This window comes from Schistosoma haematobium, chromosome 2 (genome assembly GCF_000699445.3).
Source record: "Schistosoma haematobium chromosome 2, whole genome shotgun sequence".
Taxonomy (NCBI): Eukaryota; Metazoa; Platyhelminthes; class Trematoda; order Strigeidida; family Schistosomatidae; genus Schistosoma; species Schistosoma haematobium.
Genome location: NC_067197.1, coordinates 15,931,174 through 15,987,808, shown reverse-complemented (window position 1 = coordinate 15,987,808; position 56,635 = coordinate 15,931,174). Strand labels below are relative to the sequence as shown.

General features: G+C 36.7%; 3 protein-coding genes across 8 annotated transcripts in view; all 3 read right to left on the bottom strand.

Annotated features, from left to right (window-relative positions):
• The window catches only part of ULK2_1 (Serine/threonine-protein kinase ulk2), a 63,461-nt gene extending 60,303 nt beyond the window's left edge, over positions 1-3,158 (bottom strand). For 2 of the 3 annotated variants that reach the window (XM_051214440.1, XM_051214441.1), the window contains exons 1-6: positions 2,823-3,151; positions 2,691-2,786; positions 2,612-2,653; positions 2,505-2,574; positions 2,285-2,473; positions 1,018-1,091 (exon numbers count right to left, since the gene is read on the bottom strand). In XM_051214440.1, the coding sequence (XP_051067615.1) occupies positions 1,018-1,091; positions 2,285-2,473; positions 2,505-2,574; positions 2,612-2,653; positions 2,691-2,786; positions 2,823-2,912 (561 nt within the window). In that variant the 5' untranslated portion in view covers positions 2,913-3,151. Of the gene's footprint in view, positions 1-1,017; positions 1,092-2,284; positions 2,474-2,504; positions 2,575-2,611; positions 2,654-2,690; positions 2,787-2,822 lie in introns of all 3 variants that reach the window. The other variant, XM_051214442.1, reaches the window with a different exon arrangement.
• A 2,882-nt stretch (positions 3,159-6,040) lies between these two features.
• Positions 6,041-22,865, bottom strand: SYVN1_1 (E3 ubiquitin-protein ligase synoviolin). 2 transcript variants are annotated; one of them, XM_035732312.2, is made up of 11 exons: positions 22,647-22,865; positions 22,519-22,611; positions 22,331-22,483; positions 22,248-22,296; positions 22,112-22,215; positions 20,230-20,478; positions 16,382-16,798; positions 14,942-15,083; positions 13,802-14,093; positions 10,760-10,794; positions 6,041-9,382 (listed from the first exon to the last, which is right to left on the bottom strand). In XM_035732312.2, exons 1-11 carry the CDS (start codon positions 22,773-22,775, stop codon positions 9,273-9,275), a joined length of 1,773 nt encoding a protein of 590 aa, XP_035587620.2. In that variant the 5' UTR covers positions 22,776-22,865; the 3' UTR covers positions 6,041-9,272. The 2 variants fall into 2 exon arrangements, with proteins under 2 accessions (XP_035587620.2, XP_051067612.1); XM_051214439.1 differs by having other exon boundaries at positions 6,041-22,215.
• A 5,338-nt stretch (positions 22,866-28,203) lies between these two features.
• POFUT1_1 (GDP-fucose protein O-fucosyltransferase 1) lies at positions 28,204-50,695 on the bottom strand (the record flags this gene model as incomplete). 3 transcript variants are annotated; one of them, XM_051214437.1, is made up of 8 exons in its annotated part: positions 28,204-33,114; positions 40,241-40,483; positions 41,819-42,011; positions 42,054-42,216; positions 42,249-42,372; positions 42,406-42,515; positions 42,552-42,657; positions 50,413-50,695. In XM_051214437.1, 7 exons carry the CDS (start codon positions 42,652-42,654, stop codon positions 32,875-32,877), a joined length of 1,176 nt encoding a protein of 391 aa, XP_051067610.1. In that variant the 3' UTR covers positions 28,204-32,874. The 3 variants fall into 3 exon arrangements, with proteins under 3 accessions (XP_051067610.1, XP_035587621.1, XP_051067611.1); XM_051214438.1 differs by lacking the exons at positions 28,204-33,114; positions 50,413-50,695 and adding an exon at positions 38,076-38,491 and having other exon boundaries at positions 40,241-40,433; positions 42,552-43,572; XM_035732313.2 differs by lacking the exon at positions 50,413-50,695 and having other exon boundaries at positions 32,844-33,114; positions 42,249-42,654.
• Positions 50,696-56,635: the final 5,940 nt, after the last annotated feature.

Below are 56,635 nucleotides of genomic sequence, written 5' to 3'. Positions count from 1 at the left end.
ACATACATACATACATACATACATACATACATACATACATACATACATACATACATACATACATACATACATACATACATACATACATACATACATACATACATACATACATACATACATACATACATACATACATACATACATACATACATACATACATACATACATACATACATACATACATACATACATACATACATACATACATACATACATACATACATACATACATACATACATACATACATACATACATACATACATACATACATACATACATACATACATACATACATACATACATACATACATACATACATACATACATACATACATACATACATACATACATACATACATACATACATACATACATACATACATACATACATACATACATACATACATACATACATACATACATACATACATACATACATACATACATACATACATACATACATACATACATACATACATACATACATACATACATACATACATACATACATACATACATACATACATACATACATACATACATACATACATACATACATACATACATACATACATACATACATACATACATACATACATACATACATACATACATACATACATACATACATACATACATACATACATACATACATACATACATACATACATACATACATATATAGTACAATACATTCTGCAGAAAATACACGCGAATTCCTGTAAATATATTTCGAGAACTAATAAGAGGCTTACTAGCATCTCACGTAGCCATAAGCTCAAAGGGTGAATATCCTAACCAATGAATTACTTGGACAGAATTTTGTAGGAGCAGGCAAGGATAATAAGAAGTAGACTGATAAATAACATAGCGCATGATAGTCTAAAGTTTCATACACAACCGTAAACAAATGAAAAAAATACCTAATTGCATAAAAAGAAGCGGTATATACATATTAATGCCCAGAGAGTGGTATTTGCAAACGATATCTAGTCAACAGTCAAGAGGAAACTGACCATATACATAGGTGATCCACACATGGTTACTGCCATCATCCCATCTTGTAAAAATCTAGCGAAGCCAAAATCCGCTGAAATAAAAGGAAAAATCGTGAATAATAAATGATCGAGTTTATACAGTTGTAAAATTGTGTAAAAACCATCTATATATAAAGGTACACCAATGACACTGAGTGGTAAAACCCGTAGCTTACTAATAAAAGCCTTATAACATGAATGATGAAAACTCAAAAAGTATGGAGTGAATATTACCCTGAATTCCGCAAGAACATTATAATGTCTTTGCGCACTCTTTATTTATTTGACAAACAGAGAGGTTAAGAAACATTTACAAAAAGTTTCGAATCGATTGATATCCCTGTTATGGATAAATAATTATATTTGTATGACACTGAAATGTTACAGCTAGATACATTAAACTAATGTCAAGTTTATTATCAGTGTTTTGGGGTGAAAATATGAAAAAGGTAACCTTTTGAAATTTACAGTCATAATTATTTATGGCTAAAAGCTTTAAAAATCATCCTGCTGCCCTAGTTTGGTGGTAAATTAACACTCAGCATTTGGTTTAACTAACTCCTTTAACTATATATATATATATATATATATATATATATATATATATATATATATCAAAATAGATATGGATTCTGATTATAACAACGAAAAAAATCATTATTATTGGAATGAGTAGCTAAAGGCAAGAAATTCATTGAGGAAAAGAATGAATATATGTGTAAAACCGAAGTGACTGTTTGATCGACTATTGAACAGACATACAATGAAAATGACAACAAACTTGGTAATTTATGAGTTAGAAACTTTCCTAGCTTCTGCCATTAACCATTGCCGATCACTGGTCTTGGTTAAACATCTTACACATTTCCAATTAAGCTACATTACCAATGTAAGATATTCAAGTATACACTTTGAACAGACCAGTTGAGGAAAATGAGAGTATAGGGGTTACTGATGTTCTGATAGCGTAAAAAGTGGTTAACTTAGATAATCAGATATCTTAAAATTAGTTGCAGAAATTTATGCAAAGAAACCTAATCAGTTAATAAAATCCTAGAACTCCATCGACAGATGTGACTAAGATATGTATATAAGGGTTTAAGGTTGCTGCTTAATCAGTACAGAGAACATACGAGTCGATTCACACAATATATTGCATACCGAAAAAAATATTTACAAGAAATTCATTGGGAACATGAATAACTTTGGAAAAGAGATGAACACAATAACCAAACGAGGTTCTTACCTAGCTTGAAGGAGAGAAGATAACCAGGAATAGAAGTGACATGATGACCACAATCCCTACAGTGGCTCAACAAGATATTACCCGGTTTCAAGTCTCTGTGCATAAAACCTTTCCTATTCATAGCGTCCATAGCCGAGCCAATCTGTATTAGGAAGTGACGGATTGTATCCTCAGGCAAAGTGCGCTTGGCTAAGAAATTAAACAAGAGATATATGATTACCCTGTAAGTATTCGGAAAGATCACCACCATTGCAGTACTCCATTACCAAATAGACTCCACTGCTAGAGATCTAAGAAAGCAAAAGATTATTAAATATCAAAACATACACTGTGATCATATAGTCGGACGATATTTTCGTGGTTAAGGTCCTTAATTTAATGTGGGAGGTGACACATATAAACTCACTTTTAAAACACATATTTCCTTGCTGAGAAGCGTCTTCGACTTAAGGACATTTTGATCTTTCAACATGATTTTTATTGCCACAGGTTCCTCTGGATTCTAAGGGGGAATGCTAATAATAATTATACATCTTACATTTTTAACTCTCCCTTTATATACGATCGCGAATGCCCCATTACCTAGAACATCCGCTGGATTGTATTCATACGCTCCCAAGCTGATCATATTTTACGATGAAGTAATTTAGATGGTGAAATTTGAGATACAAAAATTAAGTAACGTGACTATGTTGGAAGTTTTTTGACTTCTAGTACGTTGATCTAATTGATAAACTCCAACAACTGGTATATATTAAGATTATTAATAAACACCACATGCCACTATTACACCCTGAATTTTAGAAACCCTGTCACAAGTCAGCTGATGACCGAAAACTTTGAAACTGGCTCTGAGTACAACATTCAATATAATTCAAATGGTTCAGATGGTTCTGGATGGAATAAAAGAAGCTTTCGCTTAACGGGCTTCCGTATCTGGTAGCAGTGGACCTACGATACCTTAAGGTAGGAACCTAGGTATATTAACGATAAAAAATAAAATGAAAAAAGTTGGTAAATCATAATAATATACTATCCTTAGTCCTTAAGAATACGTCACGTTTGTTATTGAAGGACTCCTGGACAGTCGCTTGCACTAGCTCAGACGTCAGCGACTCCCAATATTTCATTACTCTTTAAGTGTAGAAGGTGTGTCTACCGTCTGTTTAGTCTTGGGAGACTTTAATGCCAGAAAATTCTTTCGACCATAAACTGGCTGACGTGGTTATCACATTCGCTCTGGTGCATCATGTGTAGGAAGTGGATAGTTACGACCTGAACTCCGAGTCATTTTCAGTGGATCTCATATTAACCAATTATGAGGAAGACGTCACAAACCTCCATCATATCCCATCCCTAAGTAAAAGTGACCACGCAGTTTTAGTCTTTGACTTCCATATAGTTGTATCAGCTCAAGCCATACCGAACGTCTAGAAAGCAAATATGCAAGATATTATGCACTCAGCATTCTCAGAAGATTGGAAAACAGAACCAGAGTCCCCCATTGAAACGACTTCTGATTTATGCAGATATTTTTACATAAAAGCCACTGCAACGCACATACCTTGAACTACATCAAAGGGTCCGAACAACTCTCCACCATGAATCATTAAAGAGAAACTGAATAATCACTGTAAAGTATCAAGAATGTGGGAGAGTTGGAGGTTAGTTTTTTCTGATGAGATGAAATCTCATGTTCGGGAAGCTTGAAATACTTGTGCCTCAACCTTTCGCTTGTCAAGAAAGTTGTGTGAAGAAAAATTTGTCAGGTAGTCTACGGAATACTGTAGACGCTTATACTCGTACATAAACCAGAGGACTAAGGGAAGAGGGAATATCCCAGCATTATAGGAAGACAATAGTTCATCATCATTAGTAGAAGACGATCATGTTAAAGCTGAAGTATTCTCAAATCACTCTAGCAATCTACATGCTGTAGAGATGCCTTCCTTTTCAGTTTGTACACACATTGGACACTATGATCATCAAAGAACTCCATGTATTTGATTTGATAGACGAGCTAGATATAGGCAACTCAACGGACTCAATGAAAAGCATCCTAGGTTATTAGAAAACTAGCAAATTGAATCGCGGATTCTCAAAGTATATATTTTATTATATCTGTAACACAGGGTCGATCTCCAAAAGAATGAAATGATGTTATAGAATGTTCTATCTTCAAAACAACTAATAGATGCATATCTGAGAACTATCTACCCATAAGCCTAATCAGCATAGTTAAGATATGTTATTTTAGTGTCTCGATGAAAATCGGATTCTTTCTCAATAGCAGCAAGGCTTTGAAACAATTAATTGATGTTTCAATAATTTAGTAGCTCGTGAAAGATGTTATGCTCCTAGTTAATAAAAGTTACCTATAGATGCAGCCTAAAATGACTTCAACTAGGCTTTTGACTAAATTCCTCAAGAACGAGCGTTATACAGGTTAAGTCGCATTGGAATTGGAGGCAATTTATAAATGTGCACGGATGAATCAGAGTTGTCTAGTTAGATAAGTGCATTTGCGTGCAGTTTTGGAACATGTTTTATTCCTCCTGTATGTAAATGATACTCCTGTTACCATATCACCGTTGGTTTTGGTAGATGCTGATGATATCAAGACACGGAGAGCGACAAACTATCAAGGTGATAGCTAAGGGCCTCATTATGACCCGGAAAAATTGTCTTAATGGCAGTTGTCTATAAAGGTTTCCAAGTGTATTATGATGCCTATTGGTCACCGTTGTGTCCTTGATCTGTCTGCCCACTTTTGTGCAGAGGATAACTTGTCTAATCTTGATCAAGACCTTGACGCGTTAGGCTGACTGGCTTAACCTTGATGCTCGAGTTCAATGTGAGATCGATTGCTTAGGGTAGAGAGACGAAAATTATCATATCACCTTGTTTGCTGACAAGCACGCGAATGAGAGAAGACAAGTCAACTGAAACACAACTCCATTTATTCCCAATTCTGATCTGGTTCCCGATTTTAGATTAGTGTAAAAAGATATATGGCAGTGAATCATACATCAAACGAAAACTTATGCTCTGTAGAATAGACCAGGGACAAAAATAAATGTTAGTATTTTACAAGCTTTGAATTAAATGAAATAACGTCCCGAAAAATAGCTCCCACAGTATTTCTAGGCTTCTTGTTTCTTTGTTGACATCAGTCACCAAGGTGCAGATACATACACAGTGAATGACATCGAGCTACCTTTTGTCCAGACATATAGTGACCGAATATTCATTCTTAGTCAATACCTTAAACCTACTGCACACTGCCTTGCAATAGCCGTCCAAGTTTTAAGAGCCCTATGGCCAATACGTAGGACCGATACCCATTTCGATGTTAAAAGCTTTATGACAGTTTTACCGTATCCTTACGCTCTAAACTTAAGTACTGCAAACACGCGGCTAGCCCCTGTCTTAAAAGAGGCAGTAGGATGTAGGAAAAGCCTCAAAGAACAGCATCTAAGTTAATTTCCGGAATCTCAAGGATTCTGTATGATGTTATACTTGCTAAAAAAAAACCTTTTTCCATTGTTAAGTAGAGGAAACAGAGGCGATTTAATCACCCTCTTTAAATGAATTAGAGATAAATCCTCGCCTGAATTAGCAAGGACACTCTGAAAACACCCACAAGCCCAGAAAAATTACTTGTCAGCTGACTATCGGCTATACCATCGAGTCATCATCGAGTGGCATTCATCACCTCAATATGTGTTTAAGATTCTATTCGCCAACATTTTCAAAAATAATTTGGATCAACTGGGAGACCACCATTGCCATGACAAACACAGGTCACTTAACACTCTGTGCTTTTCAAACTGAAATTGAAACTAATCAGAGAACATCAGTAATAATCAACTACAGCAGATAAAATTCGTGCATCACAAAGCCTTTTCGGAATCCCGAAAGTAGAAGAGGAAGACCAAAGAACACATAGCGTCGTGAATTGGAGGCAGACATGAAAGTACGAGTTAAAAATGAAGACAACTAAAAAGGTCTGTTTGGGACAAAGTTGGAGTAAAAATATTGATCGACATCTCATGCTTCCACGAGAAATAACAGAAGCTTTTTCGCCAAACCATCCACTAATACCTAACATATCTGTCTTGTAAACCAGGTCAGCAGACGTTTAAGTGTTTGCTGGATATAATTCAGACCAAGAAAAACTTACAATCATCAATCAGTTCATACCACTAAGCTGGCGTATGCATTCCTCTTGTCCATTTCTTTCCTACCCAAGCAAGCCATTTTTATGGTAGGATTTCATTCGTTTGGTGTGGAAACCAAAGGAGCAAGATTACTTGGCCACCTCAAAGGGGCAATCCAGGCTTGAGTAACTATGGACTTGAATTTCACGTCAGACGAGAACAATATTACGGTTTGTATGTTGTAGACTCGCTAAATACAACATTAGCTCCCATGACTGAACTTAAAATTTTACTTAGATAAACACCACCAAGTAATTTTCATAAGTCAGGACGGAGTGTCTGTCCCTGCTGATTTATATAGCAGTGAGGGGCTATTTCAAGTGTATTGTATGTTTGTACTATAAGGTCTGTCAGGAAGGAAAATTGCGTTGAATTTCAGATATCGTCGACTTTGATTAGAAATTAGTGAAACGACAAGTTATTCCATTCTATTTGATACTAGGACCTTTATTACCTTGCACGTCCTATATTGTGGTGCGGATGAGCTATCAGTTGATAAATATGCACGTAGTAGACTTAAGTCAGGGAGGCAATCTGGTTAGATCAACATGTGACCAGCAATGGTGTGTGCATTGACTAACAGGCTGGAAGAGTATCTTCAACAAAATTACACATTCGACATCTACTATGGGAAGATATTATTACACCTGAGATCCTCAGCTCTTCTAAATGGAATAAAGTTAAAATTTTTCCATGAAATTATCTCAGCAGTCGCATAATATTCATTTTTCCCATTGTCACCAAATAACAAACCGTCCAGCCGTTTCGAAATATCTGGAAATGGTCTATTGAGCAATCAATGAAATCTTTAAAGACATATCAGAACAAAATACTGAATCTGAGTGGATTTGTCCAATATACTTGTGAGCAGCATGTGAAACACTTGTCAAATGGTTTGAGAATTTCACCCCCTGTACTACCTATTTATCTAGGCAATAGAACATATGCTTAGGTCGAGCACCGTACTCTTCAGTAGAAACGTAGGCGTAGTAGTAAAGCCTATGTCTGAAAGGGACATAAATCTACCTTTCAGCTCCGTTCAAATTGAAGCATTTCTTAACTTCGTATAAATTTCTTCAGATGTTCACGTACAATACTGGTCGTTTTTATGTGTACGTGATTGTTCACCAATAAGAGATTAAATACACATCTTTAGAGTACATTTTCTTGTTGAGCCTCGTTCGATGAAACTAGGTAGGATACGTAGCCTTTCTTCATGTTACACCTCGAACCGGGTGTCTGAGAAAATTTTTCTGACTCAATTCATATCTGGCTTTGATCACTACTGTTGCACGACGGGGTCAGCCTAAGCGTAATATATGAAATTAAATAGGGTTTAGATTTTATGGTTCAGTCATCGTATGTCATAAGTCAGTGTAGTCCCAAAAAGTAAACGGAACACTGAGAATTCATTACTTTCTCGGTAACGAACAGAAAAAAACAGATCAAAGACACGTAGTTCTTAAGTTTACATACTTTGTAAATTACATGTTACCTCAGTAAATATATCTATTTCACACTTAGTACTATCCGTGCTAGTGACAAACCAAAACAGTGCCTCAATACTTCACAAGTGCATAGAGTCAGAAACACTGTGGTCAAAAATATAAAACGAGGTACATTAGAGGTAAAACCATTCAAATTAAAGCTTGAGTTGTGCCTTTAGCCACATCATTTGATGACTAATGGGATCACATTTTACGTTCGCGGGAATACGAACTATGAGTTAAAAAGCCACAAGAAAATCGGCACAGGACTGGAATATGGAAAATTTTTTAGTCAGCTCACAAATAGCTGCCAGGGAAAGTTCCCCATAAAAGTACACTTTTACTTACGTTTGAAAAGAGCAAATTCATAGATTTCAAGTAAACTACCAATATTTAAATCTTAGGATTCTTAAGAGGAATGCTGGTAAGAAAAACCACAAGTATTCAGAGTTTGACAACGCCCACACACGTAACACCTTTACACACAAAGTATGCCAACCCATTCATGTCAGAAGAGAAGAGGTTGAGAGACATATCTGGACGGTTATCGATATCTCGGGAGGCGTTTGATCCAAGCTCAGTCAGTCAGCTACAACGTAGGACCGGGCACATATATGTATCGGTCCAAGTAACCATACCTCATTAGCACACCAAGATGAACACCGAATTCATAGTGGTTAATTCAATGGTGGTAATATAAAAAAGAAGGATTGCATATAAGGATATAGTAAAGAAATAATTAGTTGGTCCAAGCTAGCCAACGAATGTAGGAGATATGTAGCACGGCGTTCCCACTCATGATCTGGTGCTGATGAGTGACCAAGCACCTCCAACTAGATGTGTCCATTAAAACTGAGGTCAGAATCAAATGTCGAAGACTTACAGAACCATACGACAAAACTACATCAAATCAATTAGTTCTGCCTTGTCTAAGTGATCTATTAAACTATTGTCTAATATTACACTAATCCCTGTAATTTATAAAAAAAAAGTATACGTACATTGAACAAAACCATATTACTAATTATAATGAAGAGAAATATCTCACATTCCTTGGAACATAACAAGTAATAAAGGCGAACTATTGAGACTACTTGAAGACAGAATATAACGAAACAATATTACATCAAATATAATTTAAATTCTGAAATATATAGAAAGCCATTCGTTTTATTTAAGAATTCTGAAAGAATACATGGCCACACAGAATTCAACTTACACAAACTAATCTCAGAATAAACTTAGTAATACCAAAGTTAGGTATATATAAATGTCACAAGATCAATTGGACACATCATTAAGTTCAGAGTTAGACTTTGATGTGATTTCTCCACACGAGCATTCAAAGTGTTCTAGTCTACGTTTACGAACTTCCGTAAATTCCGAGTCTTCTAGATACAAAAATACAAATTAAGAGGAAAAAAGGATGAAATGCAGGTGAAATAAAATATTGGTCCAGTTGGTTTATCATGTTTTAATGTAACGCCAATGACTTATGATGTACCACAATGTCCTTCAATGAACGTGAGAGAAACTTAAATTGTTAAATATAATGGCGGAAATTTGGAACTCCTGAGTTCAATCTTTGACCATATAGTAAATACAAACTGAAATTTATGGAACCAAACCATGCAAGTACCGATACTTTAAAGATAGATAAATCGTTCAGCAAAAACTTCAGATTTGGTTATCAGAAGAGCTAATCGAAAATTCACGTTCTTTGTCATTAAAAGCCGTTATTTTCCAGATGAATTCGAGATCCGCTTTTAACTATGCAGTTAAAATAAAGAAATATTTCCAATAACAAAACTACCACGATCAACATAAAACACAAGACTAGAGAACTTACCCCCAAAATCTAACACATCATTGCTACTCTAGTTAACCCAAGCTCGTTAACACCCTAATAGTTCCAATTCAAGATTCTGATAGGAGAATACCGGTGATAAAATATCTGTACTCATTCTCGTCATTTACTTTTAAATTCCATACCTTACAGTCATTTTGAAAAATAAAGTAGTAGATTGTGTGACTGTAGTTTTTTCCTGATGATTGTTCAAATGAAGCAAATCGATGCCTTTATATTCCTACTAGAAACAGAAATATCTCCCAGAAACCATAACGGAATTTATTTAGATTAGATTTCCAATGAACAGTTTTTCATTATTCTTAAAAAAGACATAGAGACTCAATTTCGAGATTACGAAATTCACATTTAGAGGCTTATTCTTGAGGAAACACTGAACAATAATTCCCCTCTATTTCTTCATGTCTGAAATTGAGAGGAAGATATAAAACTCATTTTACATAATCTTAACTATGATTGAAACCTAATTGACGTTTTCGTATGAATTATTTTTCAGTTTTAACTAAGCGGTAAATTAATTTGTAACTATTCTCTTTATGTTGTAACGAAGAGGTTATCCAATCCTAAAGACTAATCAGTCCTGGTGGTTTATGCCTTAGTGTTACATTCACAGTTTCAGTCATTCATTGTGAAAGCTGTTTACTTCCTTGTTGTTTTCTAAGATAACTTCGTAAAACATTTTTCCGGGAAAGTTTTTTTAGAACTGAAACATATCATTTTCCATTCATCATATGTAAGAAGAACAAGTAAATAGTTTTAACTCAACTACATATTTAATCATCATGAAGGCATCTGAGGAATGGAAAGGAATGAGAACAAATTTCTCTTCCATAGCTTGAATATTAAGATGCCAAGGCTGTTCCATTAAAAAAATCAAAACTAGAATAAGAAGTTTACTTACCTGATGCAAGGGGACTCTTACCATCCGAGTCTAACCTGAAATAGAATGAAATGTTAGTTGAAAAACACATAAATAGCAATCATGTAGATTTGCTATCATAAAATAGTGAGAACCAGAAATATTAGATCACCAACTAAATGGCAGCTACAATGAGGAACTAACACTGACAGTTATTGACACCTCAGAGATTTCGTTTTTTGAACCAGAATCTTTGCCTCATGTGAGCAGATTGATTTTGTATCTAGACAGTCTCTAGTGTAAGAATTAAACTATAAGAAAACCTCGGACCATGAGACGAAATACAGAACTTATTTGAAAATAATCTGTCTACTGACTAGTCAGATGATAGGTAGACACATGTGGTCCAGATATTAGAAACAACCGACATAATGATGATTTTAAATGACCACTGAGCCACCTGGTATTAAATCGGAAACATTATGGGAACTAATATGTATAAATATTATTCGTCACAAAATAAAAACCAAATAAGTTTACTGGGATGATCTTAAGGTGAATGCTACAGAACACACATGTACTTGGGTTTCCATGGTACTCAACAAAAAATAACTAAAATAAAGTAATATTTAATAAATATCCATAAAAATACGAATATATCACTGAATATTTCCAACGGTATTAACAAATCACGTAATTTCTTACAACAAAATCCAGTAATCAGATATTTACATTAAAGTTCACAAAAATTAGGCTCCAAATTGAAACTAATCACTTGAGACAGTTTATTATCTCTAATATGTATTCATCACGGAATATGTAAATAAACAGCTGAACCAACTCACGTGAGCTAACTTTAGAAAAAAGGTAGGTAACCGCTTAGGTTGCATGACCAGAAAACCATCGTGATTGGGTAACTCTCATGATTAAAAGTTCAAATTTCATAAAATATGTTCCAATTAAACGAAATGTATGACTTTCGGGACATGACATGCAAGAATGAGAAAACATGAAAACTGTTTGCATTGAAGTATTGTGCACTCCATCATGTATATACAAACTAACAAAACAATAAGTCAAGGTTGTCATAGACTGGAGAAAAAAAATATATTAAATAACCACCAGAACTCACACAAACACCAGACATACATATTTCTTCACCCTTCTAGACTTCAATAAAAGGATATAACCAACACTACAGGGGTGTTACACTGTGAAGATGCAAATTACAATGCCATTCATCAATTTAGATTTGAGTAATTTGCTTATCATTGGAGAGTAAGGCGATATTATTATCATGAGCAAAGTCAAAATCTTCTTTTGAATAACAGGTTTACATCAAAACCGTGCACTACCCTGAGGAAATCATTGATGACAAAACTGAAGAAAAAATGACCATAACAGAGAAGCCCACTTAGGGGAATTCTAGTATTTACCCAGCTGTTCCTAGCACCAGGCAACTACATACTCCCTCTAACTTAGCATTAACACCTGATCCACATAAGGGAAGTGAACATAATTTCCATGGTACAGTCACCAGATCACATGTTCGTGGACTGAACATGCAATCAGTCATGACTCAACATATAAATAGAACACCAGAATAGTACATCAATAAGTATATTCAACAATACATTTTAAAAGTTAGTGTAGTCCACAAATGGGTAGCATTTTGCAAACTTTGGTTATCGAGTGTTCAGATCCCAAAACAATCTTAAAGTTACTAGCGTGTAGTTTAATTTCCACAATTTTGAATTAGTATCACCTTTTCACCAAAAAATATCCACGTTATGTGCTGTACATTCTTGCTACTATCAAATACACTTTTTCCTTACTGGTTTGCAAACATTTAATTAGCAATGTTTCCACACCATAAACAAAGCTGTTTATTAGCCGGATAGAGATTGGACTAAAGCATGTTACATGTAGGATTGTGTTGGACAAAGCTGATTCACCACTTCCCAGCCAATTAGCGGATACTCATACTTGAAGACTCTAGAATCTTCTTGCGTAAAACTATGAATATACGAACGTTTTGCTTATCGTGATTCTTAATCCCATTCAATCTTGTTTATTTAAGATATAATTACGTTCCTGTTCGACCGTGTTCTGATTTGAGGACTAGTCGAGTGGGGTAACGTGTCCGAGTGCTAAACAATAGAAGTAGCTGGGTCGCAATAAAAGAGATTATAACAGCGTTATAGCTGTTTACTTGAATGACCTTTGGAAAACCAAACAAATCTCACCACGAGTTGGACTTTTGTGAGGATTAACTAGGACTGAGGAAGAGATTAAGTCCTTTCCGTTCATCCTTCATTGTAGTCCGTGATACGATTTCTCGACCATGTCCCCAGGATCCATTGGGTTTATGAAACATTTAAATCTTTCAAAGTTCCTGTCGAAAATACTTCTTGTATTAGGGTTACCGGCTAGAAGTGAGAAGACTATATACAAAAGCGGTTACATGACCAACCACCCCAATATGGGTACTTTCATCTCACAACATAATGACTGACGGTTTTGACAGTTTTTCACGGCAAACGAACAACTTCTAAGAACTTGTGTAACAAGAGCAAATAATATACTGTCAATCAACATAATGTATTGAATAACTGGCAAAACAGTTTCTAATGTGAGATGAAACCATCAGTTTCCACGTCAATTAACAGAGCGAAATGCTTCAAGTTGAACAAATCACTAAGGAGGACTGAATATCTAGCACTGTTAGTTATTCAAATTCAGGAAGACACACGGATGGGACCAACTAGAAATGAAACCACCTAATATAATACATAGACTGAATTTTACATACAGAGCATAGAAAAAGAAAGAGTGACTTAATTTTCAGTGAACAATATCTGTATCAGTCGTAGCCTATAATAAAACAGAATGAAAATATTTTAGAAGTCTATTCAAAAACTAGTTCAACGGGACTATACAAAAAAGTAAACATAGATTCACATTGGAAATTGCTTCAGTAAATGAAGCAGTGTGTTGGGACCAAAAGTCAGACGGCTTTGGTAATCGGGAGATATAGTAATCATACAAACGGAAACAATTAAGGTGAATCAGAAAACTGCTTACTGAGAATTTACATCACTACTTGAGGCTCCCTTTCCTTCATTATTTGATCCCACATCGTCGGTGTTGAGGACAGTGTTAATAGAAGTAATAGGTTCTAATTCACTTGGAGGAGCGCTAGCCGCATTGAGGTAAGCATTCATTTGCAGGACAGCTGCATTCAACAGTACATTTATTTGACGTAAAGCGGTGAAACGGGCTTCAGCACTGGCACGAAGACGAGCTTCATCAGTTGATTCAGGTGGTCCAGAGGGCGGTTCTGGCATAGGAGTATTTCCACTAGAGAACAAGTTACCTAAGCGGAGTGTGACACAATGGTTACATTAATGAGAATTGGTAGGTAGGAAAATGAGCAAAGCCTAGTTTACAGAATACTATAAAGTTACACAACGTACTCATAGGCTAAGTAACATTCCAAATAAAAACATACCGTGCACTAATTTAAACTATATCTTTCGTTTAAGACGATCAGTGATCATTCTTGGCTTTTTAAATTAATTTTTTAAAAGTCAGAGAACAATCAATCACAGTCATGATTTTACTATCCTAACAGTCAATAAGTTCGTAAAATCACATAACAGGCAGACAATCAGATAACACCCTTCTTACTTAAAAGGTCAAAAATACAAATATAGGGGATATATACTTTACTGCTTCGAATTAATCGTCCATGAATGTACAGTGTCGATGACAGATACCCAAGATAGAATATGCTTCTACAGAAAGTTGAGATATCTAAGTGAAAACAGGTAATTTAAATCTTCATGTGAATGAAATTAGCAAATACTAATAAAAGTTGTCTCGAAAACCAAATGGAGCTGAGTCTGTCAGTCACTTTTTACATATTTTGTTTTAAATATGACTGATTATAAACACAGGATCCCGATAGTGCAAGATACATTGACAATATACTTTGAAAGTTGGATAGTCCAAAATTACAAGCAGAATGCATTAAGATATTTATTACACACATTACAGTCCACTTTAGCTGTTCTAACATCAAATAGTATGAATGTAAAAATAAAGTAAAAACTGAGCTTGCGAGATCGATATCGAATTAAAATGATATACAACATTCAAACTGTGTGGTTATAAACAGAATGTTCTGTTAAAACAGTGTAATAGACAATCCACCTAACTTACCAGGGTATATTATAGGCATCCCCATAAAGGGTGGTATGTATAAAGGAGGCACAGACGGAAAGACTGTCTGAGCTTGTGTAGTTGTTGAATTATTATTAGGAGGAATAAATGGTGGATAAAACGGGAATGCATTGGCAGGAGGCTAAATAACAAACAAAATATTGAACAGTAACAATATGTGATAACACGAACAATTACTTAATCGATTGGAGAGCAACTGGTCGCCTGTAACATGTAATCACATCCTAAGTGACTATATAACTTGGCCAATTAATTATATTTATTGATTGTAAATACTTAATTGCATGATATTGTAAATGTGTTCACACAGTAAGATATTCACCAGTTAATGTTAAATACTGAACAGCTAAAATTATATGAAACTGACTGTATATAAATTATATAAAAATCAGTGTATTCGCGTATCTCCAGTGTCAAATAAATCCATATCAGAAGTCCTTGTGCTTTCACTAAACGTCGTTGGATTCGGGGTTTTCAGTACTAGACACAAGTCATCTAAGAATTTCCGCGGATATAACAATGTTATGTTGAAAACGAAAGTATAACTAGGTAAACGTAACCATGTGCCACCTCCCCAAACAATAACAATTTCAACTATTCTGTAAATGAAAAACAGGTGTCAAAAGATATTAAGGAGAAATCTTTTTAATCCTTGATTAAAGAATAGAAGCTTAGATATTTGTCGAAATTAAGCAGGGAGGTATCTATAAATTAATCACCCCAGCCTCGATTCTCTTCCAGAAACTCATCCAGTTGAATAAAATGTGAATCTACATTTCTAATGACTTACATATATTCTGCCTTACCTCACTAAAAGCCCCAATTATTTTCACAAATTCCAAAATATTATTCCAGAATATCCTCTCTAAATGAACCGACCCTAGATCTTAATCACTATGCAACAAATTTACTTTTAAATAGGACAGCCCAATAATAGACTTCGTTCTTATTAGTTCATGTGTCAAGCAAATATAGCTTTCATGCTCCCATGGTCTCATATCACACGCTAGTGAACAGTATAATACTAATTGGTCAGCAAATAGGGAAAAGAAATAGTTAATAATTAGCACAAAATTCCGTGGCTTAAAGCAGACTAAGAAGTCCTAAATTTAGGGGGACCGAAACCGAGAAGCTAGATAAAAATTTGTGTGCCCCACTTTGAGTCACATTGCATGCAAACATTGGAATAACTATACGTCTGCGCAAACCAAGTTCAGTAACGTTTGAACCTGTGGCCCGACGGCCCTAAACCAAATCCCATACCTATTAAGTTATTGGTCCACTTAAAGTAAAGCGAATTAATCTTAAGCATTTTATTGTTCCTATATTATTATTATCATTATGTTTTTTAGTTAGAATTGTTCGCAAAGAATGGGTGACTTGTCACCATAAGTCTGAAGGTCAACTGGTGAAGCTTACCATCCATGGCACTGATAAGTTTTGATTATTAGCTGCAATAGATGGTGTCGCAGTTGAATTAGATGGACCAGAAGTTGTTGAGCTCTCTGGTTGTGTATTATTGGTAGTTGCTGAACGATGAGGTTGTTGTCGCTGTCTTTCTTGCACTCTAGCTTCACGTATGACATCCATTCGACAGGTTGGACAAGTCTGTTGACGTTGAAACCACGAACGTAGACAACCAAAATGGAAAATGTGAGAACAAGGTAACCTTTTAAGAGCTGAAGTCCCAACCGATGGTATATTATCTGTCTGAAGATTCATTTCTTCACGACAGATTATGCAAACAGTATCTGAGGAGGAAGCCAAATCATCTGGAGTGGCATCGCGGAAAACTGTGTTCATGTATCGAATGGCACGACGTGACATCAACATATCCTTTACATAAAGGAATAATCAAAGGATCTCACGTTATATTATACTTACAGTAATCACACATAAAACTGATGATAGGTGATAATGTAAATGAATGTAAAACCTTATGTCTCTTAAATAAGAGCTGATTACGCAAACGGTATTATACAACGAATGAGCACCGTATTTACTGTTAGGTAAACGTCAGACGAAATCCTTTCTTGGTGTATAATTTTCATAGGGAGGAATACGGATGAGCCTGTAACTCCATAATTATTATGAACATAGTAGCTTTGATGAACTACTGTTACAATTGTCATAACAGAAAAGGGTTAAGAAAATTGAAACGTATCTCACCAGTAGCTAGTCTGTAAATAAAAGCTAACACCCACGATTGTTAAATGCCCAAGGATATATTACCACAACTGAACAAACTACTTCTGTGAATTTGGTGTTCATCTTGTTGTGCTAACGAGGTATGGTATCTTGAACCGATGTACATATGTGCCTGGTCCGACATTGTAGCTGACTGACTGACTGACAAGAATACACTGAGATAATTGGTAAGAATTATTTTGAGTGGGGAAAATATTTTACAACAAACAAACTCTAAAGAAAGAAATTTTAGTTTAGTTCCCATGGTTTCGGCAGCAATTCAAGCGCATATTCCAAAAAACTGCAACTCTTCCATAACTCAGAAGCATATGAGAACCAATCAAATCTGTTTTTGTAAATCCCATTGAGATTAGTTTTCACTTAGATTATGCACTGTCAGTGTCGTATATAAGGTTAAGGGCAAAGAAGTTTTTCATTACTTTAGGTAACAGTCAGATGTACAGGAAAAAACTCATTTCGATTATTTATCAAGAACACGTTTATGAACACGGCTTGCAGCTACACTTTGAGTGAGGGGTGGGTTGGGCGGAATTTAAACCTTAGATCTACTGGAAGAAAGATGGTTTCCTTGATCACTAAGCACCGGAATAAAACAAGATTAACGAACAAATATTGATAACGTTTGATGAAGGTATAGATTTCATTAACAGATCTAAATCTTGGTTATTGAGTTAAAATTTACCTTAGAAACACAAACAAAATATTCAACGAGCTGTCAACTTGAACCGATGCATATACATGGCAGGTTCTACGTTGTGAACAACTATAAACTGACCTACATAATCTTACTAGTTTACGGAAAATCGAGTGGGCAGTGCTCATGAGCTTACTGATATGAGTATAGAACAAAGCAAAAAATACATATGTTTCCCAGCTGAGATTATTCGTTTTCGTTTGTACACTTTTAGATGTTCATCACATTAGGTTTGTCTGACTTCGGTATGTTATTTGGTCTTCTTGTGCGGAAAATATTAGCTGATGAGACAATTACGTATGTTTCACACTTGCAAATGTTATTTATCACCAGTCAGTCACGACGTAGAACCTGTACGCATGTACATTGGTTCAAGTTGCCACACTCCTTTAGCACAGAAAGATGAAGTTGTCAGGCCAAATCCCAAAATAGTGACAGTCTTCTATCGAGCCCCTTCAACGATAACTAATGGCAATGTGACCTACTGCAGTCCATTGATAAGTCAATTACGGAGGTTACCACGTGAGACGATGTCTCTCCCTGTTTTTGAAGTTTGTGTTTGCCAAAAATAGATGGTTATCTGAGCATAGTTGCAACAGACGGTTGGCATTATCTGTTCGCTGAGCCGCAACACCTTAAGATCCGCCTAAGTACCTTTCGGTTCGGTTTAGTTTACCTAATTGAGCCCTGAAATCACTCGCTACTATCACTACATTAAGGCTTTTGTTTTTTGAATGAAGTTGGATAGCTTCCTATAAAATTAATCTTTAACTTCATCAGAGCTGCAATCAATGGAAGCGTAGACAGAGACAACAAACAAGCAAAGGCGTGTATCCCTATCTTTTCGAGTTCTTACTGTCTCGTTTAGCTGGACAGTGCACAAGCGAATATCTATTGGAATCCTGTCTAGGAGATCCTCTTCTACTTTAGAACTCAATGTTGTATATGCACCAGCGAGGCCTCGGAAAAAATGGCAGTGAGGTTTTCAGGTACTCGGAAGGTAAATCGTGCTGTTTGTTCACACTGATAAAGTGAGATCAAATGAATGACTGTACTTGTATCCTGTATAGGAGATTCGGAGACGTAGAAAGCATCAAAAGTGAGATACTAGAGTCCTAGCTAAAGAAGACTGTTTCCCTATCTGACACAAGGTTCGAACACTTAAAGCTCCAACGTTTAGTTTAGAGAGTGGTTTTAGGAGACCAGCAATAACATTTTGTGAACCCAAATAGTTAGTATTGGTGGCGCATGATGATAAAGATAAACGAGGTCGGAAGAATTAAGGGGTGAGGAAGGGATTCGATCATCAATAAGATGATCTCGGATGCTGATAGAAGTATGAAGGCGGTTGTCCACACTGCTGGAGGATATTTCTTCTTGAGAGGACTGAAAAAAGTTAAATTAGTAGTGTTCTTAGCGACCTGAAAGCGTGACGCATAGCCCGAGAGACAACTGCTTGTGGCTGGTCGTGCACAGCCTTTTTTAGAAAATTTTCGGTGTTAGATCCCCACTTAAAAATGCCTTACTGCTAGATACGGAAATCCATGGGGTAAAATAAGATGTGACAGCCCCTTCCATAATGAGAAGGCAGCATCGCTGCAGATGCTGGTTGTCTGATGGAAACACGTTACTGGTGTCACACTCCTCTACAGTCAGCAGTACGACTTCACCCTCTGACCTTAAGTTTCTACTTTTAGTCATACCGCTCTCCGACCGACCTGCCTGTCATAGTAGGACCTAAAGAAACATGTGTTCCAGCCAATATAGCTTGGATAAGTCCACGATAGGCAAGCCCGACTAACATGTTAAGGTAGTAGCTACGGTCGGGTTATTTATCACCAATTTCATTTCCAATTGAAATGAATTCTTCATGTTTTGGGAGTCTGGACTGTGATTTTTATCAGACTGCGTTATTAATATTGTGTAAGTAATAGTATTCGAACAACAGTTAGTAAAAAAATCCCGAAAAACTAATGATAGTATTATTTCAGAGTCGACAAAAGGATCCCCAACAACAAATTATGATGATATCTTTGTAATATTTATGTACGATTGTTTTTAAATTTGCAATAACAGATTGAGCGTATGGATCTAAATGTTTAACTTATTTTTTAACATTTATGCCTTAATATATTGAGTTTTTCGCTTGTATACTGATAAATCTAACGCAAACAAACATATATGCAAGATCTTTATTGAAGGTTAAGAAGAATAGTGTTCAGCGACAGAATGTACATGTTTTGAATCACGAGGTGAAACTGACCAGAACATAAAGACAATTCATATACAATTGTGTTAGTCATACATGTAAGAATGTATAACCAAGATCACGAATACTACGAAATCTTTACAGTCAAAAACTTACTCGAATCGCCTTTTTTAGTGATCTGATGCTAAGATAGATAGGTCGCGCGATAAATAAAGGAAACGGATGTAGTGACCACATGATGAACGTAAACTCAACGTACACAGCCAAACGAATAAATCCAATGAGAATATCCACATATAAGAGATACGTAGCTTTCTTATTCCAGGAATGTTCTCGCATAGAGTCAATCGAATGTAAAATATAACGTACAGTAGTCGATAGAAGACTCAATATTAAAATGAAATACTGAAAATATTTAAAAACAAATAATCCAGTGTTAAATTAAACCTATTTAAACAAGTCGCTTGCATGAAGTACATAAAAACACTTAGAGTATAATAATAGAGAATGGATTTTCTAAGTAATACATCCTTATTGCTTGCCTATGATGACAGCTGTACTATGTCGTCAGTAAACAGTGAGTGAAGACAACAGCCCAATCAATCTACGTCGAACTTAAGAATATGGAAAACGCGGTACTACGCTGGATATTATGGTTGAAGGGAAGACAGAAAACTTCATAAAAAAATATTTTGGCCGTCTACATCGTGTGTAATATTCATGCTGTCGAAATAATATCTAACTTATTGATAGAACTCTACCTAATCGTGAATTAATTTAAAACATTCAGTTTGTAAAAACATGGAATAGTTTAAGTGAATATGGAACTATCATAAGAGTAACAAGATGTTTTGGATTTTTAAAAAGGTGAGAAGTGAATTTCCAACACTGTGATTAACGGTGAGTTATGTGATGCACGATCCGTAATCAGTGATCATCAACCTTTAGAGGGCTCCAGACATGTCAACACTGTACCATGGTGCAAACGTAGTCGACAGTATGGAAATCTTAATGACTTATTTAACCTTGAATGAAAAATGACGTCATAAATTACGAGAAAATAACTTCAAAACACCTAGAACTACTCATTTTTAAAAATATTGGTAATAATATATTCGGGAAACGACAGTTTGCATGACAGTATGCAGGTACGATCAGGTTGATATGCATTCCATAATAGTCTTTTACCAATACAAAACTGACATTACATAGTGCCTCAAGTTAGCTGGTAATTGACAGTTAGATTTTGCCAATTCAATTAGTTCCAAACTGTTTGACGGTCTAAATAATCAATGTACAGTTGTTTCTTCAAAAATGTCTGATCTACGTTTTGAGTACTGGAACATTATCTCTAGACTCCTACATAAACATTTAATAGATTAGTTAGTTTCTACTTTATAAAAACAACAATAGTCTTCATTTTAATCTTCTTTGGGAACCAATCAATCATTAAAAATCCCTTGTAGATTTATTCGGGGGAAATATTCGGTTAGGACGTACCACTAAGATGATACTTTAGATGGAATATATTGTTTCCGTTCGAAAAAAAACTAGCAATAGTTACCATACTGCTTAACAATGTTTAGATAATCAACAAAATTAAAACCCTAGAATCAATAAGCGTGCAAGACTATAGGTGTTTAACAGTCTAGAATGTCAGGCAGATGCAACTATAACAGCGGCCCACTTTGAGCTCTCAATCGGCGGTTGCAGATTTTATAGATCATACCACAAAGAAAACATTTTCTCACAACCCATAAATTCAAGGTAGGTTTGACTGAATTCTGACAACAATGCTTCCTACGTCTTATACCTGTCCCGCTAACTAACGCAAGTTACGGTAGACGGAGACGTGGCAAGTACCAAAAAAAAAAACAATTATCTCGCACAACTAATCCGTTTGATATATCAGATGACCATTGGTACATACCCAGTATGACAGTGAAACTTAATACACACAGAACCTGCTCACCTATTCAGCCAAAGTGTACAATTATAGACAAATGTAAGGTATGAACAAAGTTAATAATATTCAAACCTCTATCCCCAAAGCCAAATGTACGGATATTCCGTGTGTAGCTGGCTTCCAGTATGCTGTTTTGATGAAATATACGTCCACCAGAGTTAGAAGAGTAATAAGCACTGGAAAATAAATTGTTAAAATATAAACCTACTCATTGTTCGAAGATGAAACACAACACTAATGACAGGCGATCTTTCCATCTAAAAACCGATAAGAATTATTAATAGACTTTACATAATCGACCCTTTCTTCAATAAGCCAGTGAAACGCTCTGACAAATAAAAGTATAGCGAACAAGAACAGAAATTCGACTCCCAATTCGTTCTGGAAGAAGGCAAAAACCAAGCACATGTCGAAGAAAGCATACCATGACTGTGAAACAAGATTCTAAAGACGGGTGATAAATCACTAGTAAAACTTACATCTACTTCTGCTCTTTGAAGTCGACCGAAGAAAGCATATGTGAGTGCTTTTACGACCAAGAAGAGTATAACAACACATTGAAAGAGGAGGATCTAATGGACGTTTAAGACATTTCAAAAGAGCTTACAGAAAGGGATGGCTGATTATTGGTTAAGTACACAACAGTAGGATAAAACTGTTTTTTGCGGTAATAAGTGTTCGTTACGACGATGGATGAAACAATCAAACTTGCTGATGCAAGAATAGCGTACCTCATCCTCAAGGTCGTTACACGTAGCACGACCTTGAGAAAATTCAAAAAATATTTTGGATCTGAGCAATAGTGTTATAAGCAATATATCAAGAAACTCTTAAAGTATGTCTTCTATCATGCTCGTGTAGTACATAGCGATAAGTACCATTGTGAACGGATTCTAAATTTTAGTGGAATTTACCATTAATTTAAAATAGACTTAATAATTTGTCCGTCAAATTTTGACAAGTCTTCAGTAGTAAGGAGGGGAGATTAGTCGACCTATACTGGTTTTTTTAATTCGTAACAATGTAGAGATCAAATCCTGCTCTAAATTTACCAACGGAAAGCGCCGATATTACATCTTTTGTATAGCATTCCAGTAATCTACCACTTGATGAGAGAAACGGAACTCCAGACGTAAATGATTCCATCTGCCTCTTTTAATTTCCTTAGAATGTGCTCCCCGATGGTCAGTCATGAATAAAATGAAATGATAAGACATGTCAACACCAAAACCATCTTTCAGTATGCGCTAACTCAGCACTCAATAGCGCCATAACCTGCCATTATTTAACGGAAATAGGTTGAAGCGTATCAGTCTGTCTTCATTAGTTAGACCGAAGAATTATTTCACCACTTTTATCCCTCGCCGCTTGGCTCACTCTAGTATATCGTTTTCTTACTTGAAACTATGGCTCTCTGCTTCATTCACAACGTCGGGTTTAGTACCCTAAACAATTCTTCGTTCAAGTAGTCAACTGACTTACGAATAACCCATAAGGCCCTGAAACCTTCGGTAGCGGTAGCCTTACGACTACTACCAGGTCTAAAGTGTTTGCTCTTTATGACTCCTAGATCTTCATGTTTTATTAATTCAGGTAATAGAATTTCGCTTATTGCGTAGTGACATGAATGGTCGCAGATATGTATTTGCATCACTAAATTCATGTCGAAATTGACTTCTAATGACCACTCATACATCCACTCAACCAGTGAATTTATTTCATTGCTAACATTATTCTATTTGACGTATTGTATAAGAGTCCATAAATCTTGATATAATCTGCAAACAGTATAATAGATTACTCTGCCACAGTTTGTAAGTCATTCACATGAAGTAAAAGTCGAATGAGACAGAGGATTAAACTGTTGTGTGGCGTTGAGTCATGGTTGACTATGATCACCACTACAGGAAGACTACGTGCCAGTTAACCGATAAGATCCCCAGTAGGCCAAATATGAGAAGGCAGTCGATGGCTGTAGTCGAGATGTATTTGTTGGCGATCTCGTGGTATCGAAAGGATACCGAGATTGTGCCAGGTTACAAAAAAGGTTACTGAGCGTAACCGAATTCGCGCAAGGTCACAAGCAGCGGAAGAATGTATGGTCTTGGCAAAGTTAAACAAACAAGTACAGTAAAACAATCACAAGTACAATTGATTATAATAATAATCGTTTCTATTAAACCAATCGTGTTCTGTTGATAAAAGTTATTGACTACAAGACCCTGCGGAAACTTGCTTTTTACAGATTTCCATGTACATGAAGAGCTGTTTAACCATACTGATTGTCTCTTTATGCTATCTACGCAAATGCTTTGTTCAATTCACTTGTAAGAATAGTTCAAAAGTCACAAACACAATGCGATGAGCAGAGTAGAACCTGAAGTTCCGTCTTTGTTGATAGATTCTTTAGAAGCTACCGAGATGGTTGCTCTTATGGTTTTCATGTAGTTCCCTCCCGACCTATGTCACTCAGTACTTTGTTGGCAGTGATGAGGCCTGCTTTTCATCCCATATCATAAAGAGACAACATTTCGATCTAATGGGGATGAGCCCGATTCGCCCCTCATTTCTCAGTCTCGAAACCTATTTCTTTCCGTATTTCCGTACAAATTTCAAACAGCCACATTTCATTAGAATGAATGCAAATTTTGAGTTTGAAAACGTTGATAGATTCAGGATGTTTGGTGTCAAGGAAGGTCTAGAAATCAAAGGACCTTACAGTCAGCGAAAATCTCAAGGTTTTGCCCTAGTTGATGTGACTGGATACCACAAGTGTTCAGCATTTTTTTCTTCCGCATATTAAACATCTATCATATGCTCATTAAAAAGTTATCATTACCCAGTATGTGGTGTAACATCAATTTCCTGTGCTCTTTTCTGAACATGTTAACCCGTTTCTCCAAGTATGTGTTTTTTGCGGCAATAACCAATCATATACCATGTAAAATGTCATCGATAGACGAACCCATCAATAATAAAGTGAAACGCCCACCACCACATCAACTCCCTTTGGGTTCATTGTAAAAGAATATTTGCTTTGTTGACTCATTTTTCCTATTCCCTGGCTACTGTTCGGTATGTTATTTGCTTCTGTTTTTCTCCGTATTAGTAGACCGTACTGTTTGCTTGTACACTAACAATGTTAATTTATATTTTAGAAATAGATAAAGTTTGTCTAGCCAAAAAGCTTGCTTGTTCTGAATTTGGCCGAGCCAAGACTCTGTATTCGACGGTCTAGGGAATAGCTCAGAATTATACCTGTAGGAAATCGCTTCCTACATCCCCTTTCATTTAAAGTGAATAGTTGTTTTATCTTTCTACTTCAAAATTCACTACAACTTTTGTTCGCGTAAGATTCGCAAAAGCTACCACGTCTTATGTTTTGGTAAATGTTAAAGTTTACCCACCTCCACCATTTTTCAGTACTTCACAAATGTTTAATCCTGTGGTTACACAAACCTCGAACTTTCTGTCAAGACTAATCTTTCATAAATATTTAACACTGATACGCGCTGGTGTGAACCGTAGCTGGTGTAGATTGACGTCTGCGATACACCACTGGTGCAATGACAGAAGTTCGCCATCTCGCACAGTTGGGCGTTCTTTTGAGGAGTAACATTGGCCATCTCTAAGAGTCGGTCCTTAATTTACAGTTGGAAAACTGACCACCACGTACGGTGAATTTAGACTTGTTTAACGTGAGTTTTCTCAAACACACTCACCGCATTTTCGTTGGTGCTGATGTTTTTATGTCAACCGTTGGTTTAGAACTATCGTGACGTAAAACCCGACCATCGACTCAAGCTTACGGAAGTTAGTGGGAGAAAATTATCTACAAAAATATGGCATTCCTCTGGACATTCAAAAAAAGGGTTGGAAACGACTTTTTAGATTTATTCAAACACATCACTGATCTCAAATTCATCGGTGCTCTGTAAATAAAGTGGCATACATTCTGGTTTACCCAGAACCGACCACAATCAATTACGTGTGTTAAACAACTTAGTGAGTTTTTATCAATGATTCATGACGCATTGATCGTCTTTGATGTGAACTTAAACCGAGGAACATCGTGAAAATGTGAAGCTCATCGATTTGGATGACGACGCGAGGAACAAATTCTTCAATGTTAAAGAACCGACCGACAAAGGAAAATTTCTCGCACACTGAAACATGGAAGCACCCATTGGTATCACAATAGACGCATCCGAATCAGCGATCGGAGGAATCTTAATCAATAGGTAAATAACACTTGACAACCTTTGGCATTATTCTCATGATGGTTGCAAGACACTGAATCGAGGTTTAGAACTTTCTTTATGTAACTTCTAGCCATGTATTGTGCTGTACAGCACTTACAACATTCCGTTGTGTTTTGACTTAATGGTCAGCTAGTTATCACGTAATCTATTTGTCAATCAAAATACGTTTTATTCGCTCTTATAATGTACTAAACCAATGACATTCGAACGGTCTGATCGGCCTAGCGTCCTATTGGTCCGTTGCTCGCCTAGCCCGTCCAGCTGAGTTCAAAATGCCAACAACAGCCTCCCCTACGAGAATCGAATCATATATATATATATATATATATATATATATATATATATATATATACCAAACAGACAGACCGCAACGCAGCATAAAATAAGAAATACCTTTTGTACTAAATATAGCCAAGAGTGGCTGTGAGCGTGGGAGGCAGTAGTCAATAAACTGAACAAAGCTTAAGAACAGTAAATCGTACAATAATTATATAGGTCAAAATAAAGCTTATAACAAGGGGAATATAGATACACATAATCTAGTTACTGAATATTTATACCATAAGAATATATAAATAATATTAGTCTTTTTTTAAAATATGGTAAGTATAATCCTAACATTATTGAAAATTGTGTATTATTGCATTTCTCGAAGAAACCCCAAATGGTTTCTTCACAACATTTATGTACCCATAAGATGTTTGTGAATAATAATAATATTAATAATAATAATAATAGGTCTCAGACGATACTCGTAATGTAATCTTCACTATGATATAACACGTTGAAGGCCAAGAATTCACTCTTCAGCGATCACGAACCTCCCAGCTTTTGTCTAAGCTCGTCTCTGAACAAACATTCCCCTCGAGAGTATCAACAATTAAACGACATTTCGCAATCGAATTCAGATATACAACACATTCCGGGGGCGAAAAGTGAAGTAGCAGACTCCTTGTCTCGTATAACTTCCTCAGACAATTTCCAAAAGATCAAAATTCTCTTGCTCTCCCAGCTTAATAAAGAAGACACTTATCTTCAGCACGAGTTATCTCCAACAACACTGAAACTACGAACCAAACAGGTGGGAACAGGTAAGGAAACATTACTATGTAACACATCTGCAAGCACGAATCATCCAATAGTGCCGAAATATTATCGGCACAATGTCTTCAATACGTTGCACAGACCTTCTTATCCAGGTGTTCATGCAGTCATCAAACTCATAGCAGAATGATTTTGCTGGCTTGGGATGAATAGAGACATGAGTAAGTGCACACACTCACGTGTGGGCGGTCAGAAATCTAAGTTGATAAGACACAATGAATGTCTCATAGACTCATTCATAAAACCCGACCCTCGTTTCAACCATGTTCATCCGAATTTCGTAGGTTCTTTACCAGACTCAAATGTATAATCTTATCTCGTAACTTACGTAGACCCTCCACTCGACGACCAAGAGCCACAAATGATATTACGGATGAATTGGTGACCCACGCCTCCGTCGAAAGACGAGTAGCAAACTCCGATCTCCCTTCAACTTTCACTCCAAACCGTGGACGCCAGTTCGCATTTAAACTTTGCTCTTATATAACTACACCATTAGGAACCGCACGATCACCTATCACCGACAAGTGAACGGGTTGATGGAACGCTTTCACCGACAGCCTAAGGATTTATTCTCAGTTGCAAGCGTCTCACAGTGCACGGACACTCTCCCACTCGCATTATTGTATACTTACAATGAGGCGCAATCCTGGTTATGTATTTTGGTGTACGGCACTGTCAACAGTCGATAGAAGGTCAAGAATATACTGTACTCGTCGATCACTTATCTCTTCACCTTCCTTATAACCGGTCTTGACACAAGCACTTCCCGGGTATCGGTAACTGGACTACATCTTATAGTCCGCTTTAAGTATGTGACGGCAAACAATGCAGTCGCGGATGAGTTTCCCCGTCAGAGATAGCCTTTGTTGAGATGTCGTGAGGCCCGAAACTATCACTAGTAAACGTACCTGTTAAAATCGTGCGGTAGTTTCTTCACTCCTTCGAAGAACCATGCACACGTGACACCGCATTCGGTGTTGCAGAAATAGGCTTCGATATTATCAGTTCAGAGTAACATAGGATGAAAAATGCTACCTATGTTTTATTCTGAAACAGTTTGGGTGTCTTTAGCGTCATTTTGGAGGTGAGATATATAAATGGACGAAGAATTCTTAGTACGCACAAATAGTATCATAATATGCCCAAAGAAAATATATCTTACGTCACCACAAGGAACAGAGTCCGTTTTTCGGCAAACCAGATCACGCCGATCTCATTGCTAAAAATGTAACGGATATTCAGGATTTAACACATCACCCATAATACTTTTATGATCGAAGGCTACCAACCTAGTCAAGTCAGAAGTCAGGAATGGATGAGTTTGAAATTATATTTGGAAAGTTGAAACATGTCGATAAGCGTTTGGTCTAAGGTCATCTAATAGTTATGATTGATGAGTAGTACAACGCACTCACTCGTGATTCTATAAGAATGCGTAACCGAGCACCTTAAGATAGGGTGCGTTTGGTAAAACTAGTGAAGTCACCATCAGTGTTAAACTTACAAAAATAGTTATTTCGGGGACTTATTTACCACAACAAATGGAAGGGAGTGGAGTGAAAATCTAAATAATCTATCATATGAGAAACTTAAACAAATTTGGCCTTCAGGGTTGACAAAAGGTTTTGTATGAAGAAACATTCACGGCTTCTGTATAAACGTTTTGTCATTTCCTCACGGTTTGACAATTCCATACACTTATTTACAAGTATGTCAGTCTGGTTAACCTATTTTTGGAGCACAAAACCGACGTAACCAGAGTTTATAATGTATATAATCCTAACATAGCAGCCACACACCATGTTTACACATATGAACAACAAATTGCAACATAGGTTTACAGATAATATACTACTGTTTCAGTTACTAAATAAATACAGTCAGCCAAAATATGTGATAGAACATTCATGTAGATATACCAATAAGTTAACAAGTGGGTTTGTTTTAGTACTGTACTATGAGTCTACTACTGTTACATTCTGTTTAGAAATGGCACCTCGTACAAACTGCGACGTTGACGAACCCACAATTCCCAAACCTGGACAATTGAGCTTTACAATCGTGGTGCTAAAAGAGATAAAAAGAAAAAACGAGCGTGAGAATAAACATCAGGAACACTGGTTGACAAAACTCGGCTGTTTGCAAAGGAAGAGAATAAAATATATGAATTAGCAGGTAGAATTCAAACTAATTATTGACACAAATAGTGTCCATGAGTCAACTAACTGGTAAGTAGCTGATAACGGAATCGTGAGATGGACTAGTTGGTACCATCCATACTGCGTTTTAAATCTGAGCAATCCATTAAATAGGTCTGAAGCCTCAGTAGGGTTTTTTTGAAGCAAAAGCTAGTTAAAACTAAATCATTTGAAAGTTGAGTACTTAGTCTTGTAGGTGTGTACTGAATATTTCTCGGGGAACGCTAGCCTGTGAGTCATTATCACTGACAATAAATTATCCCTATTGCATTCATGAGCCAGAAGATATGTCCACCACCATCTACTATTATTGCTAATGACACAATTCAGTAAGTTGCTTTTCTCTTGTGCGAAAAAACTGACCACTTTTAGTGGAACATGCCTATATCTACAAATATTTTCGGGATAGATCTGTTTATTAAAACCAGGTCTTCATTTAATATCACGGGAAAAATTAGTTTGACTTCTACTAGATGGACGGAATGATGGGCACTCACCATAGCCTTTGAAGAAGGCTGAAACTCAGAATAAATCATCGTGAACTAAAACTGATGGTCAAGCTTTATAGCAGTGTGAAATAAAGTGCTTACCGGAACGACGTCTAACAAATTCAGGTCCTACGATATCTTAGTCAATCACTGAGTTCATATTTTGTTGTAAAAGAATGCTTGAGTTGATCTAGATAAACAGTTAGCTGGTGTTGTGTGGTTACACAACCCAGACGTGATAAAGTGCAGACGCTCAACGACGTTTTATCCTGCATCTTTTCCTGCCATACAAGAAGGCCAGTGAATCTAAATGCCACGAAATACACCGTAAGATAAGAAAGGAGGGATTGTGATAAGGTTAAACACCAGGACCTGGAAATATCAAAACGGAACTATCGCAGACAAAAACTTCAAGTTTGATAATTAATTTCCAGATCCGTTTCTCGGTGATTCTGGGGAGTTAAACTGAACAAATAAATGTCTGGATATTATTATCCTTTGATAATGCAAAACAAACTGGATGTGCCCTGGTGTTAGCTCAGTTATGAAAGACAGTTAAAATAGATTGGCTGACTTAGCTTAAACAGAATATACGTTCGACACGAAATTGAAAATCGCACAAACTTTAGAGATCTAATTCGTCCGAGGGCACCGGTTCTCACGAGATTACAGGTAACCCTTGCTGACGAAAGCTAAGTAGCTTGAAACCCAAGTCCGGGGCTTCCTGTCGTCTACCTCCTACATCTCGACATAGTACAGGCGACGTCGACTATTGACCAGATTGCAACGTGATTGATATAATCCAATCTGCACTAAGAAGGACCCGACACACATGACATTGGTCACTACCCAGTGATCAATCAGTTGTAAGTCGAAGTATCCCAACCAAAGTCTGACTTCATAACAGTATTTATTTCAGTGTTCAGCATAACGTCTGAAAGCTAAAATGTATCTTACAAAAATGCATGTTCTGAAGGCTGCTACACTTCCTCGACTCTTAGTGAACGTTAAAACTACACAATAGCAAAACGTCATACGATTTTGTGTAACCACAATGGCAGTGTAGTATTAATGTAACCAAATTGGAACAGATCCATTCTCAACATAAAAACACGACCCTCCATCAGCATTCACGAGACGACCATCACCACTACCTTCATTTATACTAGTCCGTACCATGTAAATCTCTAAGGGATTGGTCGATAGGGTGCTAAGATGTTTGTGGCACATTTATCAGGCTAAAAAACCCAGTTTATCTATCTTCCTTTTGGCCCTTGAGATATTATTAGGTTAAATCGGCAATATACTCTTATGAGATCGGCTTATGAGATGATTACTTTTTGCGAAGTATTGGTAAAGCCTTGCAAATGAAGTAAATAGTAATTGTCTGGAGTAACCGAACTATTAAGGACTTTAAATTGAGCACAATGTCGAACGTCGTTGTTTTCCCGGAATATATGCAGTGGTGGGGTAGGAGGGCTATTGGAGGGTAGTGTAATACCCTATTTCAACATATTGTCAAATTCTTTAGGATTGAGAGGTCAGAAGAAATTGAAGACAGACGTCTTTCAATTCCAAAATGGTGTACAAACGTGTCCCAGATTTTCTAGTTGAAAAGTTGGTTGTGACAGACTAATAAGCTGCTTCAATAGGTCGACAAACTTACCAGTGTGGTGTTATGGTTTACAGGTGAATAGAGGTTTTCATGGATATAGTCCTCTCAAAGTCGACGTTGTGATTAGTGCATACCAGAATGCGGTTCCTGGAGATGTCCTCTAGATTGCTGAACTGTTAGAAATCAGTGTCAATTATTAGTAAGACATCATCTATGAGAAGTACCGTGCTACTCTTGAAGTTTATTATCATCTGTCGACTGACACAGGTTCATCTGAGAGAAACTGGTGACTTAGTGTAACATTGGGGTCTAGTCTTTGTTTGTCCAGTGTGGTAGATGGAGCTTGAATATGTCCATCGGAGTGCGCCCCTGCTTTTCTGTCTGTAACGAACACGAGACGAATGTCTTGACGGCTGTAGCCGACAACCGAAGCCGTCAATTATTGTCGGCCAAAATATTAAAATAAATTGGCTTTGTGCACCGTCTAGCACTGCTTCTGGATCTAAGTCTTAAGACTTGACAAGGTGTCCATTGAAGTCGTGGGTGCTATCTGCCCCGTTAATGTGTTTACCGTCTACCTATGATCTGTGAGTTGAGCTCTGATCAAACCATCCAGCAGGTAAGCCACTGAATGCCGAACAGTTTAGTGAGCTATCCTAAGGTCAAACAACGCGTATTAATCGTAACACGCCATGGATTGACCTATGCAGCAGTGGTTGCACTATTTCCCCAACCTATTATTACTAATACACTTTAATAATGTCATGCCAGTACAATACGGTATCTTGAAATGATAATTCACGTCCATTATTAACCGCGGGATGTGATCTTGATGAAGGCCAGGTCAATCAACATGAGTAGACCGAGACCATCCACATAGATCGCCTACATTGATGATCTATATGCTTTATGAATTTCTTAACAACAATCGGTCAAAATATTGTAATGATTTTATGCCAAAAACAGAAATGTATGTTTTATTTATTACCATGAGTGAAGAGCTATGAATCTTACCTTGTCACGTATTAACGAGGCATCCTAGAAATTACACCGAGTACTATAACAAATGCAAGTTTTATAATGATAAAAAAGTTAACAAGCGAATACAATCTAAGAAATGTAGAAAACACTAACATATTTATGATACACTAATAACTTATTTTTGTTACAGTTTCGACCACCAGTAGTTGACAGCTTTATTTGTCGAATTGCACAATACTTCCAATCCTCTTTGATTTTCAATAGTTAATCCGAAAAACATACTGGGTAAATTCTTTGCATCCCGTTCACGTTTCACCGCAGCAGAGTAAGTTGACACACAATTGAGGATAGCTAAATCGATTCTACCTAACAATGCCAAATCTTCTTCAGGTTTTCGATTAGGTTCCCACACAACACGTTTTACCTAATAATCATTTTAAGAAATGGAGTCATATTTATAATCAAGTACTGATAGTCCAGAAACACTGAAAACACAACAAAATATTAAACAATGAGTTTGTAGGTGTCATTACCAAGGTTTGATTTGATAATTTCGAATAAATTGAGCATTGGGTTGACTGTTATAAATAAAAATAATATATTTGTAATATCCCAATGAGTAGAAAATTGGATTTTCTGACGTTTCGTGACTTAGTGTAAGTCACTTCTTCAGAGAATAAATAACCAAATTAAAATTAATCCAAGTTTAAATAGTACAACGGAACAATGCAGTAATAATATTGGATCAAACAAAAACAGGTCTGAACAAGTTGATGTCTTGTCATTTCTGTCAGGGTGATTCATAAGTGATAAGTATGTAAATTTGTGTGTGTATGTATATGTGCATTGTTTAAGAATGAAAACTTGTGTGACCTTTATGGTAAGACAGGATAGAGTTTAAATTTGTAATATGATAGTGTGAAATTGTGAATACGATCAGACTGAATGCTTAGGATAGATGGTTCAAGTAGGATGTATAGTAAGACCTTCCTTTCTATTGAGAGAAGTAGGATTAAGCATTATATGGAAATGTTTGATGTAATGTGTTTTTGTTTAGTCAGAATATGGGATGTCTTTTGACGTAGTAAATGCGACTCTTTTTCCGGTAGTTGTGAGATCATTGGTTCTACAATTGGTATGTTATTCAAACAAACTAACGGTGTAGCAATGGGATCCCCCGTGTCCCCGATTGTAGCCAACCTTTTTATGGCATACATAGAATCAAATATCTTCGCCCACAATATTATACCACGAATTTGGCTTAGATATGTAGACGATACATTTGTTGTTATAAAAAAGACTCATCTAAGATCTTTTTCTAAACGAATAAATACACTTTCATCACACATCAAATTCACCAATGAAAATGTACATGGTGAGCTACCATTCTTGGATTGCTTAGTAAAAAGAAATCCAAATGGAAGTCTAAACCTATCCATTTACCGAAAACCGACACATTCAAATCGTTATATTGACTTCCATTCAGCACATCCTTTCAGTGCTAAGATCTCGCTAGCCTTAAATCTTTTTAGAAGAGCTAACAAGATCATCACATCAGAGGAAGACAAACAAAAAGAACAAATGAATATAGTTAGCATCTTACAATTTAATAATTTTCCTATGAAGATTATTAAAAGCATATTAAAACAAAACAATTTATTACATTATAATAATGATTCGAATGAAATGCCATGGATTGGTACTGTAGTTCTACCATACCGTCATGGCACAACAGAAGAAATCCAAAGAATCTTAAAACATCACAGAATCAAAGTGTATTACAAAACAACGGACACACTACGTAATACTTTAGTTCGTCTGAAAGACAAAATCCCGTTCATGTCCACACAGAACTGGGTCTACAAATTAGGTTGTATTGATTGTGATGCCTATTATATTGGAGAGTCATCCCGCGAAATCGTGACTAGAGCCAAAGAACATATTAGGTACACAAAGAAACCTCCTAACAATCCTGTAGAATTGAACCAACTTCAAATTAAATCGGCAATAGCAGTTCATGCCATTTTCAACAACCACCAAATCGATTTTAAAAATATCAAAATATTGTAAAAAGACTTTTCCAACTACAAAGAAAGGAGGATAGCTGAGGCGTTCCATATAATGCTTAATCCTACTTCTCTCAATAGAAAGGAAGGTCTTACTATACATCCTACTTGGACCATCTATCCTAAGCATTCAGTCTGATCGTATTCACAATTTCACACTATCATATTACAAATTTAAACTCTATCCTGTCTTACCATAAAGGTCACACAAGTTTTCATTCTTAAACAATGCACATATACATACACACACAAATTTACATACTTATCACTTATGAATCACCCTGACAGAAATGACAAGACATCAACTTGTTCAGACCTGTTTTTGTTTGATCCAATATTATTACTGCATTGTTCCGTTGTACTATTTAAACTTGGATTAATTTTAATTTGGTTATTTATTCTCTGAAGAAGTGACTTACACTAAGTCACGAAACGTCAGAAAATCCAATTTTCTACTCATTGGGATATTACAAATATATTATTTTTATTTATAAAAATATTAAATAAATTTTTTTAAAGATACAAACCGAGAAACGATTGATAATCAGTAGGAGGTACATGCATGGAAGTGTAAAGGAATTTTCAATTACCAATAAGTTGACTTCATTTACCACATTTGATTTTTATTTAGGACAAACTTCAAGGAACTCAAGACTACAAGTGCTGCAACTATGATTCAATTCCATTCAAACTGTTAAGAGAATTTGAAACAAATAATCCAGGTCCATGAGTAAGCCGCAATCAAGCGTTATATTGTAGTAAAAACGAATCGAAAACACGCATAGACAACTGTAAAAACGCACTTCTTATTACTAGTTACCATGTTTTTACTTCTAAAACACTACAAGATATTTGTGGGGTTTTTACACAAATCGTGTAAACGTTGGATTTCGATAGTTTAAATCAAGAGTAAATTGCTGAAGTATATTGTGCTCATATTGTAGTGAACAGAACACGGATGGGTACAATCGAATGTATTTAACACAAAATTACAGAGCATCTCAATACATTCTGAGAACCATATATCAAATAGTTAATTTGCAAAATGTCCACCAATTGTTTCAAAATGCCTCAGACTTCATTCTCCTTGCATTTTCATACAAATTGCATTCTATTCCCGCTCTGGCTTTCTTGATCTTCCCCCATCTTCCGCTGTCAGACATTACATTCCAGACTGGCGTCATATACTACTTATATCAATATAAGTAGCACGCACCACAATATGACAGGTCATTAGCGATAAACAGAAATTTAGGGTTCATTCTACAAAGTACAAAGTCTGCACCTCTAAACAGACTCCTTGACCAAAACCTTCTATCTGTTAGTACAGATGTCGAGATCAAATCCCAATAACGTTATCGTTTACTGTTTCAGTCGACTTACAGAATGTGCGGATATTCTCAATTTGAAACCAAAGACTGCTAATAGACGCCTGTGGTCAGTCGGTAATTTGAAATGTTTACTGTGTAAATGGAGTGCCGTAAAAGCAACCAATAGTGTCTCTTCTACACATGACCATAGCGTCTTCACGCTGTTGTCTGTGTTCTGGATGTATGCATCACTGTTCAAATGCTTCGTTTGGGAATTCATAACAGCACCCACTTCGTATGCAGCTGCAAATGTTAACCGGAATTTCGATCATAGTGCACCAAGAGGTCAGTTTCGACCAGTTTTTTTAGTTCTTTAGAGGCCGTCTATCCAGTTTCACTTGATAGTCATTCCGAGTAAATAATAAACTAGTGTCTGTTTCTCGTGTAGAGGTGGAGAAAATGCTTAATATTAATTATCCAGTACTAAGAAGGGACGTAGAGTAGATACGTTATGAGGTGCAGGTATTCTCTAGATTGATTCAATTCTTTAGGGTCAGAGAGGTATTTAGAGCTATCGATATGCACTCCCCAAACACAACTTACGAGAAAACAAATCAATATTGATTTGGGTGAATTTCCGTTACAATAAATTATTCATTGCTTATGAACTTTCAATACATTTTCACTATGATTTGTGTTTAGCAAAAAATACACAGTTTATAAATACTAATCATCGTAATTGATGCATAAACGATTAACTTGAATGTATTATCAACAAAATTTCCATTACTAAACTGGTCTTTTTACCCTTGTTACCAGGGTAGGAAAGATGAGGCCATATGAAGTCTCGTCCAATTTATTAAAGTCATAGTTGCAGAATATTACCATAGAGCACGAATGCATCACTCCACGAGTTGGAAATAGATGAATGATCCGCTAACAACTAGCTGAGCGCCGACACAGTTTCTGCAAAGGCACAGCTGAATGAATTTCTATGTAACGTAAGGTGATATTTGTTAAGTTCAATACAAAGCAATTTCAATAATAGCGTATTACACTCCATGAGTTTTATTGGTGTGCAAACTGGACGCTAAAATGTTTATGTAACGTCAGTGCCATTTATTGGATGGAATATTAGTTTCTGGTGTGGCGCATATAAATCTGGTGCCCCCTTGTACCAATATTTATGTGTTCAAATAAATAAATATATATTAGTTTCTGAGTCACAAGTAAACATGAAGATATTGCTGATGATATCTGTGTACACTGAAGATTCTTGGTTTAATATACTTGAGATTGCTTCTGAGAAAGGTTTCATATTTCCAGCAACTTAAGACATTCTTCTAATAACTACTTCGATGTTTGTGTGGTTTATTCCTATGCAAATAAAGCCTGAATAGAAATATCTCCTTTTTATTCTTGCCTACTGGCTGCTTCTGCTACCTAACGACAACACTTCAAACACCATATACCCCAAACGTTGCCACAGAAAAAAAAACAGTTTCTGAAAAGGTAGCGCTGTATTTCCAAAAATCAAAAATGTGGTACGACAGTCTTATTTATGTAATGATGAGAATGACCTTGGATAAATACAAAAAACAAACTGAGAGAAAAAGTAATCAATTAAGAATAACGAGACGTTATCGAAGACTTGTTTACTCATCAGAATTATAATTTATTAACCAAAGGAACAAATCTAAATAATCTGAAACCTTCTTATAGGCTGTACGATGCGTAAAGCAAAGTGAACGGCACATAATAGTGGGTATTTGACAAATTGAAAAACGTTAATTTAATCAGTGCATTATCATTTACCTATAATTTACGTCGTCATAATTTTCAAGTGTTCTTAAACTTCCTAAATGTACGCAATATAAACCAGAGTTAGTTGGTCTACTGTTTTATCTGAACAGTATGGAATTGTAAACGAAGACTAGAACTAATGTATTTTATAAAAATGTCATAGTAAACAGTCCATAGTAGAACAAATGTTTAAAAAGCGTTCTTATCAAGTGAAAATTCCGAAAAAACTGATATGAAACAAATGTATTTGAAAACAAGTCGGAAAACAATTTCACCCCATACAATATCTACTGCAAAAGACAAGAGAATCTTACAGCTAATGTTGAACATCTTTCTAATCAGTGCTCAATTTTTTGTAATTATTACTGATTATGTTTCACATGAACAATTTATGAATAATGTTGCTTAACGTTGATTTGCTGAAGTACCAAATAGATGAAGATACCCATATTTTCGAAAACTACTTAGAGAACAGAACGAGTGCCTCAACAAAAGTATGATATACACCAAAGTTAGTGCATTGAAGACTGGCCATTATATGGGTCACATAGTGGATGAAAAGATGGGCAACTCTTAGACTTGGCTACCATTATAATACTGCCCAGAAAACTACATGAACCTACTTGGAAATAAATAAATAAATACAAACAACCGTTGGCAAATACGGATACAACAATAGGTGATCTAAAATAGTTTCAAAAAGACTGAAACTCCGAGACGTAGAATGATAAAACAAAAGACAATGTAGAGGTAAAGTCATACCGCCCCCAAATGCCCTAGTACGGCCGAAAGTATGGAGGGTCCGCTCCCCCTCTCGAAATGCTCTCACATGGCCACGCGTATATAGCCTCTGCCAGGGAAGTCCTACTCATTGCCTTCTCGCACCACGGGTGTTGTTTATGAAATTAAGAGGACGAAAAGCGAACGTCCGGCGCTCTAACCGGGATGGTGTACATGGATAGTCCACCTAGGGGAGTTGGACAACCCTCATTCCAAACCAATGGTGCACATGGGCTCCAGTATCCTGAAGGAACAAGTGGCGTATGAACTAATCGTTGGTCACCGGCTACGATGGGACTGCAGCTCCTCATGATGCTCCACTGCCTTGTGGATCAGACCTTCAAGTCGAAGGCACCGGGTGTGGCCCCCTAAGAAAACCACCCGCTTCAGTTTGGGCACCCGGGCAGTATCACAGCCCTCACACATATCGAATGAGATTTGTGTGGCGCATATGTATCTGGTGCCCCCTTGTACCAATATCTATGTGTTAAAATAAAGAAAGAAAGAAAGAAGTCGTACCACTTGTTTGATAGAAGTGTATAGATGCCAAAACATTTTCTTCAGAAACCTACCTCCTATGCATCCATATGCGATAAAAGGTGAATCAACAACCTTAACACTAATCAACAATAAGACTTATATAAATCGTGTCCTGCTTCATCTAATATTAAAGCTAAGAAATTAAAAGAAATCTCATAATTATGCTTCAAAGACCATATACAAACAAATAGGGACTAACCGCAACAAACTCATTTGTTCAAAGGGGTGTTTCACTCCCAAACTTTGATAATTTCATAAATCCACCGATAAGAATCAAGTGACCCTTTGAATTCTATATGAATTCTTCGTAATAAATGAAATGCTTCAAATACGACAAATCTTAATTTAGGAAGACGACACATAAATCTAACCAGTTGTTATAAAGTAGAAGTTTCTCAGGACTAGTAAGAGACGGCGCTTCGCTTCTACTTGGAGATACGGTAAAAACAATGGAAGAGCCTGTAAATATTAATCGATGTCATTACTAATGGCGACTTGGTTAAAATAACAAACACACACAATAATTAGTATATCCATCAGTATAACTTATAACGACTGATTATTTAGTATCAATTACATATTTCTACTTTGGCTTTCTTGGACTATCTCTACGGAATTTCAATCGTTTTCATCGACAAATGTTAGACACTATAGCTTCTAATTTATTTCGAGTGGAGTCTTGCTGTATTTTTTTTCATACTTTATATGAAAAAGTAACTAGAGGTCTTTCGAGAGAATCTTAGTATAACTATTTTTTAAGAGATACTCATCTACTAGTTAAGAACCTTGATACAGATGAGGTTCTCAGTGAGGACAAAAATTGATTAAATAAACTATCCATCGATGACATACCAAAAAAACTTGTTACTACAAATACTACAGACTAAATAAAAAACTCCATAAAAGCCTATTGTATATGAACACCTTGACATTTTATAGATTTAAAAATGTAAGGAAATTAAACATTCAACTGAGTAATTGCAACACTTAGAAACAATATTTTCAAATATTTTTAAAAGTTGATTAAAATAAATGAAATGTCTTCACTTACAGTTGTATCACTAAAGTGACGGCGAATTAATGACAACATAGGATCATTATCAGTAGATACATATATAGTTTTTGCTTTAATTAAACGAACACCGTACGAAATTGTATGAAGAACTGATTCTTTTGAGGGGATGCACATATCTTCTGTTACTTTGTAAGGAGGAAGTTCATTAAAATCACCATGGCACTGAGCGCTTGAGAACAAGATACGTAAACCACTTTTTAAATGTGAGCAAGCATTTGACTAAAGTATACACGTAGAAAAAGTACGCATTTACTTGCTTGTTTAGCCTTCTCAGAAATGAGATATTAACAAAAACAATAAAATTAAGAATCGGCTTTTTTACATTAGTGAGCCATTATCTCCCTTTTTTATATTAAAACAGATTTATACTAAACACCTAGGTGTAATGCAACTAAGAAATTGCAAACAAGTTGCTAAGGCGGTTGCAAGAATAGTCAGGTTTTATTAGAAAGGTTAAAACATCTTCGGGAACGATAACCGCTCGCATAGTTCCTACCAATTCGATTTTCCGCATGACCTTTACTCTCTGATTCGTTGCCATGTTTTTTAGTTCGCTAAATTGCTACATGCTCGAAGGTCATATTCTGCTAGTATAGTGACAACTTCGTTCGAGTTGCTTTTCCTACCACAATATCAAGTTACTATGGATACAGTGGTCTTCTGTATTCATAGTACCGGTGTTGGAGATGGTTGGAAGAAAGTTAGGGGCGGCCAAACCAAAACGTGGCATCAGTGCTTGAAGTCACTAACTTTTAGTCTGAGCCATGTTGATAGATGCAGACTACTTGGTTGCGGTCCGCGTGACTATCGTAACCAATGGTTGGAGACTCTTGGTGACATGGCTCAGAATCGATCACAATGGCGTCGGTGTATACACTCTCTGTCTTCCCTTAAACTAAGAGATTAAAATCGCTTTATATCTTTCTTTCTACGAACTAGTTCTTTCTTCCTGTACCATATCCTTATCGCAATCTTTCCTTTATACATTATCACCTTTGAATTAACTACTTTTATGAATCCGGTGTCCATCTTGTTGTGTTAATGAGGTATGGCAACTTGGACCGATGCATATATGTGCCTGGTCCTACGTTGTAGCTGACTGACTGAGTGATATCAAGTTACTTGCAATTCCATCTTCCTCCTGTCTTAGCTGTCGAGATTTGATGTGTTAAGTATAACTGACTGTTGTCATTTCCCAAGAGAACTGATCGTATTAGAGAAGCTCAATCGTTTTCGTTCCTAAATCCGTAACATCGTAGGCCGTACTGAACACAAGTGTACTGTGTTTTAACTTATATTGGCTATTCAAAAGCCAATAATTCTTCTTCCCATGCATCAACAGACAGATGAAAATCTTAACACATGACCTGGTTGTTCACCAAACAATCTTACCGCTACCCTAGCAATTAATACAGAGAAAATAATTGAATCACTCAAAAAAAGCATACACTAAGATAAAAAGGATTATTACCGTTGGGTACAAGTATTAAGCATAATTTTTACTCTCAATTCCTCGAGTAAACAATAAAACTTATAAATCAAAATACAACTCACAAAATCCTCCCCATTACGTAAATGAACTCCAACTACAGGTTTATTTAACCATCGATTTATAAAATTCTCGGTGACTAGATTAATATGACTAATCCATTCTAAATAACGATGGAATACACGGTTTTCAGGACGAACAGGGAAAGACGAAGGCGGTCCAATGAATGCAAGAACTGGGTAAGTTTCTGAAGGAAATCTATATTTTAGAAACATTTATGATAGGCATTAGAAAACTTACAACTGATCCCACTTCTCTTTAGGATCATCTGTACTTAGAGGAAAATAGAAACTAGAACCTGTGAAACTGACATTAAATTTATCCCAAAATTCTTTGAAAGGATTCCCGTTTTTAGCATTACAATCATTAAATAAAGGACCCGATCTAGGTCGAAAGCATAACGCTTTTAAATGCAAAATAGCTTGAAAAAGGTACCTGTACGTTTAGCTGCTGGCCAGATGACAGGAGCTTCATTCAACATAAAACTCTCCAGTGAAACAAACTGATGAACTGGTAGAAGTGCAGTGATGTTAAATAAGTTTCCAAAAGGCACAAAATTCTGAAGAATATTAAAATAACTGTAAAAACTTACAGCCTGCAAAGATGACATAATGTTCCATGGAGGCAAAACAAGAGTACGGTTTAGTTTAATTGCAAATGCAATCATACCTAGGAACTGTTCTATCTGGTTTCCAAGCCGACCTACTAAAATACAAGCGACCATTGCACAAAACATACCCATGCATGGACAGTAGGTTATATAAGCAACATTACATTGTATCACATATTGACGAACAATCATGGTCCAACAAAGAATAAATTTTATGTCGTCGATTCTCATTCTCTAAAAACGTTGAATAAACCATCGTCAAATAATACAACTCAGAACTAATTGGAAAAGATTACACTTAGATAATAAAGTGAAGTTAACAAAAGTACTTTACAATTTTTCCTTACGGATATCTATTCGATCCAAAAGGTTTACGAATAAGTACTTGAGAAAGTATTCACGCCTAATAGTTACTTCAATACAATACAACTTAACAAATAGAAAGGACTTGACAAGTGAAAATTTAATTAAAGAGCACATTATCAATCCAAGGTTCATTTAAAGAGTAGATTACAATCAAAAGCTTATTAATATTTTACCATATACATTAGATATATTGCTCGCTTAAGATGATAAAACACCATGCTACGGCACGTTTTCTCAGTATTAATTAAAATCAGGTATCAAAATCTTGGAAATTGGAACAAATATGCTCTCTCAATGATACTTAAAGATGGATAGAACTTAGGATTGAAAACAACAAAGACTTTGGGGGAGTTTCGTGGTCAATATAGTAACTAATTAATAAACCACTAACATAATGAACTGTTTGTTTGTCTGACTTGATACTAGCTATGATTGTATTTATCTTCTAGTTTAGATGTATTTTAAACTACCCGAGACCATCATAGGTCAAAGCTTTTTACAAAGAGATGAAAATGTTCAAATTCAGAACCCGAAAAATAGCCTAAACAAAAGTGTAACTTCTTAATTGTTCAGTAATATGCTGACTGACTGAATATGCTAATTAACCAGTTAGTTGATTTCGTATGCATGCAAAAGAAATGACCTTTTCTTAACATTGGTGAATTTGTGACGAAATTTAGTACTTCCGATTTACGCTTATCTTGCACATATGTGAGCAGCAGCTCTGCTGTAGTTGTGATCTAGTCTCTACAAGAATACTGTAAGTATCCCGTATTGTCCAATTTACCAGAATATATATATATATATATATATATATATATATATATATATATAAACCTCACTCAACCAACCTCAGTCCATTAGTCAGCATAGTGGCTGACCGACCTATAAGATCTTAATTTTAGCAAGTTTTTAAACAGTGTGAAACGTTTGAATTTGTCACCCTAACCAAATAAATTTGATGGAAACTAGAGATAAAGACGTATCCCCTGTCATTTTAGACCAACCTATTTGACAACTTACATACAAATTTAAACGTTGTAAACAACTTGAAACTTCGGGTGCTAGAAAAGTATGGGATTTACAACTCTGCTGCTCAACATAAAATATAAATTCACAGTGAAACACTGGTTCGTAAAAAGGGTTACAATTACACCGATAGTATAGAGCTACAATACTCACTGAATGAAAAGAGTAACCATGAATTATATATTAAAAGTCACTGTTTAATCCCAAAAAGTGAAACGAAATGAATCAAGACTACACTTTAAGGGAGAGTTTATCTAGCGAATAAATCTGCTGATTGACTCGAGTAATGTACGTAGGTGCAGGGGTGAGGAGTAGTGCCTTCAAAATAATAGAATTTAACCTAACAGGAATCCTATTAACCCAATATATATGTAAATTTACTAATTCTTTATCGCTGGGGTCATAAGCATTTCAGTGTTACCTATCTATTCCGTCTTATCGTTCTATGCCATAATTGGTTATTTCGATCTACTTTCCATCTGTCATTGCTTTTACAAACTGTGACCATGACCGATGAGTTTGAGAAACAGTGTCCATTCATTGGTCTGCGAGTTTTATACAACAAGGTAACATGGAGGCTATGACTTCGAGTCTAGGCCCAATGTTATTTCAATATGAGTTAATCCAAATAACAGACAGTAAACAAGTGCATGCATGAAAAAAGACTTTAAACGTACAGAATAAAATACATTCTCCTAAATAACAAACAAACCCCTTTTTTATATTTTGATTTACGATACATCAACACTGTAATGAAGACAAAATATCACACACATTACAATGATAACACATCTGACAACGTCCAGTGATATAGGTATATTCAAGTCCTCAGTAGTTTGCCATGAGCATATCTGGGTAACCATTAGTGAGGTTTCATGAGTGCATGGCTGACAACATTTTTAGCCATGAAGTCATATCCCCCCGGTAGCATAAGTTTCAGTACGTAGAATATGCATTTTACACATTTTTCATTAGTATACTAACTTCTTATTTAGAAATTTCCTTCAGTCTACACTCAAGAAGTTGGCAATTATAACTGCCTCTGTTATGAAGGAGATTCTTATTGTGACCACCAAGTGGCTCAATAATAAAAAATTATACACGTATCCGGATAGTTCAATAGACATCGCGTTAAGGAACAGCGTAAAATGGGACGACAGTTGACCCACTGTCAAATGTGTCGTTTTGCACTATTTCGATCAGTTATAAATATATTAATTATTCACCTACAAACGATTCTGGTTGTGTATTAGACTTGGTTGTTATTGATCAGTGTAGTTGAATAAAGTAACTCATGATGAAACACCATTCCGTTGCACAGAGACAAACCCAGACGGTGGGCGAGTTATTAATGTTCACCTTTTGCAGCAACATGGTGAAGCAAACGCCTAATGCCTGCATGGTTATGTCGATTTGGATGTCTCAGAAATGTAAGCTGGGTACACTTAGGGGGAATATCCAAAAATTGGGCTGTTATAAACTTTAACTTCTCCAAATGTTAAGTAAGTCTATTATCTCTACAAAGTTGTATAGATAATTTCAACGGAAGTAGAATCGTTGCCATTAGCCAGTGCATTGACGCCTGGTAATGGTTCAACTGGAGATGATCATGTTTAGTTCGAAGGTCCTCAGTCTTACAAATTGTCAAGGATAAACGTGAGCATGACGAAACTCTCAGCCAACGTTGCCCAATCGTCAGCCAATGATACAGATGTTATCATTAAAAAACACCCATATTAAATCATCAGTAAAAAGATTGACGAGGGATTAGCTAGGTTACAGTTCTCTTTACTAACAGCAGAATATTTAGAAGAGTTAGATGCAAATCTTCCTTCACCAAGCAGATACTTGACATAAATCTAAAAGTAAAATGGTTTAGTTTACAATTTGTTTACTTTCTAGACAGGAATGATAACTAGGTCGGTGCATAACCAGCCGAAAACATCGATTTCATCCTAGATATTAAGACCGGAATATACAACTAAAGTCACCTTGATGGGGACGACGACGAAACGAAGTATTTCCGAGTTCGGATTCAACAACAGTATAAGACTACTACATTTTGTGTCACTTATTTACAGCGTGGAATAACACGTAAATTCTTATCGACCAATATTAACGAAAACGATCTTGTTACAGTTTACGATATCGTTAATCAAGGGCATTTTTGCAGCATAAAATAAGGTGAGCTAGCATTACTATAAAAGGGAGTAACAATTTCAACAACTTTCCGCTAGTTGGACGCCGGCATCAGCTCTTTGAGATCACATTGGTAATAAACATTTTGAAAAACACTACTTATAAATTACGAATCCATTTCAAGCAAACAACAAAACGGGGAAAAAGGCAAAATCTGAGGATATGTGTGCGACATTGGCTAAGAAAATTTGGTGTTTATTCAGGCGAAATTGCAACTAAATGTTATCTTTCTTGCATACGATAGGGAAATTATCAGACACTTCTTTTAAATGTCTCAAACGAAATGAAGATTTTGCAAATTCACATCAATCAGAATAATAATTGACGTCTCATTTAAAATTTATTTTCATTGTCATTAATAGTTGACACAATTAGCACAAACATTGAAATCCCAATCACAGCGACGTCTTCGTACTAACTTACTAGTTCCATAGTCGTCGTTCGACACTTAAGAAAATACAAAACGAATGTCATGAACAGTCCCAACATGGAAGACAGTAGCGAGAAAGGCGTACATTACAAAAATGATTTATTAAAAAAATCCAACATCCAGAGTTTCCGCAATCAGTAGTTTGTCATTCACACCCTTATCACCACTGCGTATCCTAAGATGTAATAGACGAAATCACGTAGGAAGAGATTTGATCCAAAATACTTAATAGTCATTTCACCTTTATTGGTTGCTTGTAAGGATGTGAATTTGTAACTTCTCGCGTCGTAGGAGACATTTAGGCGGAGTATCTTATTGCTTCCCCATCCTCTGCAGAAAAACGGCTTTTAGTTGATAATTCACCTGAACAAACACGACATTTTTTTTAGCCAGTGTTGCCCAGATTGCCTCAAAGTTGGGCCAGAATTCCCGTTTTTAGTTCAGTTATTAGATATGTATGAGCTTCACCAGTTAAAATCATGAAAACAGATTAGTGACGTTAAAAAAAATATAATTTTATTTAGCGCTGAATAATATACGATCCAGCATCACGTAATCCAGAACTTGTGGTAGACCAAAAATAGATCAATTCAAATATAGTAATAAAGTTATTACGTATAAACGGTAATGTTATAATATATCAGTTATAAGTTATAAACACAAATAAAAATTTAAGAACGTTACTTAAATCAGCAAAATTGGGTGTGTTTGAGTTGTATTTGGTACCAGAATCCACAATTGTAGATAATTAATAGTTCCAATGGGATTGTTATGGTTCTAGTAATCTAGCCAAACGTAGAATATAATGTAAATGCGACTGCAGTCCATAAATGTAAATATTAGATGATTTAGAGTTCAGTTATCATAACCACAAGTAATAGAGAACGAATTCCAAGGAGCACAAGTGGTAGTGCGTCACTCCACTTCGATGTATCGGCTTGTGCCATCAGAGAGCTTTTCAATTGGCGGTGAAATCTTTCGACCAGACCATTAGCTACTGGATGTTAAACTGTCGTTTCGATGTGGTTCACTGCGAGAAGTTTGGTAAATTCCTGGAATAGGATGGATTGAAACTGAGGAACACAGTCTGTAGTGACAATAGGTGGTACTCCATAATTTGATATCCAGAGATCGAGAAAAACTGCTTCGACAGTTTCTGCTTATTTGTCTTTGATGGGGCATGCTATCGCCCATCTGGTAAATCTGTCTACAGCGGTAAGGATATGTGTAGAGGAATTTCATGGTGGAAGAGGACCAACTATATCTAAATGTACATCCTGGAAACGTCTATCAAGTAAAGAAAATTTTCCAATAGGGATGACTGTGTGTCTTCGAACCTTGCGGCGTTGACACTGTATGCAGCTTCGTGTCTATCTTTTTATATCCGAGTTAATTTTGGGCCAGACAAAGCGTTCAGGAATGAGTTTGGTTGTGGCCCGGATGCCAGAGTGTGAAAGTTCGTGCAGTTGTTGGAATATACGTCGTCGAAAGGTTTCGAGAATGAAAGGATGGTTGTTGCCAATTGAAACATCGCAGATAATGGATGAACCGAAGAAAGGAATAGGTACAGATTTGAGGATCAAGCTAAACTTCTCTTTGCAGGTTTTTAGTTCTGCATCGTCTACTTGTAATTTGGCTATGGTTTCAAGACTAATGTCGTGTTTCTGCACCAGCATGTTGATATCCTTTCTCGATAAGGTATCTGTGACTATGTTGGAATGTCCTTTGATGAACTGATTGTCTGTAGTGAATTGTGAAATATAATCCAGTTGTCTTGCTTCGCGTGCGGAATTTCTGTCGTACAACGTGTTAAGAAAGTAGCATAAGGGTTTATGACCCGTCACTATAGTGAAGTCGCGTCCTCGTAACAGGAAGTTGGAGTGCTTTACCGCTAAGTATATAGTTAGTTCTCGTTTGAAGGTGCTGTAACGTTCCTGTGCAGGCGAGTCGTTCGGAAAAAAATGCTATAGGTGTAATGACGTCGTTGACTCGTTGTTGTAGTACTGCCCCTGCAGCTTTTTGAGATGCGTCATTGCATAGAACTAGGTGAGACGTGGGGTTAGTATTTAGGTGCTGTAGCATAGGACGTTGGATATCATAGAATTTGCTTTCTCGAATGCTGTTTCGGTGTCAGGAGGCAACATGAAGATGTCGTCCTTCTTTGGCTTCGCTTCCTTTTTATCCAGCTTCAGCAAATCCGTTATGGGTTGTAACGTATCTGTAAATTTAGGTAGGAAGCGTCGATAAAAGTTGCACATCCCGAGGAGTCGATGTAATGATTTTATTGAATTTGGTTCAGGGTAGTTGATGATAGCTTCCACTTTTTCTTGTAGTGGTTTGATTCCCTGAGAGTCGATGTGATGTCCCAGAAACTCACGACGCCATGCTTTCTGAAGCGGTCAAAGAGGATCTGTAAATGTTGTACATGTTCTTCAATGGATGAGCTGGCTATTAAAACATCATCAACATAAACGAACACGAAGACTAAACCCCTTGTAAGTTCGTCCATGAATCGTTGGAATGTCTGAGCAGCGTTTTTTTAGTGCGAAAGGCATTCCTATGAAGTTAAACAAGCCAAAAGGTGTAAATATTACTGGTCTTTCAATATCTTCGGGAGCGATCGGGATTTGGTGATATCCTCTGACAAGGTCGAGTTTCGAGAAAATCTGTTCTCCATGTAGATTCAGTGAAAAATCGTGTAGATGAGGGATTGGATATCTATCTAAAGTCGTTTGATTATTTAGACGACGGTAATCTCCGCATGGGCGGCAGTCTTAACTTTTTTTTCGGAACCACATGTAGAGGCGAAGCCCATGGGCTTCTAGACTGTCGGATGATGCCTAGTTGCATCATGTGTTCAAATTCTCGTTTCGCAATCGTTAACCTGTGTGGTGGCAGTCTCCTCGGCCTAGCGCATATTGGTGAACCTGTAGTAGTTATATGTCGTTAGGTATGATGTAAGGTGTATTCCTTTTGGTAATCCACTCGTGTGATACATTTATATTTCGACAAGATGTCGGTGAGAACTTTGTTCATTAATTTTATTATTCGAACCCCGTGAATTTCACAGTTAGTAGTGATTGTACCATCCACGTGTAGACGGATGTTCTCATCGATTAGTTTCTCTCTACTCATGTCTACTAACAGGTTGTATGCGCTGAGGAAATCGGCTCCGAGAATCGGTTGCTTGGCTTGCGCTACGATGAAAATCCACGTGAAACGTCGTCGAAGTCCGGGGTCTAGGGTCAGAGACTGCTCTCCGTAGGTTTTAATGATAGTTTCGTTGGTCGCTTGGAGTGACACCCTACTACATGTGGTGTGTCGCCGTCTTGAGAGCTGAAGTGGGATGATGCTTATTTCGGCTCGTGTCTGAATTAGAAATGCGAGCTCTGACGTGGAAAAGACGGCTTGCCGTGTGGCCAGAAACAGCCGCCGCCATCACTGTTTGGCATGATCGTTTCCCTGAGTCTCGTGATATCTTGTTGAGAATGTGCACGGTCGTGTGCAGAGCAGTGTCTTTGCACCATATTTCTGATGGCACCAACAAATTCTGGTGGTCCCGTTAGGTGGTTCAGACCGTTTAGTCAACACAGGATAGATAACAACAGATATCGACGTTATGATTTTATGAAGACAGAAAACCCTATCTGTTTTCTGATCTGCATTGGTGTGCAACGCTGAATGAGGCCAGGTTGAAAGGAACGTAGATCCGGAAAGGTTGGTTCAGAATTCGGTGGTGGCATTCAACTTCCAGTCAGTTAATAACTGAGGATCGCTTACATAGGACAAGGTTCCCACCATAGGCGAGCTGATGTAGAAGTTGAGAAATAAAGGAACACACAAAATAATAAAAGGGAATAGGCAAGTGACGCAATGCGAAACAAAAACAAATGTGTCTTGTACTTTTAAAGGGTACGTTTTAGTCATCAGGCAAAACAGAGAAAAATGTTACTTAGTATACTCACCCTTCCATCGATAGTTTTATTTATTATTTATTTGAACACATGAATATTGGTACAAGAGAGCGCCAATATATATGCGCCACAACTCGAACACACCCAATTTTGCTGATTTAAATAGTGTTCTTAAATTTTTATTTGTGTTTATAACTTATAACTGATACACTATAACATTACCGCTTATATGTAATAACTTTATTACAAGTTTCGAATCGATAAATTTTCTGTCCACCACAAAATGAATAAATAAAACGGGGAAAGGTAACAGTAACGCACTATTCAAAATAACATTCAATTCATTATACAATCGTCGTTTAATTACCCTACTTAATCATTTACTTAGTCTTAAAAAACAGTGAGTTTCATATCTTGTTCGCCTTCTATTTTGATGATTCCATAAGATTTCGAAGTGGAACGTTATTCATGTGTTTAAAATTGACGGTGCTATTATTTCTCTTTGAGTTAAATTTACTGTTTTGATCGCGAATTACGCACCAAACCTGCTGTTGACACTTTAGTTGAATTTATTTCGATTAAAGTAATATTTTACTTGTGTGTATTGGTTTTGCTTTTGTGTATTTGATGCATCAAAGCATACTTGGTCGACTTTGGCTTGATTTATGCGGTTAAGACTTATGATTTTTTATATATCCTTTTTGTGTCATAATCTTTAGTTAATTTTTAAGACATTCAGCTCCGCTCTTAAATTTGCACAGCCATATTGATTATTGTCTGCGGAAAAGGGAATGTAATGTGATGAGTATAAGAATTGGTTCCACAAGATGTGTACCCGTTTAAGTCCCACTGCCTATAAAAGGTCCCCAAAGCCTAACTCTCATTGGCTCCGCATGTTTTGTTGTTCGAGCGAATCGTGACTCATCCAAGAGGCGTTGGCTAACAAAAGGTTGACGAGGGCTGTACCGGTAACAAGTGTTCTGATAGCGTAGAATGCGGCAGTGTCTTAAGTGCTCTCACAGAACGTGTCAGACACCGGACTGTGCAGCACGCAATAGAGCTTTCTGTCCTGAAACAATTAATGAAAGATACACCATTGGATACCGGTGGCCAGGATGCTACAGCAGCGACTGATGATCCAGACAAAACTATTGTCGTCCTGAGTGGATGTCGTAGATAACGGTCTGTCTGTCGAAGGAAAGGTACAATCAGAACAAATCTTTCAGTTAAGGAAGATAAAACCACTTTTTACGAAGAAAGTAAAAGAAGGTTACCGCAGGATCGTCACTGGCTTCTATTCTGAGCCATATCTGATAACGTCTCTAGCCACTGTGTTGCATCATCTCTAGGACCCCAACCAGGGAGTCGTGAAGGAACATCACAGGCCAGCCCTTTGTAACTTTCTTTCATACTACGACACCATGTCATACACTGATCACCTCTCCGCTTTTTCCGACCAGTTCCAGAGTCGGCAAATAATGCACGACGTGAAATTCTCTGGGACGACATTCGTAGATCATATCCCAGCCACCGAAGTCGGTGTTTCAAGATGGTGACACCGATTGCATTATCGTCTCTGTGCCCGAACACATGATGCCGAACCTCTGCATTACTAACATGGTGTTGCCAATGGATGTCAGCAATCCTTCGGAGACAGCAATGATCGAACACGGAAAGCCGTCTAACATCTTCAACTCGGAGAGACCAGGTTTCACAAGCATAGAGCAAAACTGCTCTCACCGACGCGTTGTAGACCCGACCTTTTACAGCCAGACTAACATCACGAAGGCGCCAAAGATGGTCCAGATTGGCATGAGCCGCTGTAGTTTTCACTATACATGCATTGATCTCATCACTCACGCCACCACCAGCACTTATGCAGCTACCTAGATACACGAACTTTTCGTCTACTTCTATCTGTTCACCATCCAGGGTGAGTGCAGGATTAGAATCCTGACAGTCTTTTAGAAGTACTTTGCACTTTGAAGGTGCGAAGCGAACACCATACCTACGGACACTGATTGCCAACTGATTAAGTGCGGATTGTATGTCTTGGGGATTGTCGCACAGTGAGACAATATCGTCCGCATACTCAAGGTCGAGAAGCCTTTCTCCAGGCAACAGATCCACGTCGCCATCACTTACATCCATCAGAGCTGTTTCCAGAATTTCATCGATGGCAAAGTTGAAGAGGAATGGTGAGATTAGGCAACCCTGCCTAACCCCACTACTCGAATGGAACAATGGAGAGAGGTGGTTGTATGCCCTCACTTATTAAAGAGTAGTGCCGAAAAGCAGGCGGACAAGCGATTGAGCGTGCGAGTTGAATGAGCGAGTCAATGAACAGGAGTAAAATGTACGTATATATACATAGGGAAATGAGTGAATCATCGAATCGATTAAGCGATTAATATTAAAGCTAACAAAATCAACATGTGCATAGGCGGTAAGCAATGCTCAAACATAGATATAATAATATAGTATATTTCTGCAAGGCAGGTACACGCCATTTTGACAGGCACGATCTACAAATTACAGCATCTATTGTCTCACAGTATACATGTTAAATAAATGTAGTCTATAAAAGCTAATATCAATTCATTCTTTCAGATATACTGAGTAGTCTTCAAAATGGCATCACCCCCACGTTACACACCAGATCCAATCTCAGCATAATTGTGTTAGGATTTCGGGTGTGCGAAGTATTTATGTAATGCAACTTTTTAAGTTTGTAGTTGTTGTAAATTAGACTTGTAGAGCGCTTGGTGTGAAGTATGACCTTGGGAAAACACGTACGTCTAGTTTTTTCCAGATGTCAGAAGTTCCAAAGCTGTAACCCCAGAGCGAAATTCGAAAAAACTAGAGAAACAGAAGCGCAGCAAGGCACGTGGATATGAACGGTAAACACTACTGAACATTTTGTATTGGAACAGACAGATGTATGAAGAATTATTAGGACAAATTCATACAAGTGCGACAATAATAGAGGTACAGTGATATAAGTTGTTATTGTACGGATGACTCTGTCCGTTAAATAATTTAATAAAAGGGCCTAATCAAAATAAATGCGAACAAACTAAAATGCACGTAAGCTACTATAATAGCTTCTCCCAGCAAATAAAAATGAAAAAGTGTCTGTGTTTGAGAAAAGAATTGTTAAATTTAACAGTGCAGTAAATATCAAAATTTACGAAATTAAGATTTATAATAGAACTATCGTGTAGGTTATTACAAAGATGTATAAGCTTCAGTCCATATATGTCCGTGAGGTCAGATAGGATGAAAACGAAAGATCGAAATAATACAGTAGTGCCTTTACAGTTTTATACACATTGACATCAGAATATTCAAAATATGTCGAATATAATAATACATAAGTAAAAATTTCCGATGTGCACATACAAAACGAAGATATAAGAAATTTACACCTCAAGAAGTGTCGTTGTGGCCATCTCACTCTTTGACCATATCTTGTCATTCCTGAACTCTCTTTGTTTTCCCTCGTCAGCGTCGTCAAAGATTTAAACTCACGTTTCGAAGGATCTGTATGTACTCCGATGAAAGCTGGTTTGACTCGGTAGATGCTAGTTACATCCGTTTTCCAGCTTTATCTACCGTAATAGTTTTATCATTTCTTCTAATCACTTTGAATGGACCATCGTAGGCCGGTTTCAAGGGACGCTGCACATTATCCCTTCTAATAAATACGTGGGTACTGTCACACAGTTGTTTTGGTACGTACGCTCGATTTGATATAGCCTCGGAAGCGTTACTCTGAGACTACTCATATGCTGCTTTAGACGTTGTAAATAGTTTATTATATCAAATGGAACACATTTTACAGGAGGTGAAAAGCTCTCCTGATAGACGTAGAGTAGTTCCATAAACCAACTCTGCCTGGCAACATCCAATATCTTGTTTAATTGTTGGTCTTAAACTCAACATGGCTGAGAGTAGCTTGTTGGCCCAATCAGTATTCCTAATAACAACTGTAAGAGAGGCTTTAGGTTGCCAATGTAATCTTTCTACCATACCATTCGACATCGGATGGTAGGATATTGTGCGAATGCGTTTGATTCCGAGGAACTCTGTGAGTCGTCTATAGTTTCCGCTGAAGTATCTTTTATGGGTACTACTACAGGCCACCGCATTATTATATCAAGGAAGGTGAAAATATAACTAAAGCCATTTGAAATCGGCTTCAGTCCCACAGTATCGACATGCATATGTTCGAACCTACTATCAGGGTGAAGAAATGGATCAACTGCGGAACTAGTGTGACGATGTATCTTAACTCTCTGGCATTTTATACCCGGTTCATACGTGGCCATACAAAGCGCTCGCTGATTAGTTTGATTGTGGCCTTCGTTCCAGGATGCGATACATTATGCATAGCTTCGAAAACGTTTCGTTTTAGTGGCTTCGGAATAAATGGTCGTGGTTGGCCCGTAAAAGTATTACACATGATGCTTGTTTTTTCGAACGGAGTTTCTTCGAGTACCAAAGAGGTTGTGTTGGCGAACCTTAGTCTGTTTAGCTCAACATTCATATTTTGAAATGTTGCTAATTTGTGACGATCGATTTCAGATTGGATGATAGCGTTTATCGTCGTTCTGGATAACGCGTCTGCCACTTCGTTATTATTACATTTAATATATTGTGTGCTGGACGTAAATCGTGGAATAAATTCTAATTGTCGAATTGCTCTCGGCGAATAGTTATCCTGCCTGGCGTTTAATGCTTCCAGGAGGGATTTGTGATGTGTATAGACTGTGAAAATGGTATCCCCTACCATGTGTCAGAAATGTTTTATTGCCAAGTCAATCGCTAACAGTTCTATTCTGAACGTACTATACCTCGCTTGAATAGGGTCTAATCTCTTCGAGAAAAGTGAAAGTGGTTCTCGTATGCCGTTTACGAACTGCTGCTCCCAATTCTATTTTCGATGCGTCCGTTATGACGGCTAATGATGGTCTTCTCATCCGGAAGCCATCTATTTGGCTTGCTTTTGTCTTTCGACACTACTAACTCCATGGATACATGATCGGTGGTCACTCGTTTTATCACTAGTTAATGGTCTCCATTCACGTGCTGGTTTTGTCGGAAATCTACTAGTAAGTCGAAATTCTTTAAGAAATCGATACCAACTGTAGGTGCGGATACATCTGCAATAACGAATCCCCAAAATAATGAATCACCAAGACCGAAACTCAAGGTTACTTTTCCGTTCCCATATGTTTTTATGTCGGATTTGTTTGCTGCTTAAGCATTAGTGCCCTATCAATATTTCATCTATCGTTGCTCGCTGGAGGCACAACGCTTATTTCTGCTCCTTTGTCTACTAAGAGCTGAGCGCCTGTTACTCTATCCTGAATATAAAATTAACGACTGTTTCTCGGAGCCATGCTAGTTGTCTCAGCCGTTACCGACAAATGGTGGGATCGTTTAAATTTGCATGGTGATTCTCATGGTCTGTGTCAACATCTCTATCCTTAATTTCTACGATCTGCTGCACGCTAAATCGGAGTCGTCGTAACCACAATTGATAAAATATGTTTTTGTCTACCTTTATGTCCCCGATTATGCTGCTCATATATTTTTTAGCTGCGATGGAGTCCTACCTCCGATTTGAACTTGACCGAGCAGCTGCTCGACAGCTTGCCGGTCGGTTAACGAGACAGCTTTAATCACTGCCTACTTTAACACATCGTACGGTTTTTCTTCGTCCGGCTTAGCTAAGCCTTCTCGTATATTGTCTTTTACTTCATCTAGAGGTAGTGAGCTTGCATGGCCGAATTTATCTCGCTGTAAGTAAACACGATTGACTACAAAGTAATCTTCATGTCTAATGAACCAAAGTTGAGGGTCAGTGATCCTACAAAGGAGGATAGTCAGATTAATGAACCTCAAGGACGGTGTTTGTGGGAGGCCTGTTGTGTCGTTATTTGAGGACATATAAAAATTAGATAGTACACGAATATAATGTAATTGTCACAAAATGACAATAACAAATGGTACAATTTAAAACATAGAACGCGCTCACTAAATCGCACCAATATATCGACTGTTTGTGAAATATCGTTATTTATCATGAATATTATCATTACGCTCAATAATGTTTGTGAGATAATTCACGTGTAATTAAAGTGGTGATATAATAAACATACGATTATGATTGTCCGAATTGAAACAGAGAGCGCTGAATCTTCGGAATTAGATTACATCATCAAAAATCAATTCGTGTTCGCGCTTTGGGATCACCACTGTGGTTGCC

Bases quoted from the DNA above. Each gene is read 5' to 3' on its own strand.
- SYVN1_1 (XM_035732312.2), bottom strand. From the start codon at position 22,775: ATGAGGTACGCTATTCTTGCATCAGCAAGTTTGATTGTTTCATCCATC. The intron at 20,479-22,111 runs GTTTGAATATTA...AAATATTTTCAG, and splicing joins ATTTGGCTTTGGGGATAGAG to TATTTCATTTTAATATTGAG. The intron at 14,094-14,941 runs GTAAGTTAGGTG...CACTCCGCTTAG, and splicing joins GATGCCTATAATATACCCTG to GTAACTTGTTCTCTAGTGGA.